General features: G+C 43.1%; 3 protein-coding genes across 5 annotated transcripts; 2 read left to right on the top strand and 1 right to left on the bottom strand.

Moving 5' to 3' along the window:
- Positions 1-31,587: 31,587 nt before the first annotated feature.
- cmpk2 (cytidine monophosphate (UMP-CMP) kinase 2, mitochondrial) lies at positions 31,588-36,025 on the bottom strand. The gene is made up of 5 exons (XM_068580725.1): positions 35,284-36,025; positions 34,785-34,899; positions 34,187-34,388; positions 33,755-33,988; positions 31,588-32,306 (listed from the first exon to the last, which is right to left on the bottom strand). The coding sequence occupies exons 1-5, from the start codon at positions 35,866-35,868 to the stop codon at positions 32,186-32,188; spliced, it is 1,257 nt and encodes a 418-aa protein (XP_068436826.1). The 5' UTR covers positions 35,869-36,025; the 3' UTR covers positions 31,588-32,185.
- Positions 36,026-36,681: 656 nt separating this feature from the next.
- Positions 36,682-40,418, top strand: rsad2 (radical S-adenosyl methionine domain containing 2). The gene is made up of 6 exons (XM_068579905.1): positions 36,682-37,008; positions 37,099-37,260; positions 37,649-37,878; positions 37,977-38,126; positions 40,031-40,063; positions 40,194-40,418. Exons 1-6 carry the CDS (start codon positions 36,699-36,701, stop codon positions 40,356-40,358), a joined length of 1,050 nt encoding a protein of 349 aa, XP_068436006.1. The 5' UTR covers positions 36,682-36,698; the 3' UTR covers positions 40,359-40,418.
- Positions 40,419-41,549: 1,131 nt separating this feature from the next.
- Positions 41,550-65,742, top strand: rnf144aa (ring finger protein 144aa). Of its 3 annotated transcripts, XM_068579909.1 has the most exons (9): positions 48,655-48,795; positions 56,760-56,910; positions 57,986-58,090; positions 59,056-59,116; positions 60,676-60,892; positions 62,519-62,666; positions 63,076-63,165; positions 65,205-65,310; positions 65,431-65,742. In XM_068579909.1, the coding sequence occupies exons 2-9, from the start codon at positions 56,776-56,778 to the stop codon at positions 65,442-65,444; spliced, it is 876 nt and encodes a 291-aa protein (XP_068436010.1). In that variant the 5' UTR covers positions 48,655-48,795; positions 56,760-56,775; the 3' UTR covers positions 65,445-65,742. The 3 variants fall into 3 exon arrangements, with proteins under 3 accessions (XP_068436009.1, XP_068436010.1, XP_068436007.1); XM_068579908.1 differs by lacking the exon at positions 48,655-48,795 and adding an exon at positions 41,550-42,068 and having other exon boundaries at positions 65,205-65,742; XM_068579906.1 differs by having other exon boundaries at positions 65,205-65,742.
- The last annotated feature ends 5,980 nt before the right edge of the window (positions 65,743-71,722 follow it).

The raw sequence follows: 71,722 nt of genomic DNA, 5'->3' as shown, positions 1-71,722 counted from the left end.
CAGATTAAAAACATATCCATTTCGGTGCTGCAGCACTTTAAAAGAGGGACAGTTGGGTCAGTATAAATGTACTTTAAATGCTTGATTGTTGCAGTCAGGGTGTTTTCTCCTCTGTCTCTTTTTTCAGGGGGTGATATTCACGGGTAGGAGTGAAAGTTGGAGATTTAGAACATTTGTGCTAATGAAGCAAGCCTCCTCTGTTTAATTCCTCGAACAAGCTATCGATCATTTAGCAACACGGCTATGTTTGCATCCCTCTGTGTCTCATTTAGACCTTGCTTTGATTGATACACTGATTCTGCCTACAACAAAAAGCCATTCCCATGAGAAGGGAGCCAAAGACTTGCAACACTCGCCTAGAAACATGAAACAGATTTTTTTTTTCTTTTCGATTATTTTTTCGGCCATCCATGTCAATCTCTCTGTAAGGCTCTGTTGCTTTCTTTTTAGACTTAAGGTAGTTGTCACATCTGGAGGGAAGGGTTACTCATGTGGTGCAACTTTGAGGCAATCTACTAGACTGCTGCCTGAGAGACACAGAGTTAAGAGCATGAAGATTTCTTTCTCTTTCTTCCATGTCCAACCGTGTGTGTGCGTGTGTGCATATGTGTGTGTGTGTGTGTGTGTGTGTGAGAGAGAGAGAGAGGGAGAGAGGAGGGAGAGAAACATAGAGGGCAGACATGAGCGTACCTGTGAGGAAACTACAGATACGTATTTCTATTCAATTGAAACATAAAGGACTTTACAGGAAGAAAGTATTCCCCACACCGTACCAAGGTCTATCTGAGACATGTTGGACAAAAATCAATAATTTAATCCAAAAGATCTAGATGGACACTGTGAGGGTCTGTGAACAACCACAGGCGATAGAAAGGAGACAATTTAGAGGAATTCTGAGATTGAAGCACCAAGGCCTCGTCTAACCGAGCTTAGCTTGCTATCCATCAAATGAGATACTGAAACATCTGACAGGAGCACATAAGTTTCTTGATGGATTAGAAAAGCGGGCCCTCCTTTTGCAACCACTTGTTACGGTATAATACTTAAATCAACAAAATTGTCACAACTTTGAGATTTTAATAATACGCTTATCTTGAGAACACGTCACAGGTCAGCAGGCTGAACCCTTCTCCAGGTAATTTGTTTTGCCGTCTGACCCAACATGTACGATGGCAGACCACACAATGTCATACCCGGGTGATGCAAGACTTTGACAGAACGCTCCGGCGAAATCACAAAGGTCCCTTTCGGACACCTTTCAGCACATCTGTCGCAACAGCGAAAGCAAGAGGAAGCAATTGGTGCTCCCTGAATTGCAACCTCCACTCCGTCAGTTGCTGGGCAGAGTGTTTTTACTCTCCAAATAGATAGGGCACATGTATGTGGGTACAGTTATGTGTGTCAGACATTACCAGACTACTAATGACCGACTTTAAGCCTCCACTCTTTTCAGTGTATGAAAATATTTGACTTATGTCACAGTGTGAAAGGCTGCCTTTCCGCTTAATGTGTGACCGTTATATATATATATATATATATATATATATATATATATATATATATATATATATATATATTCGTTCTACTGGATTTTGTTTTTCAAGAGCCCTGGGCCCTATTTTTCATATGCGGGTCAACATAGTCAAGATACTAAGATGATTGACATCAGGCTACCTTGGTTTCTCAAAGGGTGATCAGCGCTCAGACGGTCTCATTCATTCGAGCCAGACATCAGTCATATTTATAATTGTGTGTGCACGCTTCTCTTCAAAAGGGGGAGGAGTCAAGCACAGATTTCATGATCTTCAAACGCGACAATGGCAAATAAACTCAGAGACAGAGTGTCTCGTTCACTTTTCTGGAGAAGCAGGAGATGATCATGACTACATATAATGAATTCAAGCCCATCATGATAGCATAGTCGAACGGTGCTTTCACATTCAAAGCGTAGCGAATGTTCACAACATGCACTTCCTGTTGTGAACGCAGCATAACGCCACCTACGCTGGTCGGGCTAGAGTTACATCACAAAATATCAGTTAAGGTAAATGTGTCAGTGTTGGCTCATTTGAAGTGCCTCATCAACCAAATCAATCTGATTATATTTATTTAAATGTGCCCGCTGGCAGTAGAATACAAATGAATATATACTTATCAGGATATATGTACGCACGTATGTGTCATGTACTATATATGTATGTGTAGATTACCATATAACTAGGAGTTTGAATATATGTATGGGTGGATCAGTATGTATGTATTTATTGTACATAATCACAAATTCAATCAAGCAATGAAAATAAATTGTGTGTGATTCTCTGTATTCTTATCATGAGTCCACCTTCATCATGTTCAACAATAATGATATGTATGGTGTACTAATAACACTGTCATATAATTAGGAGTGCTTTCAACACATCAATAAGTTTCTGAAGCGGTAGATAAACATTACGACCAGCACGGCGTGCAGCGGCTTTCACGATGTTCTCCGCATCGCCGACACAAACAAGTAACACTCGCGAAAAACGCAAGGCTGTGATCCACAGCGAGATAGTCATATGTGAGTTAGTCTATGCATACAGTATGTGCATACACTCTGTGATCCACTCCGCACGACATTATGTGAGACGGCCAACGCCAAGTACGAAAAATAGGGCCCAGGGAGATCAACCCTAACCGAGGGAGACTGTTTGTGAGATTCCTGCGAGTCGGAGTCTAAATTCATGCCTTGTCCTGTCCTGTTGTGTCTATCCTCTGGATTCACATTTTGGCTGTGCTTCTAAACAGTATTGACCACAAGGGCACCCGCTGACAAACATACAATGAATTGCGGTCAAAAGGAGTACGTTGTGGGTCTGGGTTTTCCCTTTTAACAACCATCGCCACTGTGACCGTGAAGTGAAACAGTCAAGTAACTGTCAGCCGAGACAGTGGAGCGAGAAGAGGCTGAGGGAGAGAGAGAGAGAGAGAGAGAGAGAGAGAGAGAGAGAGAGAGAGAGAGAGAGAGAGAGAGAGAAAGAGAGAGAAGTATATAAACAGACTCCCTGTAACAAGTTTGTTTTTTCAAGGTGTCAGGTTCCATAGCCAAGTTTACGGTTATCTGTGAGGTCTATCCTGTTTGGTTTGGCATGAGCCAGTGCTGCGGCAATAAATTTCACTGAATGCTATGAACCGTTAATTAGGCTGGCAAATGGAGCTTGTAATTTGGCAGAAGCAAAACCCACAGCTCTTTGAATTGCAGATACACTGCTACAGAGGCTGAAAGGAAGTGCAACTGCTCTGACGAGGCTCTGATTGAAGTTTCTGTGTGTGGGTGCGTGTGTGTGTGTGTGTGTGTGCGTGTGTGTGTGTGTGTGTGCGTGTTTGCTTGTGTATGTGTGTGTGTGTGCACGACTATCTGATTGGGTGACTGTGTGTATGTATGTGTTCACTTGCAAGTGTGTGGATTTGGCCATGCATGTAGACATGTAGTGTGTGTGCGTGTGTGTTTTATTTATTTGGAGGATCTGAAAGCTTCCTGGCAGCTGCTAATCTTCCACCAAAAGCAAGGCTGAGGCATTCACTTGGCACACCCATGTTTTCTCTGTCTGTCTCAAATTGGATGGAAGTGAAATGGGCTCTTTTATGGTGAGCGAGTCACTCAAAATGGCTAGACAATCGAGCGTGGCGGAGCATTGAAACAACTTTGAGGAGCTGTGATTTACTTTCATCTACATGAAATCACAGGGCTATTTGATCACCAGGCGAACCCGCACCGCAGCTGAATGAAACCTGACCGACATGAGAGAGGTTTCATCAGGCGTCGGATAAGTGCTGCGGACTGTATAGAAGAAGAAAAAAAAATAAGAGAAGAGCAAGGTGCAAAAGAGAGAGAAAGGTGAAAATAGATGCATGTAAGTGCAGGCTTACGCTGCCTATCATTATGGCCTTTGGACACGTTGTGAATGCAATGCAGTGGTTAGCGAGCTGGGACATGCTGCTAGGAGCCCAGCCAAAGGAAGATGGAGAAGACCCACACACTCACACATACATGTAGACTCTGGGTGCCATGGGACTTCACAACAGTACTGGAGGATCAATTACCGGCTGGTTGCTGGAGGGGTCATGCTGCATCGAGTGTCCAGGGAGGTCGGTCGATCAATGCTGCCCGTAGATGGGTGCAACATACCAAACCTACACTGTATACATAGTGGAAGCAATGCTTGCTACTCATGTACCGACATACCACTTCAATGTTATTTCGTAACAAGCCCCCTGCACCGTGCAGATAACAAGAGTGACCACCCATACATGTAACGACACACAGCCCTGTGGGGATCTGTGAAAGTAAGTTATAAGTCAAAGATCATGCACACCGTCCATCCAGTTTAATACCTAAACCATGTGTCCAGGTGATGAACCCCACGCTTCTGAATGTTTAGAGCGACACGCCAGAAGAGGAACAAAAAAAGGAAACTGAATACACATAATGTCAATCCTCCGACGAGTAAGGCATGCTCTGCCACGATGGTCAGAAGCAGCCAACCATGCACCCGCTCAGTCAAATGTGATCAGCGCATGATTCATAATATAGGAAGACAAAAATTACAGAATGTAAATAAGGTCAAAGAGCAGCTAAGTTGTTCAAGCCTTTAAGTGGTAAGTGAGTATATATGATCGTCTGTTGGTCCTTTCCTTTGATCCAAACATTATTTGATGTTTTAAAATTAAAGTATTAATTCATCCAATAATTTTGTTTGGACATTCAGGGTTCTGGTCTTTTAACTTGTGCCAAATACATTAGCTATCTAGTTAAATATTTATATTTTGCATGATGGATTGGCATATATTTTTTTACCAACTATACCAACTTGTGCTCTCTTGACTTTTCATCAGGTCAAAACTTCAATATGCCCAAAACTTTGGTTTTCAAGGAACGGCTAGTTTGGTTGTAGACTGTAGACTTAGTTTTGATTCGTTGAGCTGCTGATCGCTATAGAGCACTTCTTGCAGCTGTTTTATATTAAAACAAGAAATGAACAGACATCAATATGTTTGACACAGTGCAGCGACATGAAGCAGATACATTTTACTCCTCCATTTGAAGAAGCAACAAGTCTTTTAAGTGTTCCTAGACCATAACATTAACACAGCATGGTTGAAGGAAGCTCGAGCATTAAGCCATTTCCCATTTTTTGCTTGGGCTGGACATGTTTGTGATCATTGCCTGCAAGAAAACAAACATGCAAATAGTTTGTTTGGCTACAACAATGATCAATTAGATATTGTTTGATGAGAGAAGGTTTTAATGCTACTTGATGCTGGGTTATTTTTGCGAGATACCTTGAAAGTATTGAATCCTGGAACTCACCCCTATTTTTAGCTCTCTGATTGATGATTAAGGAGGCCAAGAAAGCCATCCCCTCAGCATTCATTTGTGTGAGAGTACATATCGGCAGATGGATAGGCATGATTGTGGGGAGGGTAGAGACATGCAGGGAGAGTGGTGTTATCACATTTTGGACTTTGTAATACTTCAAGGCTCTTACACCTCTAATGAGGTGAAGCTGAGGTGGAGAGATTGAAAAAGAAGCCTGGTAGAACAGCAGCATCTAAATAGCTCAGTGTCTTAGAACAATGTACCTGTATGGACATAGTCATTGTTAATATCTAATCTTATTAAACAGAGTTTTAAAAAAAAATGTAGAAGTCATTTTTCCATGACTGTATGTCAACTGTTCTAGGTAATTCCCTACTGCTCCTCACATCACTCCATACCATCACCTTCCCTCCGGGATATCCATGTCATTTCTCATCCTTTTCACTGCTCCTGTTTTAAATGGCCTCCATTCCCATTCTTTAATTGGAGGGTGCAAGTTTTGTCACCATCTCATTAATGTCCAAGTCTTCGCACACGCAGCCAGTTTTGCTCCAGTGAGCACATCTGTCCATGCTCATCCATGCAGCCACAGAGGTGTCAGACGCAGGAAGACACACACATGCACACACACATTCGCCCATATGCACATGCAAGGTATTGTCACTTTGGTTATTAAAAGTAAAGCTGGGTCCATTATGATCCCATTCAGAGGGAGAATAGCTCTCTGGAGGTGAATGATGGCACATCACACAGTGCAGGGTGGAGTGGGAGCTTCTGTGAAGAAGCTCCCTCCTTTTCCTCCATGAAGATGGAGGAAAAGGAGAATCAACAAAAGGAGATGGAAAGAGGTGAGTCTATAGAAAGATGTGAGAAAAGGAGTGGCAAAGAACCAGTAATGAATGATGATGGTGCCTATGTGTCCTGACTCAACAATCAGACAATATTGTACTGTCTGAGCACAGGCTTTCAAATACAAGGTTGTTTGGAAATTAGGGAAAGGTGCCTGGAAGCTAATAGATGCACACACACACGCACGCACACACACACTTATCAGTTTTAAGCCTGTATGTGAAGTTAATTGACCTTCAAATGAAGACCGCATGGTTATAATTGGTCTGTTTCTCTGTCACGTTACTGTTGATGGAAAACTGCTTAGCATTGTGTGTTTGGCTGCTGTGCAAATAAGATATTTCTCATGAAAGCAACCTCTGCAATGAAAAATCAGTTTTTACCTTAGTACACTTTACAATTGTTTAGTATGCAAACATTCTTCTTCCAATAGGCTAAGACATATCAATGCATATAATTGCAGTCAATCACATAATTCCCAAATAAATTCTACACAAATTGGAGGAAAATGTTTGGCTCATTACATACTACACCTGAACATCTTCTGAACATCTCAGCTCCTGGGAACATTAAGGGGATTACATTTTTTTTGTAGGAAAACAGCAGGGCGATCACATCTGTCAGTATAAATCTGCTCAGCACTGCGGTGTGTAAAGCAGTGGAGCTCCTATGTATTAATAACATATTTTTTATATTGTGAAATCTCAAAAAGTCGTTTATTTTGTCGCCTTATAAGTGCATTACTTCATTAGATTCGATAATGTTGATTATTGATTAGACTGACCTTTTAGCTCCTGCGGGAAATATGTTGCTCTTCATCAAAATTCCATAATCTAGAAATATTGATTAGCACAGCGTTAAACACATATGTGGCTCTGCATTGACTCACCATAAAGGTTTTAGTTGTGCTCTCCACTGAAAGCAAATTATCTGTGGAATACGATGAAAAAGTGGAAAAAGTGGTTGTTGGAGAAGACTCAACCATTTTCTCTAAATCTCTGATAATACTACTCATGTGGAACTATTGCGTACACAAAAAATCATCATCACCCATCATAGACTGCAAGCAGGATGTAATATAGCCCATTCTTGTCAGTAGAGCCTCCACTGATGCCATCCGGTATTGATCACTTTACAACAAGTGGCTCTGTGAAATGCATTTGTGCTCATAAATGTCAACGTATTGCAGTGTGCCTCATACTTGTTTCACACGCTACAAAGCAGAGAATTCACATATTAAAATTGCCCTTCAAGACTTTGGGACAGCGTGTGTTATAAAGGATCCAAATAAAGCATTCCAGGTGGAAATCACAAGCATCCAGAGAGAGAGAGAGGAACTTTGAACATGTCAGCTGTTTTTTTTTCAGACGTGTCTCAGAGGAGAGGTTTATGTAAGTGGTTTATTGGATGCCTGCATCATGGGGGAGGGAAGGGGAGGGGGGGGGGAGACGCAGAGCATTTATGAGATTAGCACAAAGTAAACTTCTTCTTCCAGTCATTTCCCCCTGCAGACGACATCAGCAGTCAGCAAGACGGAGAGAATAGAAGGAAGAGGGTGGGCCGAAGGGTGAACAATCTGTTCGAGAAACTAGCAAAATCCAAAGTGCGGTCCAGGAATATGGTGGGAAGGTATCAAACCATCTTGAGGAAAATAAGACAGTGCAAGTGATGGACAAAATGTGTCTTGTCTCCATTACCTTGAGTACATGGTCACCGTGTCACATGTATGACTGGCATCGTGATGTTGGCACTCGTTCATTGACTTGCTGTACAAGTCTACGGTTTTCCTGGCAATGTTTTTAAAGGCTACAGGGCTAAATTAAAGCAAACGAGAGAAGTTATTGACCACTTGTTTCTCTCTGCGTTACAGATTTTGAAGACTGAAACAGACCATCTTCACAATGAAACACATCCACAGACAAATAAGTTTGGAAATATTTTGCTTGTTGACAGCAAAGTTTGGATCACGTGGCTACATTAGATGGTAGCTATCATGTGGCTACATTAGATGGTTGCTATTGGCTTAGAAAATAGACTCCATAATATATGCAACCATTCTCACTCCCGACATTGCACTAATTTGACTACTCTGTTATCTTTAATGTCTTTTTTATATCTATCTTGTTTACTGAATATAATACATAAATAAGTATGACAAGAGTAATGTGTAACTGGAGTCAAATTCCATGTATGTATACACATACATGGCCAATAAAGCTGATTCACATAAGTGCCGAGATAGTCCACATGGGTCAAATAACCACGTGGACCTTTGCGCATGTGAACCTATAGCCTTTTGAGACTGTATTTCAGCCAACGTCGTCCATGTTGTGGCTCTATTTAGGGAAAACAAATGAGCACATTGCAGAAGTCAGAATCCATTCTCTGACTTGTTTGAGGAGAAAGGGGGGAAATGTATCGGTGCAACAAACATCTGACCCGGTGATAAAGTATCAGACGGGAAGTGGCACTACATCACTCAGGGGGAGACAAACCCAATCTGCCACTTCAGGTCTACTGCTTCCAGAGAGGAAGGGAGGGTAACAGCACACCCAAGGAAGGAGTCTCAGCCTCTGCTGGCTGTCGCCAGTTAGCCAAGCACAGCAACAGCTGGGCACTTTGATTAATTTGTCCAAAGGCAGTGATTTATTCGTTTGTAAGGGACCCGCTTGAACTCCACAATGGCTTTACATGGTGTGCATACAAAGGCAACATGCATTCCCACACCAACTCACTTTATATTTATACAAGTTTTTTTTTTTTTTTCTCTTTCTCTCTGTCTCCCGTTCTGTCGTTCCTCTTCTCTTTGCATTAATCAGTTTGACAGGTACCGAGAAGAGTGTGTTTAATGTGAATTTTTATCATGATTAATTTTGTTTGAAAGAGGTCTCTCTGATACATTTTAATGGGGTATCTGCTTAGATCTTTCCTTACATAGACCTTAGTGTTGGTTACTCTACCAAAGCCCAAAAAAGAAATTGAATACTCTCTCCAAGGCCAGACTAGCATATCGAAACAACACCTGATGAATGTCGTACTCGGGAAGTAAAATGCACGTTTTGCACAGATATTATGCATGTATGTCTGCAAGGAGATACTCACTTCAGTGGAAAGATCGAATCACAAAAAGTATTTCAAGTAGATTAGTACCATTCTGGGAGAAGTCTTATCGCAGCTGGTGCCAGAGATGCAGAATGTGTTGATGGTAGTTGTTTCACCATGGACTTAATGGATAGTGCCTGCCAGAAGCAACCCAAAAGAGCATGCGAGTAGTGTCCATTAACCCTAAAACTAATCTGGTTACGGACAAACCATCTCTGAAAGGGTACACGTTAAATCACAGATGGTGGAGGCGGTACGGTGAGAAGCCGCTGCAGCACCATCGAGACAAAAGTACAACAACAGATCTTAACTGTGCCATTTCTTCCTGCAGTGTCTCTCTCTCTCTCTCTCTCTCTCTCTCTTTCTCTCTCTCTCTCTCTCTCTGTCTCTCTCTCTCTGTCTCTCTCTATCTCTCTCTCTAACACTGTCTCGCTGGCTCTTACTCCTTTTCCCCATGCTCTCGGGAACACACACACACACACATGCAAAGTGCTGACGCTGGCATTTCTTGCTCTGTGTTTTCACTCTCAGCTCTTATAATCTGTTTTATCTCAGGTGCTGCCAATAGCAGGTTTAATTAACGAGAGGATATTCCTAATGTAATTTAGCCAGCACAGGATTATAAAATGACACATCACTGCAGCCTGCAAGGCAAAGAGAGAAAGATACAGTGGATAGAGGAAATAGGATGGGAGGAGAAAAAGAAAGAAGTCTTTAGAAGTTCAAAAATATTATCAGCACCACATCGCAGCTTAAAGGGCACTGGAAGCTAGAAAGGAAGGCATACATCTTTACTAAATCTGCGTGAGTCAGTGTGTTTCTATTTGTTTGTGTATATTGTGTTTGTGTGTTTGTATGTGTGTCAGCAGTCTTATTTTCAAGGGGATAGGATTTATCTTTTTGTACAGGGGGAGTCCCATACTAATTAAGTCTAGGCCTATTAGAGTGAGCCCCTCAGCCTCAAGCATTACAAAGTGTCACTCTCCCATCCACCCTGAGACCGGGTGAAGCAGCAGGCAGGCAACCGAGAGACACAGGGTTAATATCAAAGTGCAGATTGCTGATGTCATGTGTATACCGCTCAATGGATGGATGCGTTTATGAATGGATAGATGCAGTTGGCTGGCTGTTGGTGTGACTTATTAGCAGGACAGGGCTCTCCTTTAACTTTACAGTAATGCTCCTCCAAGGCCATTCTTTTAAAGAGTCACTTAAGATGGGAACTATAAATAGTTTAATCCCTGGGTCAATAGCACTGTGCCCATACTCTACATCATCACTAATTGCAAGCTATGTATGCATCAAAATGTATATAGGTATACACACTTTTATAAGTTGTTGTTTTTAGATTTTCTTAAGGTCGTTTGTTCATTTTTTTTAATTATAATTTGAAGCTTTCATGCACATACATGAAGTTCCATTATTGGACGGTTAATAAGTCCACACATCCTTATAGACCGATGCACAACTTAAGTGTTCTGGCCACCAACCCCTTCCATTTAATACGGTGACATTTCCACCAGTCTGGACAAATTATTACTGCGGCCCAGCATGTATTCCATTCATTACAATCTGTGACATTGTTCAAGAAGAGAAAGGCTTACAGTAATATCAGAGTTGGAGTAGATTTAATTAAGTGTCTGGACATGGACTCCACTTTGTATTTCAGAAATGATATGTTCTATCATGCATTTGGAGCGACTAAAAGAGGTAGGATAAAATATAATGAGCCAATTATATTCCATGTATGATAAAAAAGGAAAACCAGATGAGGTGTGTTTGGGAAGAAATTGAATATGTACACATTATAAGTGATTTTTTTATCACCTGGTCTTGCAAAATAGCCTCCTATTCTCCTGTATGCTAGTTTTGTTATGCTGCTTGGGAAACTCATAAAAGTGGCTCGTACATTATACCTCTTTGAAGATAAACACTTTGTGCTGGTTAATGTAATACTTTCTTCTTGTGTTGCTGCCTTTGTAGCATTATTTTAGTTACAATGTGAAATAACGTAAACTTGATAATGATGTCACACAAGTATGATGTCTGCTTTCTAAGATCAAAGAGATTTGAAATTTGAGTAGTTTACAAAATAATTAATGGAACAAATCCATGGATACATTTTGCAAATAAAATTGGGTTTAGCCAATATTTAACATTTTCTTTCCCTCTGTTTTTTCTTCCCTTTTATGGCGACACAATCTGACCATTAAGCTCACAATGTTTAATGTTAACATTTGGCAGTTTTGTGGTGCGACTCTGTCTCACACACTATGAGAAAAATCATTCCAGAGAGCTTGATTTTCTTTTTTTGCAGATGATTTGTAAAAGCTGCAGCACATTCATTTCAAGCCACTTAAACATTAAAGGCTATAAAATGCCGCACACATTTGGAACATCATTCGAAGAATTTGGAGCGGCAGAGAATTTTGTAATTGGCAAGATTAATAATATTTACAGCGTTGAGATGCAAATCTCCCTTCGCCGGGCCCCCATGAATAATTGAGTGCGAACAATCACTCTGAATAATTCATTTCTAAATATTCTTCAGTGTGTTTTTTTATGACCAGAGGGCAAGCTGAGTTTTGTGACAGCAGCAATGTGCGGCGGTAATTACGCTGAGCGTCTGCGGCCCCTCTTAATTGGTGGGAGAAGTTCCCTTGCGCCAGCAGGCTTCTTCAGAGAGAAGGAGAGATGGAGCAAAAAAGACAGAGAACTGGGGGAGAGTAAACAATCCTTCTCTCCATCTTCCTATCTCTCGTCCCACTCATATCCCTGTACTACGCTTTTCCCATCACTGAGATTTCCTGTACCAGCTCTCCCTGCCTGTGTTTGCTGCTCATGAGTAGAATATTGATGCCAATGGAATTAATTACTTGTGGTGTGTTGTATTTTTTCAATATGTACATCCACACAGCGAAGTCTGTTGAGGGGGGAGAAGAAGACGGAGGTGAGCGCTGGGAGAGCAGAGCAGACTTTGAAGGAGGTGGGAAATTAGAAAGGGAGCTTTAAAGAAGAGATAAGTTGATGTGTGCAGTGAGGCCTCCAGACCTCCAGGACCTACTAGGAATACCACGCTCCTGATTAAAATCACAGCTATCATTAAAGCAGCGCCCAACTCGCCGTTTTTTAATTGAGGGGTTTTAAAGAGACACTGTGACTTGACTACAAAATGTGGAAAACAGAGGATGAACCCGAAGGCGCCGTCTCTGTGCTTCCAGCTGCTCAGGCCACTGGTGTTAATGATGGATCTTCCTGCTGTTAAGGCCACTGGTGTTAATGATAAATACACCAATTCATTTTTCAAGAAGAAAATGCATGACAAATACCCTGTGAATTATGTGCACAAACATCTCATCAAAGTTGTTTTATTTACTTTATTTTATCTATTGTTTTCCCCTCCAGGTGTTGCTCCAAGTCTGCCATTGTTCTGATTTATCATAGTTGCATTGCTGTTTTTTTCTCTTATTTTACATCACATGAACGCAATCACTGCAACACCAAAATCCCCCATGATAACTCAGGCCTGTTTTTCTTCACTCGGATCCCCTGAGACGTTGCCAGTGAGACATAGAAGATGGCCTCTTTCATTGGTCGTGGCGTAAACTGAAACAGAAAGTCAGGAGTATTGCAGACAAGAAAGCACTTTGCAAAATGTTATTACGCCTTAGATAGATGATTTGCACCTGTTCTGATTACAACCATAAAAAACTGTTCCAAGCTCCATCATCCATCTCTTGAAGCGGAATATGCTTGGCGCTTAACTCAAATCCCCTATTGTGATATAATAACACAACAAAAGATTTTGTGCTTTGGAGCTTTGGCAGGGTTTAAAGTTTTTTTTTGGCGAGGTAGATTACCTGTTTTCTGCTGTCTTCTCTTGGTAATTACCTCTAACAACAGCACGGTTGTACTTTGTCAGACAACCCAAAGCCATTCTAACACCCTGTGGCCTCTCTCATCATCTTGTCTCGTCTCACTTCTCCTTTGCTCTCTTCTCCCACACTTCTGCAGTGTAGCCAGAAACCTAAGCAGAGGCCTTGCTGCCCGGCTATCGATCTGCGTGTCGTAATGATGGCTGAGAGATTGCCTGCGCCGGGGAGTGATCTGGGAGCTCGTGCTGGATTAAGGAAGGCATGGATTGCTATCGATTTCTATCTGATACAATCATTTCATTTGGGCTCAAATCACCTTCCTGTGCGTTGTGAGCCAATCCACGGCCGAGATCTTTTAATTCACCCCCTCCCCTGCTTCCTTCAGAGGAGCCTAATGCTATAACATGCCACTCTACTAACAGGGTTAACACCTCCTGTTGTTCTCGCCATTACGACAAAACTTATTAATTAAGGCCAACCCTAGGTCTGAGACCTCAGGCCCCGCCCCCATGAGAGACCAGAGATGCAATGAGGTCTCAGGGAAGATCTCCACTCGACCGGCCGATAGGGCTGATGGTTATCGCAGCACCGCTCTGCTGTGACAGATTTGTGAATAGCAGGGTCATTTGCTTTGATTGATTGTTCTGTTTTGAGACTGCCCCATTTTCCCCCTGAAAATAAGGCCAATTTATTGAACAGCAGCGTCTCATGGGTGAGTGTTTTTAATTTGTGGTCTCTGCTGATGAGATGCATCACTGTCACTGGATTGATGTCCTCGGCTCGGCATGCAAGGGGCCCTTTTAACGTTCACACACATTGTACGGCATAAAAACATAGATCACTGATGCTAGTCTGTGATAGATAAATGAAAACGAACACACTTGATTCATGAAACACATCCTCTCTACTGCTTAGAAAATGAATTGTGAGCTTTAAGTCCGAACCAAGTGGTATTGATGTTGATGCCGCGGCACACCCACGCTTATCACCTAAATGAGGACGGATGTTATCAGCTCAAATGCGAGCTAACGCTGTGTTTATCCCTTCTACTTTTCTTTCCAGGCTTATGGCAGCTTATTATCTCAGCCTCTGCTCTTTTAGGTTGATGAATTTCACATACAAGTATCATGCTGACACAGACATGCTTTGTTAGGGGCTTGTTTCCGAGCATGCTCTTCAATTAGTCCAATTTATGTAGCAAGGCCTGGGTTCACCTTCAAAGCAGAGGAGCAAACAGCCAGGCTTCTATTGATTTGGCCCTGCTTTTCCTCTCGGCCATTGATTAAATCTCCGCCATTATTTGCTGTACGGGCCAGTGGGGTGGCGTTATTGCTCTGCTCTGCTGTTACCTGTCAGTTTCCAGCCTTAGCAGACAGAGAAAAAGGCCACCAGAGGTAGAAGAGCGAGGGATGAGATGAAAAACAAGAGCACTTTCCTTTTACCTCTTTTTTTTTTAACTAAGGGAACAGATTTGTCCCCTAATGAAGGTCTCACCGCGGAAACGAGAGTGGCCGAGGGGGTCACAGGGGTTGCTGGAAACGCCCTCTTATCCCGGGCTGGCTTACCCCCACAGCCACTGGAGATGACAGTGCCCCAGTCCAAGTGTTTGACCCCTCAGATTGATTCATCGTAATCAACTGTGGACCAGGAAGAATCTGGAGGATGCCTGTGTAGTGGGGAAAGGCACCTTGGGACCATACAGACAATCACTAGAACCTCCATCAATTTAAACATGACAGGAACCAAAGACAGAGAGACAGAGAGCTGCCGCTGGTGAGGGTAAGAGAGGAGGGGGCTTGAGGGGCGAGCAAGGCGGGGAGGGATAGATGAGTGCGGATATATGTGTGTGGGTATGTGTGGAAGGGTGGTGATAGTGGGATATAGGACGAAGGAGGGTCCCTAAGGCCAAGACAGTTAATTAGCTTTGTGAGAAAACAATCACACTAACAAGCCAAACAAACTTATTGGACTGCTCCCATTATCCTGCCTGCTCTCCCAGGGCCAGCACCAAAGTGACAGTTTGAGAGACAGTTTTTCTTCAGCCACTATTGTAGATTTTCACCTTTGCATGCTCATTCTGGTCACACAGGAAAACGCACAAACACATGAACTTGATGACATGCCCTCGCGTGGAATTCCCCTCACTTATTGTAGCGTTCTTGCTCTTTCACGGAACAATTTTAATCACCTTCGAAATGTAGCCTCCGTATTTGTTTTGGCAGGAAATGAGACCCGTTTAATTATGTGTGAGATACAAAGGGAAGTGATTCCACAAGCACCCCTTCTAACTTTCTTCAGGCATGACTGCTCCAATAGCTTTATGTCACTGGTGTATCGTACGAGCCGGTGATAAAAATGAGCTTGCTGTGTAAAGCAGCATCTGCCCACGCAATCTGTACCGCACCGAGTGGCCGGTCTTCAGCAGCCACTGGAAGGACAAACACACTCCCCTCTTCTCCTCGCACTTCAACAGATTAAATAACGGTCAACATCAATTCTAAAAAAAAGGGGAGAGGATCACCAAATTTCGACTCAACTATCAGCAGACTGTGTGGTTTGAACATGCGTTGACCCATACATTGCAAAATAGCTCCCCCTATTCACATCTACCACACACACACACACACACACACACACACACACACACACACACACACACACACACACACACGTGCACAAAGTCCCATCCTGATGCACATAATCAGAACTGTATTTTTTAAATTGTTTTATCAACGTGGAGCTCCGTGATCGTGTGTTAAGCACATGCATGTAGTCTGGTACCACTGGCACATGAGCACATGGGATGATATGTCATGCTAAACATAAAGGGGCCACGGTAAAGAGAGAGAGAGAGAGAGAGAGAGAGAGCAGATGCAGTCCTCTAGGGGTGTGGCTGGCACCGGGCTGCTTTCCTTGGCCACTGTCCATGCTCTCCCACTGGTGTAGGACTGTAGGAGATGCCTTTAATATGGCTTTAAGTCCCATTGAACAGTGGGGAACCCAGGCATCCAATTTAACACCGGCCAGCTGCCCAACTCGCCTGCTCGCAGTCTGCCATATGTATGCAAGTGAGTGTGAGCAAGTTGCATGTTTTAATGATGCTTTTACGAGTGTGTATGGAGTCAATGTGAATGTGCACACAAAGTGTCTGGATTTCCTCTTAGCCCAGGGCTTTACACTGCAACAATTTTATAATTGAGCAAAAACGTTGTGTAATGTATCAGAATTGTTTCAAAATGAAGAACAACAACATCTGGCAACTTGATGAGACTGCTCAAAAAAAAAAAAAAATCAAAACATTATCTGACCTAAAAACAAAAAAGTGATAAAGAAATGAAAATTCTATAATTCAAGATAAAAGTTTTTAAAAATTATGTTATTTATTGCTCAGTTTAGTAAATATTAAGATCAAAGTAATTTTCCCAATCAACTTTGGAGACTAAAATAGATAAATATCTCACCGAGGTATTCAAACGATGCTTGGCGAGATGTTTTATCTCAGAAAAACTAAAGCGTAATAATCCTGACATAAACTATGATGATTTTCCTGAAGTGCCCTTTTTGCAGAATAAAAGATAACAAGGAGACCAGCAATGAGTACCAGCCGTGGTTAAAAAATAATAAATAATAATTATGATTATTATTTCATTCTCCCTTCTGATGGTCGCGGTGTACAAAGAGGATAAATGTGGCATTCCAAGAATGAAAGGGTCCCTCAGTGCTTTTTGGCAGGAAGCCAAATCCTGATAACCAGCTCCTCCTCCAAGAGCAGCGAGAAGCTGTAAGAGCTGAGGTTTGACACCGAGCCGCCGGAGACCAGCTACCCAAACCTCAACCCTGACCCCTGAACCACTGCAGGACTCCTGAGGCCGCCCGCGCTTGGAACACGTGGACGACATTTATGGTGCGGCAGAATTCACTGTTCCCTCAGTGATCTCATAAGCTGTATACGTGTGTGTGTGTGTGTGTGTGTGTGTGTGTGTGTGTATATGTGTGTGTGTGTGTAGTTTCAGGTCATCATTTTTACAGAGGGGAGCACGCTTTTGCAACATGCGTCATTACTGAGCGAGAGGTCTGGCTTACAAAGGCCCTTTTGAAGAGAGCTGTGCCATCGTTAAAGTTCACAGACTTTACTAGTTCCACTGAATGCGGATGATTCTCCCTGATTTTTACAAAATTAACAGTATGTGGAGAGGTGATGAAAGAAAATGAACAATTGCAAAGAGGGGAGGGGTGTGTGTGTGTGGGGTGGGCGATGGGGGGGGGGGGGTTTGTGCATGTGTGTGTGTGTGCGCAGAGTAATGATGCGCTGTGTCTGACCGGAGAGTCGCATCCTAATGATGGATGGTCGATTAAAGAGAGATCGTCCGGCTCGTCCCCGGCTCAATGTGCTCCGTTATTAGCATGTGTATAAATGGATCATACCCAGCAGCCTCTTCACTCTTACTCGCTAACACCATTAGATATGAAGCCCTGTCTCTCCGTCAGTAAGGCATAGTCATGCTGGGAATTAATGTGTGTGTGCGTGTGAGGGTGTGTGTGTGTGTGTGTGTGTGTGTGTGTGGGTGTGTGTGGGTGTTTGTGTGTGTGTGTGTGTGTGTGTGTGTGTGGGTGTGTGGGTGTTTGTGCGTGTATGCTTTCAGTTCACTTTAACCCTATATGATATGTCACTATCATCTCTCCCCTATCATAAGGGCTTCTGTGTGAGGAATAAGTGTTTTTTGATAATATGTTTCTAAACCTTTTTTTTTTTTGTGACGTAATGGGCCCTTAACTCACAGAGGTCTCAGGTCATTTTCTCGATTTTCTCAAAAATAACAAAATGTGCTGTTGATAGACAGAAAAATTGATTGTTGGTTTCTTTAACATTAGTTTGAATGTGTATGTTTTAGTGTGTGTGTGTGTGTGTGTGTGTGTGTGTTTACAATTACATATACTGTCAATAGTGCTACTCAATTTTGTGACTAAACATAGTGGTGAGCATGCATTACAGTGTTTGTGTACGTGTATGAGTAGAGGGTGCACTCTTTGCCAAAAGGCATTTTCTAATTTACTACCTGGCAATCCTCAGTGTGGAGGAAGCACGCCATCCAGGGATGCATAAATCTTCGTAACATACAGGTTATTGCTCTTTTTATGTTGAAATTCTGCTTGCCTTCGATTGTTACAAACAGTGTTTGCTTTAACAACACAATCTGTTGTACACAACCGCCATTTGTTTTATGGACTATATAAGTTTCCGAGTTACACTCACGAACAAGAGACAGACAGCAAGAGAGATATAGCTGAGCATAATGAACAGCCTCCCGCCCCAATAATCTACAAAGTGACATCAGCAACATATTTAAGAGGGAAAAAAGTGAATTATGTAAAATGTCTGGCATTTTTCCCGCCTCATATTGCTGTGGTAAATCATTAGAGCGCATCATTGAGATTGCTGCTGCAACACGAATGTTTCATAAATCTTTGTGTCTGTAATTGTGTGTACATGTTTGTATGATGCCTGTGTGTGTATGTGTGTGTGCGTGTGTGTGCATGTTTGTATCATTAGACTAAACTCTAGTCTCAGCGAACCTTCCTTAATGATGCTGACGTGTCTTCCCATTTGGGGTCACTGTCTGCCAATTTGGGAGCAGTTACATATATTTCTACAAACAAAAAAGTGTTTATGAAATCATTAGCTCTTTTCTAGGACACGTTGAGTGTCTCACAAGAGCTACCAGCAGTTTCACATTGTTTCAACCGTATGAAATCCTTTTCCCAGAATGCTGTGTAGTAACAACTGGAGAAAAAAAAATACACGCTTGAGAACATTTGAACTTTCCTTCACCCTCTGTATCTTTCATTGCTATAATATCTGCAGGTCTTATCCCAACACTTCCTAACGTGTGAGTGAAATGTCCATAACATGTTGCCAAAACTGTGGCACTATTCTCTGCCCGACAAATATATGAAATGGGACGTAACCTTTTGGAAAGAATGTTAGGACTTCTAGTAAGCTAGAAGGCCTATCTAGTTTACAGCCACGAGCAGCAGGGATGGACCGCCGATTGGCATGCATGTCAAGTTAAATATGAGCTGTGCCTCCTGACACAACCCAACAGCTCACACGTGTGTGTGCGCGTGTGTGTGTGTGTGCTCGTGTGGCAAGGCAACTGTTGTTAAGCCAGGTTTCCCAGTATGTGTGTGTGTGTTGGGATTGTAGGACAGAAGAGAGGACGTTAGAGGAGAGAAGGGCTGGTGAGGAAGGGAGGGTGAAGGGCAGTAATGGGGTCAACCTCAAAGGTGAGTTCTATAATCTATCAGTAACCTTTCCTCCCACATACAGCCATGTGCAGGGTATGCATCTGTACACGCACATCAACACACTCACACTGACGTACACGTTCTCCCGTAACCCCAGCATCGAACCCCGAGCCCGGCTATTGTTGTTTGATGAAAACCAGAATGCCCCTCCAGATCACACAAATCCCCTTTTAACTTTCCAACATCTTTAGCATTTTAAGCCAAACTGTGTCTGTGTTGACAATATTTAATGCCCGGGGTTTATCCTCAGAGTTCAACAAAGAAGTTAGACCGCTGCCGTCTCTCTGTTGGTTTACACAATCCTTTGATGGATACCCCTGAATCTATTAACCAGCTGTGTACTGTAGGTGTATAGCTCTACCCTCTGGAGTGCTACATCACTCTTTACTGCTCTGCAGTTTCATGTTAATCGTACCAGGCTCCGTCTAGGTGCCAGCTGGAATGGATGGAATATCGCAAGCTGCCATCATCAGGTTGTTTTTAAGCCTAAAACACAGAGTGATCTGCACTTTATCACTGAGCTGAAAATGTGAAAATGTTTGCTTCTCTCTTCTTCGTTCACCAAGTGAGATGTTCAACAAGTACACCCAGCTGAGATCTGTAAAACAGCGATGCCAGAATCAGTGTAAAGCCTCAAAAACCACAAGCTTTACGGTTTAAATTACATTTTTAACACCGATCCCCTCTTTTCCTTTTAGCAGCAAACTAAAGAGAATAACCAAAGATTGTACGATGCTGTTGGAATAATTCATTTTTTGTGGTTGCCACATTGCTTAAAGGGTGTACAGGCACTGAAACTTGGCTGGCCTCACAAGTGAGAGGAATGAGAGCTTTAAACCTCCGGCCAGGTTCTGCCTGGAACAAGGCAATCTCCTTCGCTCACAGAGCCTGCATTTTTAATGAGAACATCTGCTCCGGTGGCCCTCTGGTGGAACCAAGGCTTGCTTAATCACACAGTCGAGCCCCTCAAGTCTCTCGCAGTGGGATCTGCTGCTCAGCCCGGTGATCAGACGGAGCTGGCCACTTCGCACTAGAGCAGCGTACTGGCTGTTGGGGAGAAAGGAAAGGGGGGTGAAGAGGGCAGTGGATATTTCATGCAAAAGAAAAACAACCTCATCCGTGTCTGGTGAAAGTTAAAACACGACAGTCAAAGAATCTGAGTGAAAAGAGACTGAGAGAGTACGGGAGACACAGACATAGGTCTATTAGTGTAATAAATGTGATTTAGCCTCAGCTTATTTCTCTCATTTGGGCCTTTATTTGTACTTCCTGCCCCTGAAAACTGAGTTTCTCCAAAGCGATCATAAGAGTGGATCCATTTGGAAAAGTTGGTATATCTTTATTTCATGGACTGGGAAATTGAAGCTTTTCTAAAATGCTGTCATGTGACTATTAGCTTACAGACATTGTGCAACATACCGTAATTGCAACAGTAAGAACCTATTGCCTATTATTGCCTCCTGCTCTCCATTCATGTATTTATGTCTGTTGTATGAGTTCACAAGCATGAAATAATGTTGTGTTCAAGTGACTTATTCTAGCAGTCAAGGATCACTTGGTTGGCAAGTATAGAAGCTGTGATAGCACTCAATCAATCAAACCAGCATTTATAATTTATGCTGACAAAAGAAAATTGTCCTCAGTTATATTTGAATGTAAAATCACTGACCACTAGTTGTATTTAGCCATCTATCCATGCTACCCATGTCACAACCAGGGCTGTAATGTACAGTTCTGCAGGAAGAAGCAATACAAATGTTTCTATTGTTTTGGTTTTTAAACGCCGACAGAGAGCTTTTTTAAAGAATTATCTGAGTGCAATCGTGTGGACAAAACCATATTCAACTATCGTGTTCCCAACACAGTTTGAGTCGCAAACAGTAAAAGTCTCACGATAGTGAATGAACGGAGGGTCCAACGCACCTGTGAGAACTTTGACAGAAGGAGCTGCAGCATCCATTCCTAATATTCCTCAGTCAGGGTTATTAAAATGCAATATGATAAGCCTGAAACATGTTCTAAGGAACAAACTGTTACGGTGCTGTTTCTGATCCTGATGATATGATGTTGTCGCTTGATTGTTAGCTGCATTATATATTTAAAAATAGTTTGAGGTAAAGAAAAAAAGATTTGAATTCTTCATATTGAGACATTTCTTTGAGCTAAAAAAAGATATGGAGCTAAATATAACTGTGCAATGCAAAACACATTTAATCTGATATAGTATCACAATCCTATTTAAATGAGCTCTGTAGGTCCTGTCATGTTTCTGCTGAGGGTGGGCCTTTTAAACTTCACAGTAAAGAACACTGATTAAAGTTTGTTAACTAAAAAGTAACTCAATTAAAAAGAGATTCACTCACATCTTTGTTAATGAAGAAAAGCACATTACATTAAATCACTGAAGTGCAATGAAAGGAATTTGAAACTCTGAGTGTTTTGTGTGTGTGTGTGTGTGTGTGTGTGTGTGTGTGTGTGTGTGCGTGTGTTTGTAGGCGTGTGTGTATATATGTGTGTGTTGCAATGACCACATGTGTATCTTTCCGCATGCCTAGTTGAGAAGAGTGTGAATCAGTTTGTGTGTTTGTGATTGCGCTGTCCCTTCATAACCATTATAGTCTTACATGGGAATATGCATGTGTGCAGGTATATTGACTCATATGTAAGTGCGTGTGCACATTTTTCCGCATGTGTGTGTATAATAGTGACAGACAGTGACCCTCTTAGCACACTGAGCGCAGTGAAATACGAGCTGCTGAGATGCTAGGAGACTGCTAGCCCCCACTTGAACCTCCAGTGAGGCCCACCTCTGCCTCCACTAGCACCAATTAGATAGTACCCATAATGCAACCTGAAAGATGCACTGAGCCCGGTAGCTTTATAAACATCCTCCCTGTCTGCGACGGACACTTACAGCCTCGTCTCTGCTGCTCAACTTTGTGTGTGAGTGCGAGTGTTGAGAGTGATAGATCGTCCCTCCCAGGGATGCACTACCATTCTGACAATGAGTGTTATAGTCTCTCTCTCTCTCTCTCTCTCTCTCTCTCTCTCTCTCTCTCTCTCTCTCTCTCCCTCGCGCTCTCTCCTGACTACATTATCTTATCTGATTACTCTCTCAGCCGGGATGCTCAGACATACTGGAGACTGCAGTGTAATATAACATGCCTATATGACTTGTGGTTGCTACATGAGATATGCCACCACACACATCATACCACTGGTAACATCAGACCTGTCTGCTTGCCTCTGAGACCTGACAGCTTCATTGTTATTAACCATACAAAAGAACCCAGGCACAGACAGCCGGGCATATCAATGCTGCAACAAAACTCTGTAATTACGCCATAAATCAAAGCAATCTCCGGCCAAGCTCCGACCAATTTATCTGCAGACGTAGATTTAATGTACACGGGGAAGTTGTCTTGCCCCGTGACTTGTGTACACCTCAGAACAGAATAAGGAACTGTTGCGACTTTGCAGCAGTGAATGATGCCTCCTTCTCGTGCATTCCCCATCTTTTCCGCTGAAAGATAGCTTTCCCAGCTTTGGATCATAAAGTGGCAGTGAAACTGTAGCCTGCCATCAGTATACAGCACTATTAAATAATCCACAGTGTTTTCAGTGGCCTGTGGGGACGAGGAGGAGGATGGTATAAACATTAGAGTCAGGAACAGCCCTGCAGTAAGCCTTTTTATGCCATGTGAACAGGTGTGAACTCTGCCTCTCTGCTTTCAAACAATTGTTAGAAGTAATAAGAGACATCAAGTTTAGGATTCTGCTACAGGCTGCAACAGCAACAACACATTCCCCTTGAAGTATATCCAACTGATGGCCTTCTTAATGCCGTATAATAACAGCTTGTGAATATCACCCCATCAATACTGTCTGAATTTTAAATAAACTTCAACGGCTTTGAGTCGTGTTGTTTGCATGTAGCTGACGCACTTGCACACTGCAAGGCGTAGCGCTTCATTGCATCAGACATGCTGTAAAGTAGAGGACTTAACTTTAAATGGGCCACCGTGTTGCACCAATCCATCATTCTCAGAGCAGTCAGACTAGTTTGAGGTCAGGGGAAAGGATCAGTCGTTTAGGAGGGCAGAAAATCGAGGTCAGGGGGAAAGAGGAGAGGGAGTGTGGGAGGAGAGGAGTGAAAGTGATAGAAAGACACGTACCAAGCACGCAGCCACAGTGGATGTCTGCTCTTTACTCTGTAGATCAGGGTGGAGGCCTGCCATCCACGGTTTGATCAGTGCTGTGGATATTATGAGATTAATTAGTTTCAAATTCTGATACGTCAGAGTAAACTGGAGATTTAAATTTCAAGTGAGGTTCCTGACATCAGATTTAATGAACTCCACTTTGGCTCGGATTTAAGAACAAAATCTACACATGATATCATTTCCCGACATTTTTCTCAACAATATCATTTCCCATCACTTTTCTCCCAAGCTTCAGACTGTAAAAGAACATTTTCTTTCTTTGTAAAATAGATCATTTTCCGTCTAATTTCCCACCATTTGATCTCACCTCTCTTCCTCCCTGTTCCCCTCTGCTCCTCTCTCTGCGATCGAGCCAAAGCATGCAGTAAATCCATTGCTTTTTGGCTGCTTCTCTCTGCTGATACTTTTACGGGGTCCTGTAAAGCAAGTCAGGAAATAAAGAATGATGCGATGAGATGGGGCGAGAGAGACAGAGAAAGGGTTTGGATACAACTAGAGATTCAAGAAAAACATGTGAAGAGACAGAGGGACAGAGAAGAGAGGGTTTTTGGCCGTATAACATGGTGTCAGATTTTCCTGGAGAGCAGTACTGGGCTGACATGGCTGTAACAGAGGAATCCAATGGACCGGTAACTTTTCAAATTAAAATGCTGCACTGCGCATATTAATCACACCAAGACTTTAACACCCTTAGGGTGTTTCAGTTACTTGCCTATTGGCGAGTATCCATGTGCTACCTCAGTGTGGGAGTGTTGATCGAGAATTGGTTTTGATTACATATTAAAAACAGTTTGATTGGCCAGTAGTCTTCCACAAGATTATTACGCCTTTACGTTATACTGTTTTCCAATTCCACTACTTCAGGATGAAATGGCTGTAATGAACAAGTGTGTGTGTGTGTGTGTGTGTGTGTGTGTAAGATATGCCTCACCTTGTAATAGTATCTCTGCCTTTGGTTGCTAGACTTCCTTTAGGGTAATCCGGAGGTCAGCCTTTGTCATGTGTTTTTGTGATTTAGGTGTCACACTTGCCTTCAGCCCTCAATTGGTTTTGAACTAATACCATTTGTTTCATGCTCTTTCGGATCGCAGAGTCATTGGGATATGATACAACCCAATATCTTCACTTGCTCTGCAAATACACTATAAAGTTGCCTTTGAAACACAAACTGTTGCCACACTTTAGATCTTAAATACAAACTAAATTAAAGAACAAACTGAAGCTACTTTCTTGCTAAACAGCAAAACCAAGAATGTAGTAATTACAGGACAAATGCCTCTAAGACACTAGAATTTGTAAAAGAAATCTCAGCTCTCTCACCTAAATATTTCACCCCCGTAAGTGTTTCTATAACTGCATATGGAGTGTAATATGCTGAAAGAAATGCATAGTACATGCAAATACATACAATTTCTGTCTTCGGGCAAGATCTACACTATTTTAAATTAGCTGACTCCTCCACAGATCCCCTGAACACATTTCAGAAAATGATTTTTTAAAGACAACAACAAGTCATTAAAATGAAAGATCATTTTAAATTCACTGTTTATTCTTCTCTGTTGCTCTGCTTTGAGAGCACATTAGTTTAGGTGGAGAAGTGAATACCTTCAGGGGCACTACTGCGTGTGTGTGTGTGTGTGTGTGTGTGTGTGTGTGTGTGTGTGTGTGTGTGTGTGTTCATAAGACAGCCTGTCCCTCTCTCAAATTACTGTTAATGATGCATCATTCAAAACTCCTACACAACTTGACAGCGTCATTAATTTTTAATAAGTCTATACTGTTTTCACCATATATTGCCACCATTCATATACAGTATATAAGCAGGATATGTTTAATATTAAATGAAGCGCAAGCACAAACTTAAAACCATCACAATATTATTGCCTGTGACGTCCTGCCATCCATGTTATCTGTGTTTGGACTATTGCTACACGTTGTAGTGTTGAGCACCTCAATGAGGAGTCGATTTTCAGAAGAAGAAAAAAAAAAATTGAAAATCATACGGAGCCATATTACCAATTATTATATGTCTGTATTTTTCAATGTAGTTTTCCTTTACAAAAATAAAGACATTTCCACCCAGATGCCCCACTGCCCCGCTGCGTCCCGCTAGCGTCTTTAACTAAATCAACCCATGCTTAATCTTGTTCTTCATAGGCACTGTGACAGTTGCTTCCTATAGTATTTCTAACAAGACAACTTTTTGGAGAAGCATAACCCACCTTAGTCTAACTCAAACATGATGGTGCATCTGATAGGCAGCATTAATCATCTCCCATGCTACAGAGCTATAGTAGGCTGCTCCATCTTGGCCCGGAGGAGACATCAAACGTACTCTCCCTGCCCGCCTGCCTACTGCTTCCCCTGGAGAGACAGAGATGGGTTAGAGAGTGGAGACTGGCCTCTGGTAGTGCAACTCTCTGTGGAGTCCATATTGATTACACCTGCCACTGGCAGCTAGCTGGAGCTGTGTACTCTGACAGCTGGCAGCACAGGGTGAGATGGATAACTGCTCCAACCAGGCTCGAGCCAGCTACATCATCACCTGGCTCTGTAGAGGGTGTTTGGAAGGCAAGATGCTTTTTCTTCTCTTTTTGTGTCACTGGTGCGGTTTTATAGTTCACCTCTTTACAGCAGGGTTTCACCTGTGTGGAGCTGTTTTTATCTCCAGTCTTGTTTCCTTAAAGTGAGGTTTCTTATGTTTCTGTCATGGCACCGTACATCATCGGAGGATCAAACAGACTTTATTTTGTATGTTTTAATGGCCTCAAATAAACCCTGAAAGCTTTAACAATAGTCTCCATATTGTATTCTACACATGGTTGACCAAAGGCTTGGTTACATTTTTCTGAACAGAGATGGACGTAGTGCTTCAAAGTGAGTAAGTATGTGACTTGCGGAAACATAACAGTATATATCAGGCCCTGGGGGCCGCTGGCTAAACTCTATTTAGACAGCAGGAGGAGTGACTTGTGGGAAGAGTTGGAAGCTAAAGCCAGTGTGAATCCTTTTCCCCTGTTGGCTCGCAGTCCCCCCTGTAGGCTGCCGGGTATATGGTGTTGATTATGGAGATGAGCGTCGATAAACTAAAAAATGTCTGAGTTGCAGTGAGAAGACTGTAAAGTAGGCAAATGCTCCGTCTCTCTCGCAGGAGAGCCATAGAGTGAGCCAGCTAAATGGGTGTAGAGGGATTCAGATGGCTTAGTCAGGATAAGGAATTGGGATCTAGTGGTATGTTTCTCTCATTTGTGTGTCTGCCTCTCTCCCTCCTCGTCTCTCTCCATCACTATCTGTTTTCACACCCCAAAGGCCTTATTTACAATCCTTTACCTCTCATGTGACAACCGAAATTGAAACGTAAGCCACATCAAATCCCTGGTCATCTGGTTGAACAAAATTCACTCATGAATTCACAATACACCCTCAACTTCGGCAAGCATTTGGTGCACTGAGTTAACAGCACTCAAATTAAAAAAGTAATTTGATATCTGACAGTACGCGCTGCACATTTACAGAGTCGTCCCACTGAAGTTGAGCAAACATTTGCTCTGCTTAATGATTCATATTCCTCACTTTCTTTGTCAGTCTGCATTGTAATTTCTTCTTTCCTTGCGAGCGCAGCTTCCCCCAACCGCCATGCATCTGTCTTTAGTAGTGCTCATCAAAGACCTGGGGCTCCCCCGACACCATTACAAGAATCCAGGATCAAGTTGCTCTACTTCTATTTGTGTGTAGTGCTGTGTGTTTAAATATCTGCTTGCGTTCTGAGAGCTTAGTCTGTTTTGACCCAGCCATTAGTTTTGTGGTAGAGACCACAAAAAACAGACCTCTGTGTCTCATGGGAGATGAAATCAAAGAGTAAGACCAGAGATAGAGCGAGGGAGAGAGTCAGTTTAGGTGTTTTAAGTCAGTCGGCCACTTGCCTGTCGAGCAAGAAGCTTCTCGGCTGTCTGCTGATGCCAGATGAAGTCGGAGACATGCCTAAGCATTAATGGAACTGAAACAAAAATAAACCATTTCCAAGTATAAAAGGAGATGCACACACACACACACACACACACAGCTGCATATAACTTGGCAGTGTTGCCTTTGATTTATTCCTCTGGGGGAAGGAGGACGGTATTTGTGTGTTTGGAGGAGGGGAAAAAAAAACATGGCACAGAAGGAACATTCCAAGTTCGCCACAGGAAATCAATTTATTTGAGAGGGCAGCCAGGCTAAAAATAGGGAAGCCCCAAACAATAGAGTTGGAATTAATTGCCCAGATTTTGTGAGAAGGCAAGAAGACTCCAGAGAGCCAAAGTTTGTTCTCTGTCTTGTTTCATATGTGTGTTATGGAAATATTAGTCTGGTCTAGCTGTCATGTTGTTTTGTTTTTGGCATATTTCTGTGTGTTTGCAGCTGTCAAAACACAACTGAATTCTCAATCATTTTCTACCCTCATATGACGACTTACCACTTGTCAACACTACTGCCAGCTGCCTTATTTGACAGGATATGATGATTTATCACAAGTTCTCCACAGTAAATAGACAATAACTGTTTTGTCACACTCCACCGAGTTCTAACTGGGTTTTCGGGGAGTGTGTGAGGGAGTGCTGTAGGGGCCTTATGGGGGCTGATGTGCCGTTTTTAATGAGATCTCACAGCAGTGTTTAAATATTTAACCGTTCCTGGTGAAGCCTCCCCAACAGCCGCCAGGCAAAACTGGTGAGGTTTCATGCAATCATCACAGACTATACAGCACCTATCCTCAGAAAACATCAGAAAATAAGCACAGCCTGAATATATAATGGCATCCTGAATATACAGCCTCCTGCGCCTAATACCTGCACCGATCGGCAGAGATGCTGTCTTTTCCCCTGCACGTAAGTATTCACACACCATGACAAAGGGTGAGCATGGTGATGAAAAGCTGTTGAATTATACATGTTTTTGATGGGATATTTTCTAAAACCTTTTTATTTTTTTCCCCCACTGAACAAAGTAATTCCCCCAATCTCTGCCTCGCTTTTGCCTTTTCCTCCTCATTTTGAGCTTTTCTGCATGCTTTTTGACAAACATTTCACCAGCGATCAGTTCAACTCCTACACTCTGTGTGTTTTTACATCGCGCCACACGTCATTCACAGGGAATGGGGCTGGGGCGTCTGCTACCACCTGCTGTGTTCAGAGGGAGGTGGTAGTGCTGTGCGTGTGGTGTGCTCATGTGTGCAACATGGACGTGTGTGGGAGGGAATGAGGTTGGATGCAAGATTGGGATAGTTGGACATAATTGTGTGTGGGTCAAGAAGGGTGAAAAATTGTAATTGTGTTCATGTACTTTCATTGAGTCTCCTGGATAACCAAACCTCAATATAATCTGGTTGTTTCCTCTCAATCTTGTTTTAACGTCTTTAATATATGGTGTTACTTGAGGAGGCTATTCCAATCTTGGGTTGTGAATGCCCTTCTTAACACATTTGGGAATTTTGTTTTTGCAGTCGCTCTGTTTTAATCAGATTTTACTAATCCAATTTGGTGTAATGCCTTTACACACCCACCCTGGCAGTTGTTTAGGATGTTAAGGAGGTTGGTGAATATTTAGGAAAGACCTCAGATGGTATTTGAAGCTGCTTAAAGGAACGCTACATACTGTATTTGCGGGTGAGGATAGTGTTTGGGAAATCCGTTCTATCTGCCAGCTGGAGGAATCTGGAGGGACTTGAGCTCACAGATGAGCATCCGCAACATCTCCCTTCACTCTCCCCCCCCGCCCTCCCCCCTCTATCCACCATCCTCTCCACCTTTTCCAGCCTTCCCCTTGGCTTCCCTCTTTTATCCCCCCTCCCCCAATGCAGACAGCCCATCCCTGCCTGTCTACCTCACTCAGCTCTCCCAAAATCCACAATCATATCTCGCTACTGCGCTGAGGCTCCACTGATTAAAGGGAGCATTATTAGCCTCTGCTAACCTTCTTATTCACTGTGTAAAATGTTGTTTATTTGACAGGGGATGTATATAGATATTGCTGTAAGGTCTTTAGAGTTTGGCTGACACTTGGTGCCAGATCATATGCATGACTCCTCTTGCCATGCCGCTTCATGTGGCTGCCAAGTGAGGCCCACTGGGGTCTTTGCCAAGGGACCGAGACTACGATTCAGCCCCCCGACCGCAACCCGAATACACTCCTAACACACACGCACACATAAAAACACCTTGTGCTTCCCCGGTGCCCTCTCTCCCTCCCCCAACCTGTACCAGTCCTATGCCCTCCCTTCCACCCCTACCCCCTCAGTCTCCACACTCATTATTAATGATCTGAGGGACAGCTTTCATTTGATCTATTACTTAGGATGGGACGGCGGCTGCTGTGCTGCTGCATCCCTGCTGGATCTTTAATTATTTCATGGAGGGCTTTCCTCCTCTCTGCTGCTGCTTCTCTGTTGTGCAGATGAAATATTGAAGTTGAGGAGTGTAGTGCAAAGTGGCCCCATACAGGGCAAGGTGTGTGTGTGTGTGTGTGTGTGTGTGTGTGTGTGTGTGTGTGTGTGTGCTGTGCATAGTGTAAGTGTACTGTATATTTGTGTGTATGGACATGTGTGTAAGGCTGTACTCCTTTTTACACCCACAAATATAGTTTTGCACTTTTATCTTGTAACTTCAGTTGTAAGGTCACAGATTGGAAGCAGATTGCATTTAGTAACTTTTTTCTTCCTGCAACCACAGTTCAACTTCTAAACACGAATATTCAGTGTGAGAGTTGTTGTTGTTATTAAGACCCTGGAGTAAATCTTGGCTGTCTGACAAAAGCAACTCCTTAATGTTTCAACATAAGAAAACACTGTTAACAAAAGTAAAGAGAATACTTTCAGCGCATGTGTAATGTACTGTGATTATGGGTCATTAACGTCATATTACAGTAGTGTTTAGGGGCAGTCATGGCATGATATCACCACTCACTTTGCCTTGCCAAGAAAAGCAAAGCATAACATCTGACTTGGAAATATGGCTGACACCACAGGCACACAGCTTTGCATTCAGGTATGATGTATGGCGTAATGCTAATTGCATTGCTCTCCTACTTCATACATTTTGGACTCTCTCTCTCTCTCTCTCTCTCTCTTGAGAGAGAGAGGGGCTACTGTGTTAATGGCAATCAAAATTCCACACAGCTCTGTGCTCCATTCATTTTGTGTCATACGGCACATCCACATGGTCACCAGGCAGCTCAGGGCCTATGAATTCAATAAACTCTTCTGAGATACTTACCTCATGTAGGAATCCATACACCATAAACATAATGACACCTTATTTTAGTTTATGTGATTACATGCAATGCTATGATTTGCATCCACAGCACCTCTCCACTCAGTAAAACATTGGATTGCCGTAATTGGTAGTAGGAGTAATCCATGCACTTATGTGGGGGTGCGCTGGAATGACATTGATATACAGCGCTCCATTAATTGCCATATGAATAGGGTCTGCAGTGGTTGGCGCTCTGCTGATGCATCACAGTAAAAGAGATGGGTCACTCTGTCTTCTCCAGCCTGCAGCTTTGCCAAGCTCATAATTACTAAAACCTCCAATTAATCTTCCCATCACATGGGCCAAATATACACTTCCTTCCTATATGTTTATACGAGTTACAGTATATGCTCTCAGTAAATGTGCAAGTTTGTGTGTGTCTGTTTACGCAAGTAGGAGTGCAAATGGACATTCAGGTGTGCACACTTGTGAGTGCCTGTGCCCATGAGGACGTGGTGTGTACTCTACTGCTCCACTGTGAGCCACACGGGTTATCAATACACGTGGCATCAGTTGTGTCAATATCACACTGTTAGCCTACAGGGAATTGCCATCTGCGGTGCACTGCAAAAATGGCTCTTTTATTGTACAAAAAAAACTTTGTGTTGACAGAAAGTTCATATGTACTTATGTAAGCACATACATTTTGTATAACTTCTTTGGTGGGCTTATGTAAGTCGTGCTCACTCAAGGAGAGACACCAAACACATTCTTAGTTTCATTTTCTTTTAATTTGAAATGTTTTATCTGGATGTGTCCTTCAATGTTTTCAGCCTTGTGGGTCTTTTGTATATTTAGAGGTTCATGTGCTTTTCTGTGTCGGTCCAAATATTAGTGATAGTAAATACGTGTGGCTGCACTGTGCCTCATTTCTGAGAGGTCACATCAGCAGTTACTGTAAGTACACACTTCTTTACAATAGTTTGTGTGTGTATGTGCCAATATCAGTGCATGCATGTGTGTGTCTACATGAATATGTATTTCTGATTGTAGTGTGCACTTCTGGCCCCTGGCCATTCAACCTTTACTCATTCTGAAAAGAATCTCTTCTCCACACTCCAATCTGGCCACAATTCCTCCTGCGAGTCAGTGCATTCACAACACCTTACTGGCACCCAGTGGTGGAAGGAGGTACTGCACCCACTTGATGCTTGGCCAACAGCAGGGGAGATGGAAAACTGTTTACAAGTGGCATTTGGCCCTAATTAAAGGCAGCACTTGCTGCAGCACTTGGTCTGCAGAAGGACTAGCATCCACAGTGACAGATTCTGGGCCGCTGATCCTCTGGTAAGCCGTCTCCACTCTGCAGAAACACACAAACACCTTGGTCAACAAGTGAAGAGATTGAGCGTATAAACACAGCAGATGACACTTTAAATTACACTGAATAATCTGTTTTCAGCACAACTTTGAGTATTTTGACTGCTCACAGTTTTGGTGAACAGTGAGGAGGGTGATAAAAATGCACAACATGTGAGAAATTTAGCATGAGAAACAACACAGATGGCTCCGAGCGCAGCCATTTCCCGAGACCAATGAAGAATAGTCCTTGTTAATAATGATTGACCAAGTCTGCAGAATCTCTCACTCTCTCAGCGGCAGACAGTCAACTCCCACCAATTTCTAATTCTGCTGGCCCAACATCTGGCTGTCCCGTGTGGAAAGGCCATTATGTCAGGATGGAGGATGAATGAAAGTAGCCATCGACCTGTCTGCGAAGCGACTATCTGGGCAGGCAGTGCCTTGCGAGTTTTGACCAGCTTAATGGAGCACAACAGCTCGGCAACTAATCACCTGTTCTTTCTCATCAGCTGCTTACCCCACGGGACAGCAATTGATTGTTAAGTGTTTGATGGATCAGACTAAGACTGAGCGGACCTGACTCAGTGGAACGTGCCGTACGGTTTGTAGCCCATCTGTGCTTTCATGTTTTCACACTCGAGGAGAACTTTTTTCATCAGAGACTGCAGAACATTTGTCCACACATGTCACACTGCTAAGTGTGTCTACTGTGTTTTTTCTCTCACTCTCTCTGTCATCACCCACTCTGTGTAACATACAGTAGCACTACCAAGCTGGCTCTCAGAATATTGTGTGCATTTAATGCAATCTCGAACACACTGACAAATAGACTTTACTGTATCACTACAAACATGTTGTCATTGTATTAAATTATTTAGGCTTTCAGCTCTAATGGTTTAATACATTTATGTCTTAAAACCTTTTTTCCTAAAAACAGGTGGACAATTTTGATGAAATAGTTGTTTCAGTGAAATTTCCCTTGTTTCATTGAATGAGGCTTTTTCTAAATGGTGGTATTACCATTGTTCCAATTTATTTAAATAAACTTTAGAAAATAGTTTATTTATTAGAAACAAGATCTTCTTCTGTTTCTTTCACTTGCTTTAGTTAAAGTGGTCCCAGTATTTGTGATGGAATGATGAGTCGATTCATTTTAATACTATTTTTAAACAAAAATGTGGTCACAACACTGGACTTTTGTGTGAGTGTAAATTGAATACATCTGGGTTTTGGACTTTTGGTTGCACATAACAAGCAATTTGAATTCATCACCTTACATTTCTGGGAATGTTTCACAATTTTCTGACATTTTGTCGAAAAAACAATCAACCGATGAATAAAAAGAAGAATTCGTAGATACATCGTTAATGCGATACCCTGTATTTGAAATGACTCAAACATGTATGTATCCTACATATATGTTATATCCATATACTTTAAATAACTTACTTGAGTCTGAAAAGCTGGTTGTGGTCCAGCTTTTTCTCCTCTTCCGTCTCTCCTTGACCTCTGTTGCTGAGTCTCCTCTTCCTCTCCTCGGGGTCCAGGGTGAGTACGACCACCAGGCTGGGCTGGAGCAGGTCACTGGGCCAGCGGTAAACCTCCGAACCGTCTGCTGGAAGGTCGCACACTTGACCGCTCACTGCTGTGGCAATGGCATACGCCGCTGTGCTGTGCCAGAATCTAGGGACAAATAATAGATGGCGGATTGAAAGATGAACGATGGATTGATGAATGATCAAAGTAGGTGCGGTAAGAGATATTTAACATTGAATTGAGGGTCTAGATCACAGTGGAATGTGTCCATTGTCCCCACTTTCTGAAAACAGGTCACACAACAGGCAAACCTCACAACACCTGCGACATCGCAGTGGTCTTTACCTGTCAACGATGACAGGTGTCTTCATGCCCTCCTGGCCTATTTGTTCTGCTGTGATGTAGTTCCCCAGAGCATAGAAGGCCCGGCGGATGAGGGGCGGCTCCCGATCAAAGCGGGCCCTCACGGGGGACAGGCACTGGGGAGGGGACCGTAAAAGAGACGCCCCGAGAGCATCCCTCAGAGACTCAGTCAGAGTGGTTTTACCTGTGATGGGGAGAGGGTGGGAGGAAAGGATCAATCGCATACAACAAATAAACACAAGCCTGGGAGAGTTTTCAGAGGACAGAAAGTAGAACTTGTGATATTTTGCTTTTCCAAATGTAATAAGGGACTGAAGTGACTCTTGAAAAGCTACAACTCCCATCCCACCTCCTGTACATGGTTGAGGTTTCATGAGGTTTGCAAAGAGTATTAGATGAGCTAGCTCTTCAATAAACCATTTCACAGTGCTGTAACTTTCCTGAGGTCATGATACATGATATTCCATTAGGCGAAGCTCACTGGCAGATAATGGCTTTAGCAGAGAACAACTGGCAATCATAGCAAGACATCTATACATCAAACTGATCCCATATTTATTTATGATGTAATGGTATTAACCTGTGGCATCCAGGCCCTCTATGACAATAACAGGGAAGTCTGGTTTACTTCTGGCCTTCGCTCGGCTGGGCAGCAGCTCCAGCACAGACATCGCCTCTGGGATGATGTCACCGCACTGCAAAACAGACAAAATCCGTTTGCTGCTGTGAGAGGAGGCAGGAGGGAGTCATAGACTGTGGTGTGCATGAACACACACACACACACACACACACGCGCACACACACACACACACACACACACACACACACACACACACACACACACACACACACACACACACACACACACACACACACACACACACACAGACTACTGTGGGCCACCTGGTACTGCTAGATAAATGGACGCATTAAGAGCCTCTACACTGCTATACCTGCTTCTACCACAAGAGAGTGCCACTTGCAATGTCTTGCTAGTGAAGTAATATCTCCACACAATGTATTATTGTTATTGTTAGAACAGGCAGGCCACATCATAATGAGGCTATACATATAATAACCTTGTTTAGAACGTCGTAGGCCTCCTCAAAGCTGTAGAAGACATCAGAGTTGATGATGTTGAGTGTTGATGGGTGACACTCTGGCGCTTCTGAAGGCACCACATAGTAATCCTGTGCCGTGTCCGTCGTCGGGCTGTCAGCACCAGACCACAGATGCTGAGTCCACAGCTCCTCGCGTTTCAAGTATGAGCACACCAACACCGGATCGCGCCGAGATAAATCTCTCAAAAGGCGCTCAGTCGGGGATGAACTCTCCGAATTGTCTTTTAAGAAGTACCCCTTCAGGAGAGAATCCCGGACATTTGGCACAAACGAGGACATGGGAGACAGATGGCACTCTGGAGGCAACTCTCTCAACAGTTTGTCTTTCAGCTGCCAGTGGAACTTGGCCTGTCTGACTTTGTCGCCGCTGCAGACCAGGAGGGAGTAGAGCCTCGCGTCGTTCTGCGCTTCCCTGAACACCCGCGGCGCTTCTTCTCCAAGGTGCTTTTCTCGAGTTGAAAAGTAGAATGGTGCTCCATCCAGCTCCACGGAGAGGATCCGAGAGGACCAGGGAGGAATAAGGGACACAGCGCGCCGTGCCATTTCTGCCTGCTGGCGGCTCAGTTTTCAGAGCGGGCGCGTCGCTGTGATGATGTCATTATGTTTGGGAAACGAAAGTTACAGCGTGCGCTCCACAGCGAAAACGAAACTTTGCCTCCGCCGTGGTAGGGCAAGTTGGGAAACACTCTCCTTAGCTCTAAGTTGTGTTTATGGAAAAGTGTGAGACAACCAGAAATACTCGCTGGTTGGGTCACAGTGTTGAGTGTCCCTGTGAAACCTCTTCGTCAGGTGATCACTTCCTCAGGTGGGGCACTAAGAGACGAAGGGCGGATGCGTTTTAGATGTTGGCAAAAAAAAAAGCTAATGAAATAATAATACAATACAGAATGAATGAATAAATACATAACATAAATAAATATATGAATACATAAAATGAATAATATAATATAATTAATTCAATAAACGTCAGCAGGAATCCCTTTACAATTATGCATTTGACTGCTTTGCTCCTGTTTTAACCCCCCCCCCCCCCCTAAAAAAAAGCCCATTATATTTATCAGCATATAATATCGGTTACATCCATATCATAGCAAATACACGTTATTCTTATTATTGTTGCACAGTGGACTCAATTGTATAATTGAAGATGGACGCACTATTTCGCCTGCTGCTCCACAGCGCTGCGCGTCACCCCCCCCCCCCCCCTCCACCCCCCCCTCCCTCTCCCTCGTTTCGTTTTCGACTTGAAGTAAACAGAAACTATGTAGGTCGTCACTCAGCTGATCGAGTTTCCTTCTCTGTGGATGAGCTTTGCCCTGCAGTCCTGTATTTAAGGCGCGACCGCGTCAACAAGCCGCCACACAAGTTTGAAGATGCAACTCTCCTCCGTGCTCGCGTCTTCGCTGCTGCTGCTGCAGCTCTGCGTCAACACACTGCGCCACATGTTTACGAGCCTCTTTGTAAAAGTGAGTGACTGGACACTTGGAGCCTATTGGGGAACATCACCGGCCGTTGAGGAGGGCCAAGGGAGAGCCCAAGATGCGACGACTCCAACAAGTGTCAACTATCATTTCACGCGCCAGTGTAATTACAAATGTGGATTTTGCTTCCACACTGCAAAGACATCCTTCGTCCTGCCTCTGGATGAAGCCAAGAAGGGCCTCCAACTCCTGAAGGCATCAGGTATATGTTGACAGATTAGCGGGCACGCGGTCCCTGTGTGTGGTGTCAAAACCTCTTGCATGTACTTAAATGCATCGCTCTGTCTGATAGGCATGGAGAAGATCAACTTCTCGGGAGGAGAGCCGTTCTTGCACCAGAAAGGAGAATTTCTGGGCAAATTAGTTCAGTACTGCAAACAGGACCTGCAGCTCCCGAGTGTCAGCATTGTCAGCAACGGGAGCATGATCAAAGAAACTTGGTTCCAGAAATATGGTACGACTCCAAATTACTCTCAGCTTCTGAGGGCGAATTCTTATTTTTTCTTAACTTAATATCAATAGTATAGTTTATAGTTATAATAGTTTGAAGCATTTTTTTAAGCCTTGGAAGAAAGCATGCATATGGCACCGAAGCAAAATTCAAAGCATGATCCTAAAAAGTATTTTCTCTCTCTCTCTCTCTCTCTCTCTCTCTCTCTCTCTCTCTCTCTCTCTCTCTCTCTCTCTCCCTTTCTCCTCTTCCCCTCTATCTTTCTCTTTCTATTTCCTTCTCTCTCTTGCTCTCCCTTCCTCTCTTTCCCTCTATCTTTCTCTTTCTATTTCTTCTCTCTCGCCCCCCCCCCCCCCCCCCCCCCCTCCTTCTCTCTCTGTCTCTCCACCAGGTGACTACCTGGACATCCTCGCCATCTCCTGTGACAGTTTCGATGAAGCCACCAACCAGCTGATTGGCAGAGCTCAGGGGAGGAAGAGCCACATTGACAACCTCCACAAGATCCGCGTCTGGTGCCAGCAGTACAAAGTGGCGTTCAAAATCAACTCGGTCATCAACACGTTCAACGTGGACGAAGACATGGCGGAGAATATCCTCCAGCTCAACCCGGTCCGCTGGAAGGTGACGGCAGGCAGACGGGGAGCGTGCGTGTTTGTGTGTGTGATGACGTCATCTTGGCACACACGCTCACCCTCTCTGTCTGCGCTTCCTCTCCTCAGGTGTTCCAGTGTCTGCTGATTGACGGGGAAAACGCAGGAGAGAAAGCGCTGAGAGAGGCAGAGAGGTTCGTCATCAGCGAGCAGCTGTTTCAGGACTTCCTGGAAAGACACAGCAGCGTCCCCTGCCTTGTTCCTGAGTCCAATGAGAAGGTATGGGAGGAGATTGTTGATGGTTTATTTGTTTTCTTATACCAATACACGTTCTCTCACACACACATTATGCAGTGGTATACTTTACACCAGTGCATGGATCAGCAGTAACACAGTTCTCATACTGAGATAAGGTGGCATTCCTCTAAGCATGACAGGAAGTCAAATCTCACCAAAATCTGTCACATTTTGAACGAGAGGAAATGAAGCTTGAGTTTGTATTGTACATTGATATCAAAGTAACGATGTGATCATTGACACGAAATTATAAACATATAATACAATTGTTAGAAAAATTCACTCGACCCCTCGGAGTAAAATCATTAAAACAGGAACATTTATTCGTTGCAAGAAAGGAGTCAGAAGTACAACATGATAGACAAATTGCATATCCAAGACTGTTCAAAGGTCTCTTAAAGAACTGTTAGCGTGTATCAATATTAGAAGCCTGGTGTGGCCCCCAGAAGAATTCAGTTCGACACCTTCTCTCTTTTCCGTAATTTATTTTCTCAATCGCAGGTAAAGTAACAAGCGTTGCAGTTGCAAAAGCAATAAGTTGAACAACCAACTTTCATGTAGGCAAAAGAACAACCCCCCCACAAGCGGAAGTGGGGCCTCTTCATACACAGTTTATCGTCACAGGTTCCTCTCCCCTCGTCCTAACATCTGATTCGCTCTATCCTGCCAGGAGGAGAATCCCGTGTTCTCATCTTCTCTCACAGAAAGAGACGTGCAACGTCCAGTCTGCTTCTCTCTAGTGTCAATATACTGATGAACAGGTGTGGGTGTAGAGAAGTGCAGGCGTGTGACGACAGTTCCCTTGAAAACCAGACATTTCGAGACACAACTACAGCTGCGTAGCTGTGTTGTACTGACGTTGCTAACATAATCTGAACTTCACAAGACATGAATATGAAAAACATCCATTGGAATTTTAGATTTATATTATCAGAACCCCCTCTTAAATACACATCATGACCCACTAACAGAAACCCTCGTGACGTCTTCGGCCTCATCGTGAACCTTTCCCCTCGTCCCATGGAGCGGTTTGCAAGAAATGGTCATACGATAACGAAGCAGCTGCACGTTCTTTCAGACAGAAACATACAGATTCCCCTGTCTCTTTGCTATCAGGAGACATGCTGAGTTTGTGTGTAAGATTAAACAGAGACAGGTCAATGAGAAGTCTGAATATGACAGTGAAACACTAACTGATTAAGCGTGAATCATTTTTTCTTCCAACAACGATCTAATTAAAACAATTCCAATGAGTTATACTTACTTTGTGCCCTGATTAAGCGCTCTGCCGTCATCCTGTCTGGTTTTACAGAGACCACTTTGTAAACCAACGCACACACTGTGGTGGATATATTTGGATGACAGCAAATGCATTTTACCACACGCAGTTTTGTGACCATTGTTTATTTTCCCACTTGCAAACCGGGTGCAAATAATAGATCGTTGTACAACCACAGTGGTCAAGTAAAATGTCAGCCCATGCTCATTGGACTGAGGCCCGACCGTCAGCCATCCATTATCTGCCGCTTATCCGGGGTCGGGTCGCGGTGGCAGCCGGCCCGGCAGGCCGACCCAGGCTTCCCTCTCACCCGCAACATTTACCAACTCATTCTGGGGGACCTCGAGGCATTCCCCGGCCAGCTGGGAGATATAATCCCTCCAGCGTGTCCTGGGTCTCTTCCCAGTTGGCCATGCCTGGAAAACCTCCAGTGAGAGGCGCCCAGGAGGCATCAGAATTAGATGCCCGAACTACCTCAGCTGACTCCTTTTGACACGAAGGAGTCGCGCCCGGCCACTGGGAGTGGTGTTGGTGTGTAAATAGTGTGACAACAGGCTAGGGCTTGGACTGTAATACCTGAAGTTTGTGGTCTTCTTTGTCTCCACAGATGAGGAATTCCTACCTAATCCTGGATGAATATGTGAGTACCGGCATTTTGTTTATGGAGCAACCACGCTCTTGATCGTCATTGTTTGCCTTCTAACTGTTCCATAACTTTCCAGATTTGATGAGCATTTAACCGTGTGATTTACCCTGTCTTTATTTTTCAGATGCGTTTCCTGGACTGTCGAGAGGGACGGAAGGACCCGTCCAAGTCCATCCTTGATGTTGGTGTGAAGGAGGCCATTTGCTTTAGTGGCTTTGATGAAAAGATGTTTCTGAAAAGAGGAGGGAAATATGTGTGGAGCAAAGCCGACATGAAGTTAGAGTGGTGAAAATCTGATTTACCTGTCATTCCATAGATAATGTATATGTTTATGTTTTAGTTGTGTATTTGTTGCTTTTTAAACTAACAACACTTGTTATGGATGTTGAAATGTTTGTATGTTCTTATTTTGTTACATAAATATATCTATATTCTTGTATATATATATACAGTATTTCATTACTGATTCCAGATTTAATCAAAAATGTTATCATTAAAATAATGATGACAAATGTTTCATTTCATTTCATTTTGGTAGCATTCTAAAGTCTCGTAAAAACTAATGATCTTCCATTATGTCCAATTAGAGGCCAGTCTAAAGATCATGAGCTATAAAGTGTGACAAATATATTAAACATCACTTTTGGTTAAACATCTTCATTATAGCAACATTTGCTCATGAACAATTCGTTGTAACATTTTAACCCACTAATGCAGAAACCAGTCCCACTGACTCTTCCAGTAAAGGGTGTGGAACAGATGCCTCGGCTGACAAATGAAAGGAATGTTAAACGCATATAAAGGTGCAGCCACAAGCTGCCACACAAGTTTGAAGGTGCAACTCTCCTCCGTGCTCGCGTCTTCGCTGCTGCTGCTGCAGCTCTGCGTCAAAACACTGCGCCACATGTTCACGAGCGTCTTTATAAAAGTGAGTGACTGGACACTTGGAGCCTATTGGGGAACATCACCGGCCGTTCAGGAGGGCCAAGGATGTAAACGACTCCAACAAGTGTCAGTGTATTTACAAACGCATCAGTCCTGGAACTGAGAGCTTGCAGGGGATTCGGCAGACTTCTGCAGAGAACCTACACTGTTTTATCAGCTGATTGTGAAAGAAGATTTAAAAAATAAAAACTAGATCCCAATACAGTGGATACCAATGCAATGTAGTGATTGACACAAATTGAAAAAATGCATCAAAAACTACATTCCTGTCCCCTCTATTAAATAATGCACGCATTTTTTAACCAGGATGCCAACATCTGGAACATATATATATATATATATATTTTAAATCTAACTGCATGGCTCGTCTACACCACGAGAGGGAAGCGCGAACACGTTTGAACCAACTGTGAGGAATATACGACTGCAGTATTCCGCCAGCAGGGGGCGCTGTCGTTTATGAAAAGCTGCAGGGCGCTGAGCTCCCCTTTAAGCGGCAGCAGACGGGAAGCTTCTCACGAACAAATGGCGTCCCTCCAGTGCGGAGCAGCTGATTTCTCCACCGAGCACGGCCGCGCGGAGGTAAACACACCGCCCCCGGATTCCTTCGCGATGACATAGACTCTCGCTGTTCGCAGGATCTGTGGCGCAGTGGCGGCTGGACGTTGCGCACTCCTCAGTCATCGCGAGCAGACCGCTTGCTTCTTGTCCGACTGACTGTCGAGCCCCAACAGATCAGCTGCGGCGTGCGCCTCCCTCCGTTTTTGCGCGCATTCATCCGCGCGGTTTGTGCTCGTGCTGGTCGGCGTTGGCGCCTGATCTCACGCGCTGGAGGCGACAGGAGCGGGTCAAATGTTCCCACCCCGACGTCGGAGGGGCACATAATGCACATGGGCATCACCCCTTCAGAGGTCTCCTCCTTCTTCTCTTCCTCCTCATCCTCCTCCTCCGCCTGACTGGTTGGCATCCTCCTCGCTAATCCAATTCAGGGGATCATCTTTCCAGCCTTTTCCTGAGGTGACACCATCAGGACGGCGTTACCCCAGAAAGCCAGGTACGGGTTCTGCGCTTCTGCTCGCCGCTCACGTCTCTCCAGTCTGAGCGGCAGCAGGCGATCCATCTGTCACACTGAGCCCGCAAACTGCTGTCGCATTGCATTTTCGCCATTTCCTCGTTTCCACAGCAAGAAATGTGCTGCATTTCGACTCCCAGACAGCCAACTGTTTGCGTCTATTTGTAATACTCCTCGTGGGCCTATTTTGGAGTAAACCTGGTTGTGGATGGATGGCATAGCACTGTCTGCAGGTAGCTGCTTCAAACATGACACCTGTGTGTGTGTGTGTGTCAATACTGGCTGTGTTTGTTGCCGACAATTGATGAAAGTTGCCGTGATGGTTGTTCACCACAGTCTTACATCGTCGTGGTTTCACATACAGCAACTGCAGAGTGTTGCTTGTGAACTCCACACAGAGCATTCTCAGAGTGGATGCTCCAGCAGAGGCTGGAAAGGTCACACAGTGTGCTACTATTTCCATTTTAAGAAGCAGGGCCTCCCTCGGGGTGCAGTCAGATTATAGGCCATGCTATGGAACCAGGCTACTAGACAAACAGAGCCTTGCTGCTGTGTGTGAAATGAATTTCTAATGCCTGCCCTACCTGTACATTGTGTTCTCGTCTCTCTTCTTACCGCCTCCTGATATTTGTATTTTCTCTCAAAGATCAACAGCGTCCTGTAAAGTCAATCTGTCTAGATGTCCGAGGTCAACGTGTGGAGATAAATTAGTTCACTGCCTGATCTGAGGTCCAGCCTGTAATAAACCATCATGTGCTATCGATCTCTTTCTTATGTCACGCGTCTAGCAATATCACAGGAGCTACATAGGGAAACGCACACACACACGCACACACACGTGTAGGGAATGCTGTATGTTCCACGTGGGATGTGACTGACATGCAGGCAATGTTGTGTTATGATGCACTTTTTCCACTCCTCCTCAGCAGGAACTTGTCCCATTGGGGGAATAAATGCGTCGAGCTGCTACTTTGCTGCTGCTGTTGCAGATTTGTCCAAAACAAGAGAAAGCTGGTCTCGAACAAAACGGTAACACATTCCTGTGACCAGCAGCCGTCGGCCCGTTCCCTGGGGAAAGTGGCGATGGGTTTACTTAAGAGTGAGAGGGAACGATGCCCAGAACTTGGTATGCCATTCCAGTCCGGGTCAGAAACACACATGCATGACTGTACATGGGAACAGGCGTGCACATATGGAGTGCACTTTATATAGACAAGGAGGGAGTGGGCTTGTTTTGGTGCGCTTTTCAAGGCCTCACAAAGCACAGGCCCGCTCTGGGTAAACACTTCAAGTTTGGCTAACAAGGGGCTGCCTGACCTTGGCATCGCCCCGTACTGAACCGTATTATCGCTGCTTTCTGAAAAGGATTTCTGCTGATTATGTTACTGTGATGGTGATGAGAAAGCACTTTAGTAAACATCACAGATATTCTGATTCCAGGAAAGTCTGTAACTGGATTAGTTTTACATTGACTCAGCTTTGGGCCGGGCCTTTTGCACATTCTTCAAACTGTTGTTTTGCAAAAACCCCTCCGACGGGTTTGTAGTTTTTATGGAGGAAAATGACACAGCAGGCGTTGTTACTGCAATATTTTTGCGTAATACTGTCAATACACGCTGGTGCTTGATTTGTAGGATGTAATTTTGCATTCTGTTGCAATCGCACAAGTGTGTCTGGGGAATAAACAAGGAAGTGCTTTGGTTTTCGAGACCTGAAGAGGCCATCTGCCCGTGTGAGCGTTAAAAATATACTTTAGATCACGCAGCAGCATCTAACGTTCAGGAGGTTAGTCGGAGTTGATCCATAAATGTGACACCCAGTTAGTTTAAATGCACTTAACCAGTGATTAAAACTCACATTAGTGTCAGTTATTAGAGGGGGTTTCACCAAAGTGAGGAGAGTCTGTGGGGGCAGGACATTATGGACGTCTGAAGACACAGGACACTACTGCAGTGTACACTTGTTGACTTGCTCCTTAACATCTAAACATCCCGATCAGACATTTTGGTGTAACCTGACTCCAGGGGCCTTTGTGCAGTCTGGTTGCCAAGGATTATACGACAACCTCTAAAATGCCCTTTCAGCGGGGTTTTAGAGAGTGTTGAAAAGTGGTGCCTGTCTCCAGGTCTGTGCGGGGGAGGGGAGCAAGGCCAGACTATGAACCAGGCGGTCAACAATGCAATCATTTTGGGTGCAAGTATAGCTGCTGACAATGATATTTATTGCTCAGAGAGCGCTTCAGCTCTGTGTGTTATGGCTTGTATCAAGCCAGTTTGGATGAGATGGGGGTTGTTATGAGAGCATTCTGGGATGACCTCGTGCGCCATGCTTCTTCCAGACGGCCGCTTGGCATTTTGAAATGCCCACGTAGGCTCTGTTTTCCGACAGGTAGGGTTGGTAAAGTGAGACAGTGTTATGTAACGAGTGCTCCACAGATTCTGCTGACCAGCTGACACTCTCCAAGATTTAGGCTTTCAGGAATGTGAAAAAGAAAAACCCTCAGACTTAGGAGAGTCTCACACAAACAAGCAGCCAGAGTCTCGTCATTTTTAGAGAAGAAAGAGAGGGAACTTCATTTCAAAATGATGTGTTCACCTTCTTCAAACATTGGGAAAAACCATGTATATATTTCCACCGAGTGTCTAGTGGCTTTCAAGCCGTGATACGTTAGCTCCCTCCATCCTGCCTGATGCCATTGCAACTATGGATACATTTTTATTTGGTGGCAGATTTTACTGACTGCAGAAAAATGGTCCGAAAATAGATAATGCAACAATATGATGTCAGGATATGTCTAGTGCAGGAAATCTTTCTCAAAAAGTTTGCAGTTCCAATTATGGCACCCGTCCCACACATTTGCACTGCATGGGCTTCTTTGTAACGTTTCTCATTTGGAAAACAGTCAAGGAAGGCACATGTTGTTGGAGGGGAGTGTAGCGCTTCCACCCACTGAAACCTCAATAGACAAGAGGTCAAAAACAAATGATGCTTCGTGTTCGTTAACAGGAACTCTGTGTTCTTACGATGTTTGTCTCCGTCACTGATGCTGCCCACCTACTCGTGGAGAGCAACAGAATGTACACGGTCAGGCTCGTACTCTGCTGAAAGTCATTCTCGATCTGAAGTAGGAGAAGATGAGTCAGGAGGTAGGCTGGGATCTGAGGGCCGGTTGTGAGCCAAAAGCTGGTGAAACCTGGCACGAAGACCACGGGGCAGGAAACGGATTGGCACAGTGAGTATGAAACGTAGGCATTTCAGGACCCATCTGATTACATTAGCACGCCTAAACCTCTTGATAGATGCTTGTTTACCTTCATAAGGGCCTGACTAATGCTTGGAACACAGTAACTATCTCAGCACCGGATGTCACGAACTCTTGGATTTGTTTAGGCAGCAGCCAAACACACTGGTCTTAATAAAGAAGTCCGCCAAAGATGATTCCCACTGCATTCTGGTAAATGCCGCGTGTTGTCTTCCACACAGGAAAGTTGGTTACTTTGCGAAAGAGTTGGAAGCGATACTTTTTGAAGGACTCACAATTTAGTTTCAAGACCAAAAGTGTGTGTGTGTGTGGGTGTTCAGTAAAACCACCACTGTGTTGTTTTGTAGACTCCATCACTGTTGGTGCTCGTCGTGGAAATGAACGCAACGTTGTTTTGCTTGCTTGCTTCACAGTAAAAGTGTCGTATTTTTGGTCGGTTGAATGCTTTTAATGCGAAGGAGCAGCAGCAGGAACTTATCTCAATAAACCTGCAAAAGCAACAATTTTCAACGTTTTTAATCATTCACATTTCCATATAAATTCATTTTCCTGTGAATCCCTCCTGCTTTGGTCTAAACCCAGTGGGGGGAATGATGGACTCCAGCAATACTTTTGCACTATGGAAACATCATTTCTGAATGCAGATGCATTGAAAGATTTATTGATTTATTTTAGAATACAAATCTGATCATAGATGACATAGAAATGGGGTTTGATTTCATGATGATGACATAGTTCACTATGTTTTTTGGGTGGTGTTTTTGGACTGCGCCGTAGTGGTAGACAGAGATCAGTGTTCAGCTCTTTGAGTTTTGCCTGCAGTGTCATGACGCGACGAGGGATAATGAGACGACAGCTCTGTCAGGTTATCTGAAAATAGTTTAATCAGTAATACCGATAACAATTTCCTCCCGTGATAATTACTGTCTGACATCCCTGAAGTGTAATCCATTATGTCCCAACAATGAAGGTGAGTGCCCCTCTTTGTGGCAGCTCTACCTCCACTAGAGATCTGAAACCTGAAGAGGAGAATATGGGATGGCTAAGTGCAGGTACGGGTTGCCATTGGCCACCAATTCTAGGCCAATGTTTGCCATCAGTAGCAACCACTTATAAAAAATGGGGACAGTGAACAGCAATACTGGCACCTGAAAGTAAATGCATTGCTTTATATGTGTTGCATTAGTGATATTCAAATATTGCTGTTAGTCGGAACCCAAACCAGACAACGCCGCATGTGGTAACGTGCCTTGGTGTGTTCAGTCACGTGCGCACAGGCATCTGTTCTTGACTGTGTAGGGAAAAGTTTGACTAACCGATCAACATCACAGATTATTGTGCATATTGATTCAACTGACAAAGAACCAGATGCACGTCAACACGACACAAAGAGGAGATTTGTAAAGTCTTGGGCTTCTTTGAGCCGGACAGAAAACTATACTGCAACACACACATGACATTATATATGTTCATTATTAAGTAGGCATATAATGCATTGATATCTGAATCACAAAAAAAAATGGCGACTTCATTTTTAAACAGCTGAAGCCTGACAATCACTTTTAAAGTTACTGTTGCGCTTTAATGTCTAAGTATGTGCAATAAAGTCTTAAATAAGGCCAAGCAGCCATCAAAATGTATGCATTATAATTAAATTCAGTGACAAAGATATGATAAATACAAACACTTCTCATGGCACTCCCTTTTTAAATGTGTCACCGTGGCTTTTCTTCACTCTTTTGATGTATAATCACAGCGAGAGATAGACCTCTGTCTTTGGAGCGTTTCCTCCTCACTTTTAGTGGGTATACATCCTTTGTGTATCTACGTCAAACCCAACAACAGGACGCCAGCGCATTTCCTAAGATAGTTTTTGGCTTCCTCCATCCCCCTGCAGTGGGACTCAGAGACTTTGCAAGGCAGCAACTCACCAAACGGCAAAGATGTTGGTGTAGGGAAGAACATAAAGTAAGAGCCAGAATGTGCACTTGTGGTGAAATATAGACCATGTGGGAGATCCCTCGGTGGAGGATGATATGTTGGAGTGTCCATGGAGACTGATGGGAGATGGGCAAATTCACAATTATGCCTTGAGATCCTGGGAGGACACAAAACGTGCACATTCTTCAGCCTGTACGCATTTGTTTTCAGTTACTGAAATTGCCCGTGAATTGTTTGGCCCACTGCTGGTGAGAGTGTCGCCATGCCCTCCAGTTCAGGCTCTGAGTGCCTCTCTGTCAGAGTGGCTCTCCTACTGAGTCTGTGGAAACTCTATTGTCCAAAGGAGTGACAACAGTCCTCGCCATGCAGCGGTCACGCTCGTTAGTCTGCTGCGAGCGACGCTGCGTTCTCGTTTCAGTGAGCGGACAAAACTGTCGATGTGATAATGTCTCAATCAGTGCTACGCAATCACTTTTGAAGTGAGGTGGAACCTGCACGTATTGTTCTGTACTTCTTGTCTTGTGTAAGCTGATTGCAGAACCGGATCAGTTCTCTTCGCCTACATACGTGTAACAACAGCTCGTCTTGTGTGGTAACACCATGGATTTGTCCCCAACTGTGTAAAAAGTTGGTGCAGTGAAGCTCTGGCATCACACACTGCATGTCCCACCTCCTCGCGTCATGGACAAGGAGTCACCTGCAAAAGCAATACTTTTAGTTTCAGTTTTTTAATCCTGTTTAATCATTCAAATTTCTATAGGAATTGCATAAACTTGACTGGATTTTTCTACGTGCGTTAAGTCATGAATTGACAAAGCATGGTTGGCGATTGCATTAGTTCAAATGTCCTTTTTATCATCTGTTTTTGTGACTAATAATAGGTTCTCTATGGGCTGCCACACTTTTTTTGGCGAGCAGCCAAAGGCATTTTTCTTTTTCTTTCAGAAACGCTGCCAGCCGTGTGCTGAAGTATCCGCTCGTTGCGTCACGTTCAGACAGCCTGTGAATACAGCCCATATTTGTTGGTTGTCAGCCCTCGGTGGGTGTGACCATGTGTAACTTTCCATTTATATCTATTCGGCCTAAATTTATTAACAACCAAGTGGGATTGATGGGCTTGTTCTTTATTTTGCATAGACATTCCCAATGCATTCTTATGAGGCTCACTTCAAAGACGAAACTGTTTAAAAACATAACCTAACAGAATAAAATACTATGAAATAATAAAGATTAAGCCAACAACAATAACCAACAAAATGTATTGAGTTTCAAAACGGTAAGGTTTGACAGTTTTGTTTTTGTTTTTGTTTGAAACTGTTTTTGGCTGAAAGTTCAGAGGGAATTCTTTTCATAAGAAATGATGAACTGAATATAACTTCCAACGATGACACGCACAGAGAGCAGTTAAGGACAAACCTGTGTACAGCCAGCTGAGCTGAGCAGTTCAATGGTTCGAAAAATGGCTGTATCGGGTGAACGTACACGATTTTGAAATGCAGTATACGGGTAAGATTTAAAGATGAATTATTTGAGTACGTTACTAGATTGTTCTGTGTAATCTGGTTGTCGTGTGCATGTAAATACAAAGAGTTAAGCTGTAGAGCAATGAGTGACAACAGATTGCCTGCAAAGTCGACCCTTTGCTCAGGCTCTCTGCATCTGTCAATAGAAATAGGCTCAAAGTGGCACGCCTGTCGTCTTCACTCAGCTTCTGGTGCACCAATGTGGGCCTTAATGGCTTTTTGGGAGAGGGAGAGTTGGCAATGTATGACTCTCTCCAGCAAGGGCGTTCTTCTATCTGTCTTAACTTGTTTTGCACGTTCTTTGTTCTACTCTGACTCAACTGTATATTGTCACCCTTGTTCAGAACAATAGGACTTTGTGGGAAGGAAGCCTCTCGCCTCGGTCTCTTGCTCTGTGCATGTTGCTCGCCAATAGGTCATTAAGTCGGCCATCTTTCTTGTGTCATCACAACAGCGGCGTGTGCTATCTGCCGTCTCCTCCAGGTACTGAGGAGTTATCTGGGGTGTGGAAATGAACTCGTTCAAGGGAAAAGAAAACAACAAAAAAAACTATTTGAAATCCTAATCGTTAGAAGTGCACGTAGGAGGCTTGCAGGAGTGTGGAAGATTTGACTTTTTATCACAATCTCACAGGATTACTTTCGTTTACTGTCTGTCTTTTCCTTTTTCGCACCGTTTCACTCTTTTTTGCATGATCACTTTGATGTTCCCTTCCACATCTTCCTTCCTCTTTCTTTTTTCATCCCAGCGCTCGTCTGTTTTTTGTTCTGCTTTATTTCTGTCTTTGGTCTTCGGGCATCTTCACGGTTTCTACGACTGAGTGGCGTTAACGCTGTGAGTATGTTACCTCTTCTGACGCGACAGCAGTTTTTGCTGAACGTGTTCTGGCTTTGTTAGGCCTCAGAGTTTACTCTGCCCGTTGACACAGTTGCAGACGTAATCACAGTACTGTTAAGGCAGTGCAACTTGTGAACTGACTGCAGATTAGACATTTTCTGGGATTTATATGTGCTCCAAAAAAAGAATAAACTGGTCCTTGAGGCCACACTACACTTGTTTGTCTGAGGGTAACAGGGGTTGTGCTGGTATTATCATCAATAACCATGTTAACATTTCATTCACTCATTAAGGGAGAGCTGTAGCAACCGTGTGAGAAAGATGAGATCAAGTGTGCTGGATCAGAAGAACATACATTTAGCGTGACTGAGTGTTTTCCAGCCTGTTTGGTGTCGTCCTCACAATCAACAAGCCCAAGTTTGAGGAAACACAAACCACTGCAGACCCATCGCAGCCCCTGCAGTAACGTTATACTCTGCTTGGAGCGGGAACATTCAGCTTGCATTGCACCAGAGGAATGGCAAGAGACCAAGTAGGCATGAGGCAGGTTGTCGTCCTACATACCCGGGCATGACCGCTGTCAGCGCCTGTCTGGCTCACACTGCAAAACGGACTTTGACTTACTTGACACCATAAAACAAACACAGACGCACAAACATATACACGCGTAGCTTCTCCAGCGCCACTCGCGAAGCCAAAATGCATCTAGTTCGTTGTGTAATTCCTCAGGGCATGGAGAAACTAGGTCTATCGCCACTCTAAGCTATCCTCTTAGCGCTCCCACTCCATGTCAAGGACAGACGGAGACCGTCCCCAACTGCTGTCCCCCCGCGACGGCATGTCACCTTTCACATTCAGCAATCGAGCTGTCCAAAAATAAAGTCCCTCTGCGAGTGCTCCGGGTTATGAATTTGGGTTAGTGGACGGTGTACGTGGGTCAAAGCACCGTGTCGTATGATCTCTATCACCCTATGGCCCATATACACCCGTGACCTACATTCTGCCTCAAAACATGCTAGAAATAGACGCTGCTATGATTTATCAATCGTATTTTGCCATCTGATAAGACCCTGTTGTATATTGTGGCGTCTCACTTTGATTTTATTTTGATAGTGCACCAATGTTACATTTCAGAAGGACATAGACTGTCAACTGTACATGAGAGAGGAGAGCTGTTTGCACGTGTGTTGCTTTCTCTAAGTATAAGTTGTTTACACTGTTCCCTGTTTTGGGCTGATGGTGGCCATCAAAATATCAACTGTTGCTTGTTATTTTTGTCTTTTTGTAAGACTGTGTATCAGCAGGGCACACTTTAGGTCCAATGCAGTGCTCAATACAAGATGCAGAAGATTTAACGATGATAGTGTTGTGTATAAGTTTTTGTCTAATGTAGGTGTATTTTGTATCCTACGCTGGTCGCAGTGTGTATTTACTAACCGTGCGTTTGTGTCGTCACCAGGAAGTGAACACAACAGCTTGTAATGCAACAGAATCACTTTTGCAATGTTCATACTGCATGTCCAAAATAATACCAGATGAGAATAAAAGGATATAAGGAACACTTTATTGTGCAGTACAACACTCTCTTGTATTTCTTCAATGTGTACTCTCAAACACAACAAAAGGTGAAAATCTAAATTGGACAGCACATCTACTTCATACAGTAGTTATATTCTATGGACCAGATTTTGTTGTAAGTGACCTGAAATCATGAGCTTTAATCCTTTTAACTATAAATTCATATCGTCCAAAAAAAAAACCCCTGTAAATTGTGCGAATTGATGTGTTCAGCCATGTGTTGAGGACAGTGAAGAGAGGATACGTTGATGGTTGATCACACGGCAGACAATCAAATTTTTAAATTCTCTCATTTCTAATGATGTAATGGGATCATTTTCTGCAGTCTGCAGTCTGCGTCTGTCCGTCTTGTGTCTTTGTGTTCGGCTCGGCCTGTCTGCTCCGTTGCCCAGTGAGAGCGTTCACAACCAGGTGACGAGAAGTAAGCGCAGGCAGTAAAGGCGAGCCAGGGGATTGTGGGAAACGGATGGAAAAGTGCCATATTGCTGCTGTCCTTCCACTCTCCCCTTTTCCCTGCAGCAGTGGACACGGAGGGGATGTGACATAAGTGAACCTTAAAGACCTTAAAGAGCCTTCTAATTGGCCATGGAGAGCAGAGCTGGGCCGTTCAGGGAGGAAGGAACAGGGAAGGGAAAAGTAGACGGCAAGATCGCTAAGTGCCTATTACAGAGCCTGAGCTCCCTCTGATTTAATATACGTGCATTTTGAGGTGAACAAATTCACATGCTTTGTTATTACTTGCGTGTCTTTGTTGAATGAAGTTGCGGCTGCAATTCCAGTGAGACCAAATGATTGTAGCACAGTGCCAGGCAGAAATGTTGACGAGTACATTTGAGATTCAACTAGATACTTTGAGTCAGCTGTTATCATCATGCTTCTTATACATGTATCCTGCTGCAGCGAATATGAACACATTTGAACTCCTACTGTGCTGGCTATTCCCCAGACTTAAGATAGAACAGTATCCATGAAGGACTCAGCCCTTCTTGAAGTGGCAGCCCCGTCTCCGTCTCTAGCTGCTCTTCAGTTTGCGTCCTCCCTTGCCCTCTCTCCGACTCTCTCACGGGTTAACTGCATTCTTGTTATTCAGCTGAAGGACAGCTTTGTGATGTGTCGAAAGAATGATCACTTATGTGTGACTGCAAGGGAATGACTGAGAAAAACGTGTGGGCTGCTCCCACTCAGATCTGCTGACCCTTGTTAGCAGCTTTCTTTCACATCAGCCATAGGTGAGGTGTATAAATAGAGTCTTATGCAATGCATTGTGACATTATACAATTACGCACGGAAACCGCTTTCTGACCAGGGGAAAAAAAAATGGAGGCCCGAAAAGATTGTTTGCCACTTATCTTCCTCTGTCTCACGTGCTTTCAGTGATCTCTCTCCTCTGCAGGAGCGATTGCAATGTAGAGCGTACACACTGGTGCATTGAGAGCACTTAGTTGAGTTTAGTTCCTCTTGAATAAAGCCTGCATGGCTCTGCAGCGCCAGGCTTCATCGTGCATCTCTGTCTGTTCACGTTAGGATTTGCATGTCATTGTTTTCTTAGTGTGCTCGGAAGCGGCGTTTATTTGAATGCAGAACAGGGACTGGTATGGAAACTGATATCAACAGCACAACACTATTGGGTTGGGATGTTGAATATAGATATTAATCTTGTTGATTATTTTTCACCTGGGTGTCTGGAAATCCGTAATGGGCAATTTCTACATTTTATTGACCCGAGCCTCACAGCTTCCCATCGCTTGTTTTGGGCACCGACAGTCCAACGTACATACACATCCGGCCTGGAGTGTTGCTGGCTTCTACAAACATGCTCAAGAATTGAACTTCCAGTATTATGCAATACCTGCACTTTATCCATCAAACCATGTGTTGACAAGTAGTGTGTACTACTCAGGGCAATCTGATTTTACATCGTGGAAAGCCAGTCCTTTCCACAATGTAAGGAAATAGGCAATGTTGTGTAAGTCTGATCTTATATTGGCGCCCTCGTAAGCAGCAGTTAAAAATTGACATTACTGGAAGGAGGACACTGAGATGTGAGTTTTTGGCTTTTAGTAGTATAATTTTCCTTTTTTGTTTAGCGCTAATGCTGGGTTTACCGTGTTACTGTTGTTGCTATGTGCATCTATGCGAGTGTGCATTGGTGTAACATCTATCTGCTTTTCTGTAATTGACTTATATTTTACACAGCATATATGATATAGATAGATAATCTCTTTCACTTCGAGCTCCCCAGAGAAGTTCAAACATGACCATTTCCTCCCCTGTTATGCAATTGTGTGTGTGTGTGTGTGTGTGTGTGCGTGTGCGCGCCTTTGTCTCTTGGTTATGGAGTCATTACCGTGTAAGTGCTGCTGTAGCCGGGAAGCTGTGAGTGGAGCCCCTTCAGACGGGTGGCTGACGTGTGGTGACCACTGCTCAGAATGGATATTTGCCCTATGACTCCCGCTTTATTGATCTAATGCTCTCTGTCCTAACCTTTCCAGATGTTTAGTATTCTGGAAGGCTATATTTGAAATGAGCACACGCAGTGCATAAGAGGTGTGTGCGGGCATGTGCGTCTCTTAGTGATAATGGACCATCTAGTTAATAATGCAGCAGAGGAATGGCCTTTTCTCATGAAAACTCATTTTATTTGTGTTGCGCTCCATCCGTTTCCTCTGCTCTGCACAGGCCATTCTTACAAAACTATTGCAATTGTCCCCATCGGCCCAGTCTGTCAGTATTAGCACAAGCAATTTAAAGTGTGGCAGGAGAGAAATCGATTTGAATGTAAACACACACACTGAAAGTCATTCTGAAAGTCAGTACAGTGCAAATAACTTTTTACTGTCAATTTCTTTTGCCACAGGGCTAATGGAGTCCAGCAACTTCGACGTGGAAACAGATAAAGAAACATTAATTTCCGTCCTTGTGTAGCGACTGTTGTAGTTTTCAAACTCCACCATAAAAATGTTGACAAGGTTTCCCCGGCCTTCGTATTTGGTGTTAGACTCGTGTCTCCCTCTTTCGGAAGTTTGTCCGTGTTGGCAAAAGAATAGTGTTACATTCCGTCATGTTGACATTTTAATGGCTGTTGCTCCTGCAACCTGTACTTTTAACCCTTCACTTGTGCTTCAAGTCACCGTTTCAGTCAGACTTGACTTAAAGCTGCCACAAACCGCTCATTTCACCACTTAAATACGGCTCATTTCTAAAGTCGTCTTCGGTCAACGTATTATTTTGGACCACCAAAGCACACACTCTCCCCCACACACTCCCCAGAGAGTCATGTTTATAAGTCCTTGGCTTTCTCCTGGTAACAAATTGCCTTTTAAGCTTTTGTATACAAGCTCAGCACCTCCATAATACAGCTTCCTCACCACTTTGGGCTTTTTGGTCGGCGTAATGGATGGAGGATAGATGGATGAATGTCAGGTGATTTTTAGTGAGTCAGCCATGAGTTGCATCTCTTTTTTTTCACACTTCACAACTTCTCCTCCGTCCACCTGCTCAATGTGATGAAAGGAGGAAGAATTGAGGGGATCTTATTTCATCAAATGAGACACGTTTTCCTTGTGAAGCATCCGCAGAATGACTCGCTCACTGAGAGAACAGGTGCACAGCTGCACCACCTGAACACAGGCTTGTTGCTGCTCTGTACTGCCTCGTTTTAGAGTTGTTGTGCCTCTGCATCGTGGACCGCTGTGGCGGGAGCCAGTATGTGTCCATCAGTACTTCTGTTCCTTTGTAATATTCTTGTAAAAGCAATATTTTTACAATACTTGAAGGCATTTTTTAAAAACTTGCATCAAACTTCCACTTGGGTGATCTGATTGGATGTGTTTTGCTCAAAGGTCACTGTGACCTCGCAAACATGTTTTTGACCATAACTAAAGATTAGACTAAAAAAAGTGATATTTTGGACAATTTCTTTTATTGACTGGTTGGTAAAGGCACAGCACAGATGTTCTAGTTGTGATATTTATGATACATATTCACTTAAATCTGCACTTTCTGAAGAGGTTTCCTTCCTGTTTATTATCTTTTTCATACTTGCATTGGCAGTTATTTAGGTTTCTCCTCTTGTAAATTAATTCCTAAATAAGTATAATGACACTGACCTCATGTGTTGAAATCATTCAGTTATCTTTTTAGGAAAAATAAAATGACTCTAATCTCTTTGGTTGTGTACGATAAAGTAGTGAAAAGAAGAGGCCATCTGGCTTCTCAAACCCTCTTAGCACACATCCAACATATTTGTCTAAATGATGAATAAGGTACCAGCTATTCTGACACCTACATTTCTGCTGCTGTTGTTCTGTCTCCGCTGTGAAGTGAAGTGAAACATTTCGCCTCCTCAGCTGCAGTCCTCCAGTCACTCACGATAATAATTAATTATAAATCGTACATTTTTTCAATGATGGTCTCTAATGGTCGACTTCTAGGATGTACTCCTGTATCTTCACTTCGTCTCTCCTTGAGCGGCAGGAGAAGGGATTTACTGACTGAGCATCTTACTGATGGAGAACCCAAATTATCTTCCTGTTTTCCGTTGGGACAAAAGAATAGCAATATGAAATAAGATGGAGACGCGTGTTCTTCTTGACACATCGCCTTGCACAAAAGGCTGCGCCCCATCACACTGATCCCTGGAGTTGTTCCCCATCTTATTTATTTTTTTTTAATGTGGTACTATCACCTGTGTGTCGATTGCCTACATCTGGCTTCCCAGTGAAGATGATTCACGGTGGAGGCTTTTTGTTCCTCCTAAAAGATGAAATGTGTTGTTAAGGGCAGTGTGAAGTGATATCATATCTCTGCTAAACCAGAACACACCGTCTCTCTTTTCTCCCTCGACTCCCGTCTCTGGGCGGCACATGAACACAGCCCAGGAGTCCGTGGAGCGATAATGTGAACTCTCCATGCCCTCCTCTTCTTGTGTCTCTGTGGACACCAGACCGATCTCTCCCCGTCTCTGCTCCTCTGCCAAGCTTCCCTCCCTCCGATCCGTTGGCCCCTCCATCTCCGAAATCCTCCCTCGGCCGGTTGCTAAGCAGCATGGGGCGAGCATGACTGTGTTGACGTTGTGTGCTCGGTACCACTTCCTGTAAACAGCCGAGTGGGTGCTCTTCGCTCTCAGCAGCAGAGGGAAGGAGAGTGAGACGAGACGGCCTAAAATAACCCTCACCGACGATCACAAAAGAGACGCGATGACGCACAGTAAAGAAGAAGAAGAAGAAGAAGGAAAAAAAAGTGTTATTTCATCCAAATGAAAATGTCACAAGGAGCTGAGATAGCTGATAGCTACACAACTTTGAGGCTCTTTTGAACTGTTTTCTTCTTTGCCAGAGCGCGAGGCCTGGAATAGAAATGTGTGTGTGTGCATGTGTGTGTGTGTGTGTGCACCTGCACCCACATAACTCACACCGTCATGCTGATTTATTATAGACACAAACAAAACTGAGCCACTTGTATTCATCATCAGCAGTTGATTTCCGGACGCCTTTAACTTTATTAACCGCAGCTCTGTCCTCTCCGTTTCAGCTCTGTGGCGGTGAAGATGACCACGGCACGGTACCGTCCCACCTGGGAGCTGGCCGTGGACCCCCTGGTCTCGTGTAAGCTGTGCCTTGGGGAATTCCCTCTGGAGCAGATGACCACCATCACACAGTGCCAATGTGTCTTCTGTACACTGGTGAGCAGTGACACCTGTTCAGCAGAATAATGACTTCAGTAAAAATATATTATCACAAAAATCAAGGTTAAACAATGGCAGATTATTTTTTTTTAGCTACACTCTGTGTGAAATAGGGGAGGGTTCATTAGATACACTTCAAAGAGCAGAAGTGGCAAAAATGTTGTATCCAGTGAGAGAAACACTGGATTTGCATTGTTTTAAAACCAATAATGACCTCAGCATCTGTAACACACCTCACATCCCCCCGCGTGTAACACTGATGCTGTGTGGAAAGGCCGGGGCAGAGCAAGAACAACACCCATTGGCTGTCAGATCTTAACCAATCTAGTCCATAGATAAGAAAACATTGTCCAAGTATGACCGCTAAAAATAGAAGCCACTTCCTAGAACAGTTTGGGCGGCGGCAGAGTTCAGTTGGTACAGTTTATTCCACCGAGGTCAAGAATAGAAACACAAAGACTGGCTTTATCCCACATGAGCTACTTTTTATCATATTCCATACACATTTCTTTAAATAGATTAAGATAATACAAAACTAAATTCACCATGTAACAAAACGCATAAACATAGAATAAAAGCTAATAAAATCCTTACGCAAGACTAGATAGTTCAGCTTTGTGAAGGATCAGTTGGAGCTAATAGTTATTTGCTTAAAAATGCTGCATTCATTTAAAATGATTTAAAAATTAAAACAAAATTACAACCTGTTGCCTTATACAGTTGAACATCTTTGCAAAAAATGGAGTATTTACATTCCAGCAGACACACAGTGTTCATATGGAGTTGTTTCTTGACAGCAAATGCAAATTTCTAATATTCCTTCTGGTGAAAGAGCTGTTTTGGTCTTCACCAACTCCTCAGGGAAATATCTTGCTCTTTAGCTCTTGAGTGCTCCATTTTCTTTATCAGCTCGCTAGCTAGCTTGTTCTGAGGCGGCAGACAGCACTCTGAGGTCAGTCTTTGTTTACCAACTTTGTGTGCGTGTGTGTGTGTGTTTGTGGTTCATTGATTTTCTTTATTCAATCAGACTGGATATTGAACATGTTTTATTTGTCTTCTTGTCGTTCCTCAGTGCCTGAAGCAGTATGTGGAACTCCTGATTAAAGAAGGCCTTGAAACTGCAATTAGCTGTCCGGACTCTGCCTGTCCCAAAAGAGGACACTTGCAGGAAAATGAGGTATTGATAAAAAAAAAAAAGGAAAAGTCATATTTTTACTTTAATTGTCATCGGTTTAACTTGCGCTTCAGGTGGTGACTGGTTGCCAATGTCAAAACAATTCAAAAGCATGTATCCCTTTCACACAGCAGTGCACTGTACACAAGTGTGGGTGAAACACCTATACACAGAGCTTTTGTATGTCTATTAAAATGTAGCACATGCAGAAGTGGTAGGGCACGTGCCGAAAAGAGCAAAACAGCAGGGGGGTTATCTCCACAGGTCAATTGTTTTCCATGTCACAAACCATGTGTCCCATTATTCTGCTCTTTTCCCTCCCACATACCGTATGTCGTACAAGTTGGTACCATTAACGTTTACCATACACACCCCCTCATAGCTCAAGATGACCATGGTGCTCCACCTGCCAGTCTGATCATTTGATTATAATGAGCAGCGGAGGTCAATCTGAGGGCAGAGCGTCCGTCATCCTCAAGGCGGTTGATGGACTCACTGACTCCCTCGCTTGGTCTCGGAGGCCCGCGGGCGCAGCATGGCTCAGCTCACCACAGTATGCTTCTAATCAATCAGTGTCACTGGCCCTTAATGGAACCCCAGTTACTCCTGCCACTCAGGCGAAGACCGCCACATCCCCGTCTGCTCTGACAGCGGTGACCTGATCCTTACTTGACTGCACATTCACATAGCCTGACTGATCATTTCACGACTCAATACATGTTTTCATGTAACCTTGAGTTTGCACCTCGGATACATTCCGACAACTGTATTTTTATTTATTTTTTTCTATTCATAATTTGTTGTTGTTGTTGTTTGGCAAGTGTTAAGTTCAGACATTGTAGCAATTTGAATACGACATTGTTCTGGAAATGATATTCACATGTTGAATGTATAATTGCTTCTGTCTATAAATACGCACAATGACCTGTTTATTTCCCTCCCACGTCTCGTCTCCTCTCCCCCCGCAGATTGAGTGCATGGTTGCCACGCAGGTGATGCAGAGATACAAGAAGCTTCAGTTTGAAAGGGGTGAGTCAATGAAAAGGCAGCTGCAGTGCGTCGGTGTCGGGTCCAGCATCCCTCAGTGGGCGCCGTGTGACCAATGGCTTTCAGTCGCACACTCACATGAACCCTCCTGTTCTCCAAAGGGAAACTGAATGTTATTGTGACGCACAAAAGGGTGAAGACAAAGGTGCAAGTGTAGCCAATCTGCTGCTCACTCCTTGGACATATTTTGCGATTGGGTTTTCTACAAAAAGCTTAAAGAGAAGATCTTGAGATACTCGTTTCCTCAGTAAACTTCAATCTTGCAGATTTGTAGCGAATCAGCAGTCCGCTGTTTTAGAATTAAGTGTTTCAGTTTTTACTTCTGAAATCCAAAATGATAGTCATACAGGGAGTATTGTTGCGATGGGTGTCAAGGTCTAACATTTGTCTGATTAGAACTGTAGTAGTCTGTCATCAAAGTGTCACACTTCCTCCCAGAAAATACAAATGAAAGGGAAAGCCTTCTAGACTTTGTTTGAAGCAATTCTAATTGGATTGGTTCGGCTCTAGACTCATAAACTGTCTGACTCTGAGGCGGGCAGGTTTCTTCGCATGGCAAGACATTTTAGTTAAATCCCTTTATCTCTGCTTCAGTTTGTCGCTACGTAAGCAATGTCTGCAGTTAACACGGTTTGTAGAATACATGTTAAACAAACTTGTAAAAGGCTTGGATGTCATTGCTGGAGAAGTGATGGGTGTGTGTGTGACTCCATGCTGTCAATGTAGACATGCTAATCAGTAATATTAGAGTTCCATGCCACCAGAGGAAGCAGTAACCTGAGCGCGCTATCACTCTTTGATGGTAGCCGCTCTGCGGGTTCTCCGCCTACACACGGGAACAAATTGACACAGAACATCAGGATCCCGCTGTAAATCTCAAATAAATGAACACAAAGACAAACAAATCCATAGGAACGGACTATTTTGATGAATTGTGCATTAATACAAATTCTCAAAAAGCCTCAGAAATGGCTGTTGATGCTGGCCGCCTGGATAAGGGCAGTCAGCCGTCTCATCAATGTCCCGGTCCAGTCAGGCAGAACAGTTGCTGTAACCATTCCATATTTCTCAGGCCTGGCCAAGAGTGCATGTGGAATTTGTGCTCAGAGTTCTTGGCAGAGAGGTAAAGGGAAAGAAGTAGAGGATACGAGAGCAAGGGCATCACAGGTCTCTTTCACACATATTTAAAAGAGTTTAGAGAAGTCGATCAGCAGCAAGCTTTTTATTGGATAAAAAGATTTCCAACATAAGCAGGAAACATAATGGAACTTGAAAGCATGTTATTTAAATCATGCATGTGTGTACATATGCATGTTGTTGTGGGGGTTTTTGTGCTGAGATTCAGAGATACCCCGGGAACATCAGCTCCCACTGCAACAATACAGATGTGCTGCCTAAATCACCAAAATAAAATCATCTGAAAATCCCACACCAATTTGACAAAACCTTTTACTAAAATGTTTTTTTTTTTGTTTTTTTTGTAAAGGGTCCACATAAAAAGCAATTCATTTGTGTTCAATTAAATGGTTTTGTTCCACCAGAGGTGCTGCTGGACCCATGCCGGACGTGGTGCCCTTCCTCGACCTGCCAGGCCGTGTGCCAGCTGAAGGAAGCGGATTCTCCTGCGCTGCCCCAGCTGGTCCAGTGCGCCGTTTGTGCCGTGGAGTTCTGCTCAGCCTGCAAGGCCAACTGGCACCCCGGACAGGCCTGCCAGGAGAACAACCTGCCCATTACCTCCTTCCTGCCAGGAGAAAACAGGTACTGCCTGTTACCCATGTATGACCGACCTCTCTCTCATCTGTGTTATCAGATCAGATATTATAAGGGCTGTGTTTTACCTTTTGTATTCTGACCTCCACATATCTTATATGCTGATGAATTGGCAGTCAAAATTAATCTGCAACTTTTTTGAAAATTGACGAATTGTTTACAAATCTTTTTAAGCCCTAGACAATTGTTAGTTTTAGAAGCTTCTCAAATGTGAATGCTTGCAGGTTTTCTTGGTCTTTCGTGAAATTAAACTAAATATCTTATGTTTTTTAAGATATGACTATGGCAACTTGCTTTTGTTTCTGACTCCTTAGGGACCAGAATTGAGAACATAATTGACAGATTAACCTTTAAAGAAAATGAAGTTAGTTGCAGCCCTAGTATTGGCTACTGAATCCCAAAATATAATAAGAATAACCCTTAAAATTGGTAAAGAATGCAATGTTGACATGAATGTATTTGCATAGGTGATAATCCGCCAAGTCGAAACAAGTTTATTTTTATCTTTTAACAAAAACAAGTCATCAAGTTTAAAAGTGTCATACACCAGCCATATCATTTCCTGTTACAATTTGTCTCAATGTTTTTACAACCTCTTCAACCTTTAAAAAAAGATAGTAATTTATCCCACTGTGGCATGTTGTGACAGTATGAATGGCTAGAATGTCTCTGCAGATGCAATCCCTCAAAAGGATGTTTCCTTGCAGCAATCCATATGTCATGTTCAGCTCACCTGGAGCGCTGAACCACTCGTCAATATGCAGCAGGAGTCACTCGGTTGTTCCTGAATGTAGACCGACAGCTTGCTTGGCTGGCTGTTTTGCAGCCACTGCTCAGCTGAGCATCTGCCAGGGCCCAAGCACAAATTAATAGGCAAATCTAAAACAATAGAGTGAAACTAAACTGCAGTAAAGTAGTCTGGGGTGGGCTTATTACTTTACTACTAAGGATACAGCTTCTGGCTGTAAGGTTAAAAGAGAGCTGCCTGCAGACATATGCCGCTAACCTGTTTCTTTGTGATATCCTCTTACTCTAGAAATATTCTTAGCTCTGCAGAGCTTTCCTCTATCTGCACAGGTTCAGGGCCAAGCTCAAAGGCCAGTGGAGGGAGAGAGGATTAACAAGTCTACTCTTAGTTGTAAAGAGCCTCTGCGTTTAAACGACACCTGTTCACTGTAGGAATGTGTCAAAAAGCTGTATTCTGATGCTTCTTTGCAAATTCCTTCCACTAGAAATGTATTGAATGTAATGCCCGAGGACAGCGCCCAGAATGCCAGTTACCTGCTCGCCTCCAGATTTCTGGAATCGGCATTTTACTGACACAAGTGAAATCGATACAGACAAACTGACACTGACAGGAGGGAAGAAGAGCGTTGGAGGCCGTTCTGTGCCGTTTAGTCACTGGTGGATTTTAGAAGAGTTGTAGACTCCGCAACTAAAGCTATCCACGGGTTTCACACAATCCTGTTACACCAAAGATTGTCAATATTGATTGCTGCATTAAACCAATCCCATCTGCGGTGCTGCTTGTAAAGTGAATATTAAGTGATTTTTTTTTTTTTGAGAGGGAGCTTGGAATAAAGAAACTCACTTGTGTCTGATTTTTTTTCCCAGCTCCTTCTATAAGAATGAAGAGGATGACGCACCAATCAAGCGCTGTCCTAAATGTAAAGTTTACATTGAGAGGGACGAAGGCTGTGCACAGATGATGTGCAAGAACTGCAAACATGCCTTTTGCTGGTACTGTCTGGAGTCCCTGGATGTGAGTTGTTTATCATCGTTTCTTTATTTCTTGATGTTCATTGCAATAGAGAGAAATATGCTTTTTTTTCTGACACTAAAAATCTCACCGGTTGAAAATTGCAATATTGTTTTTGCACGTGATAATCGTCGTTGTAGACATAATGTGTCTTCGTGTGACAGCAACAGTTTTCATTATCAGGATTTTGTAGCTTAACCTTGTTCTTGATAAGAAAGGGATGAGATTTTTTTTAGTTTTTTTCCCAAAAAATTGAGCTTGGATCCGGGTGACGTATGAGCCATGGTGCCTTATGTAATCTAAATTGTGTAAGCACAGACAACTGGTTAACCAATTTTCTGAAAAGCTGCCTGTGTCTTTCAGACTTTTAATAGTCAATCTTTATCTGTGCATGTGTTTGTTTGTGTGGCAGGACGACTTTCTCCTGATCCACTATGACAAAGGGCCCTGTCGGAACAAACTGGGCCACTCCAGGGCGTCCGTTATCTGGCACAGAACACAGGTGAAAAACCCATCTTCTTCTCCACGCTTGCTCTCACACTCACTCAGGGCTCCCTCCCTGGAACCACTCTGCAGCATGTGGCCGTGAACGTGCTCCCTGGTTCTGCCTCGTTCTCGCTTGCTGGCTCACGCACTCGCATTCAGTGATGTGCTAGCATTATCTTGACAGCACAACAGGAAAGGGACGGCTTGATCCGCATGCAGTGACAAGTGCCTGTTGGTCAGTGTCCTGCTGTTTTCTACTAAGCCTATTATGTACACCTTTCACTTAAAAAAAAAAGAAAGAAAGAAAACATGTCTACATAATCAATGATCTTCTTCACCAGTAGGTTACCAAATGAAATGATGGATTACATACAGATTGGATACAACATGTGTTTTTAGTCACCCAGAAAGGCCGACTGTTCAATTTCCACATCTCTCCTCTGTATCTCCCCCGAGCCAAATAATCTATTCATGGGGCGGTACGTCCCCTTGTCCAACATACTTGTTATTTTGTCAACATTAGCATACACGCTGGCATCTGTTGTCCAGTGGGGCAGACTGAGTCATACCATTACAGTTCAGCTGGTGGAAGTGAGCTATAGCTTCACTGCTCTGAGTCTTTGTCTCTCTCTTGCTCTCCTCGTTTCACCCCCCTTGTGCCTTAACATCTAAAAAAGCCTCCCTTGTATGAATACATAATGTTCCAGGGCAGACCTATCTTGCAAAAACAAAACGTCTTCTTTCCCCATCTGTATCTGGTGACGTCTACCATCAGTTACAAGGATAGTAATGTCCTAAACATGTAATCATCATCAGAGCTCAAAGCCCTGTGCTTTCCTCTGCAGCACAACCCGTCTACTAACCGTCTGGAGGACAGTTAGTAGTGAGTTCTTGAACATCGGGCAGAAAGCTGTTTGCAAACGGTGCCCCGAAAAGGCGTCTTTCTGCCCTGATAATGGGAGGAAAAACAGTGCGCTATTATAAGTCACTGTGGCATGTGACTGCATGTTATGCATTTTATTTTGCGGCTCTGACCTTGATGGTGTCTGGCTCCCCCGTGTGGTCAATTTACTAACTTGCCATGATCATAAAGAGGCCCCTTTGATAATGCTGGCATTGCACAGAATGTTTTTTTAATGTATGACTCGTTACTATATGTTAATATTTGTTCAGAGCATTGTGATTTGTGTACCTACATCATGCATGCCCATCTATAGCATTCCTGCTGTTGATGCTGGGACAGAGAACCAGTAAAGAATATCAAATGTGTCACATTATGTCCTTAGCAACAACCCTAAATTTCAATATCTATCAGGAAGTAAACAAACAATACATGGGTAAGGTAAACTTGCTGGCATCGTGTACATCCTCTTGAACGTTTGCTGTCACAAAGTTTAATTTCCCATTAATTCAATTAGTCTTTGTCCTGATATAAAATCCAGGAAGTGAAAATGTTTTCCTCCCTTTTGTGTTGCACAGTGCGGCGCAACATTTTCTTTCAGTTCCTGTAGGCTTTTTAAAATGCTACTCCATCACTTTCCATATTATTTTCATACTCCAGTATTTTCTCTCACAATGACTAAGAGGTGCCCATAAGTAGTAGAATGTAAATCAGTGCTGCCTGGAGAGCAGATCAGTAGGAAGACGCAACCAAATTTATATACTGTTGATTTTAGTTAAGGGAAAAAAAAGTCTTCTGTGCTGAGAAAGTTGTGTTGTATTGAGGCATTGATCGCCATCTGCTGGCCAACTTTTAGTATTGCATTTCATTGGAAAGATTCAAGGCAATTCCTGAAACGGTAAGATTTATGACAACACCATGACCATTATCATCTTTGATGTTTTCCATTAAAAGTACTACTAGAAGTACTACTCTTCCCTTCTATGTATGTGATTTACCATGCAGAAGTAAGGCTCTGATCCAATACTTGTGTTCTATGATTCTGGTCAATTGTAACATCACTGCACCCAAATCCTACATGAACACGCTACTGTATGCATACACGTGTTGTATTTACATGACTGTATTTATCGTTTCCTTATGTTTCTCTGCAGGTTGTGGGGATCTTCGCTGGCTTTGGCCTGCTCCTGCTGGTCGCCTCCCCCTTCCTCCTTTTGGCCACTCCCATTGTCCTCTGCTGCAAGTGCAAGTGCAGCAAAGGTGATGACGACCCATTGCCGACCTAAACACGCCATCAGAGCTGGAGCGGAGAGCCGCTTCATGGATGGGCCATGTTTTTCTTTCCTTTTCACCCCTTTTACGTTCTTCTCCTCCCACCAGCTTTGAGTGCTTAATTTTTTGGGGGTGGCTGAGCCTGCAACAGCCCCGGCCGCTTCGGGATCCATCGCTCTGCATGAGAGAGGCATGGTAGGAAAGCGACCCTTCACCTTGGCCTGAAGAGAGCTGCTGGGTCACAGGTCAGAGGAGGTCGGACTCGTCCAAGGACCACCGTGTCCACGCGTTAGACGTTTGGTTGGTGTTGTCGGGACGTGGAGGAAGTCGGGGTCACTTCAAGTGGGCCTTAGTTGTGGGCTACCGTAGTGTGGTATTTTTGCAGGTCACCACAAATAAAGGAAGAAGTCAAGTTAAAAATTACTTTTCTCTTGTATGGACAACATAAGGCAGGAGCCACTTTTGAAAGGACTTTTACTTTATCGCTCTGTTTCGTCGGTTTGTCGCAGGCCACAAAAGCTTTTTCCCCACCACCACCACCACCACCGCACCCGATGTAGCTCTACAGATTCAGTCAGTAGCATTAGAGTTACGCCACGCATGTTTGGTGTTCACTCGATTTGCACACAGAACATGATTTTTCAGACCATGTTCCCGGCTGAGGTGGAGATGAGAGGCTGTTGTCACTCTCAGCTCAATGTATAGCACGTCCTCTTGATGATGTCAATGTTTTATAACCTGTTGCTTTTAATAGAACCGTGCTCAGAGTAGTGTCTATGTGTTGTATTTTGAGTGTTTTCCAAACGGTAAGGTACACTTATTAAAGGGGATTGCCACTCAAATGTACAAACACACTAATTATCTTCGGTGAAGTGACAATGAAGACTAGTTCTGCTCCACTTTCAGCTTGTATTTTTCATTATTACCATCTCTTCCAATTCACTTTCTTTGACACACCTCCGGTAACATTTTACACCTTCAAGAGACAGAAACATTGTTTGCGAGAGATGTCGCGCAGATTTCCCAAATTGAGTGGTACTCCTCTTTAAGGTCAACATTAAGTTATAGTCTATTAGAGGACTTTGTATCCACATGTTGTGGAAACATTTTATTACTACACTAACAGGAGATGTCACTTGTGTAATTCTCAGTCCCCCAGGTGGTGGTTTAACCAAATAGATGTGAATAGCCTTACATTAAGAATAGCCCAAATCAGGCATTTCCCCTGGTGCATTAAGGAGCGTTAAAGTCAAAAAGATCCCAGGGAAAGCATGTTGTCAATGAAGCCCTTTATATTCAGATGATTCTATGATGTCATCCATATGCCATGCTGTTAATAACATACTGTAAAAAAAACAAAACAAAAAACTGCCCTCAACTAATGTTTCGTGTGACCTAGGTCCTGTATTTCCTCAACCTTTTTGAGCAGGAGAGTCACAAACAATCTGAAGCTCAACTCATACCAGATCTCCCACTCTTTGAGGCTTAAGAAATACCTGCCCAAATTGCAAACTTGCATATGTTGGCTGGTCAGAGTGTCGATGTTTTGTTTTGTTGGTAGTTAGACCTCCGATGACAAGCAGCTATTGCCTGTAACGGGCATAAGAAAAGTCTATAGAGTAAATATAAAAGAATGTTCCGTTTTTGGGCACATACATATGAAGCTGCTCTATACTATATCACTTTATCTATGCAAGTTTGTGCATTTCCATTCTTAAAAGGCTATTGATTGGTCATAGTCAACTGTATGCCAAGAGAAGGTTTATCTAGTGAAAGCTGCAGAATGTCACCATATACATATTTGCATATCATAGCTTTTATTTAATCAGGGAGTTATTCAGAAACTATCCATTTAATTTCCATCTTCATTGTTGCTCTTGGCTATCTGTCTTTTAACTATATGTAAAGTTTGTAAGCTTTAAAACAAGACAGAGTTCAACCACTTTTTCTTTGTTAATGTCCTGATTTCTGTGAGGGGAATCCCTGCTTCACAAAAATAGTTAATCTAGGAGCAAAGGTAAAGCCATTAAATGATTCTCATAATTTCTTTGTTACCATGCATAGCCATTTGAATGTTTTGAATACGTCATTTACTACTACTTGCTTTCGCCTTTTCTTCTGGTGATTAAGGGTTTATGTAGCATTCCTGGAAAAGTGTGGCTGCCAAACTAGTTTTAATAATATTTAACAACGGTAGCTAATCTAAACTGAACATCAAACTCACTCCGGTCCTCATAAATTTAGCTCTGACTTTCATATCAGTCGGATAATCCTAATTATGAGAAGTCTTACATTTTGACTACCTTACCTATAGACCCTGTTACTTTCATTGACCTACTGTATAAGCATGATCATTTGATATCAAAGACAGTCCAAAACTACTACTTCTACTTTAGAGGTTTGGTGCTGTCCTCCAAAAAATAGGTAAATTCTTCAAGTTTTTGTTGTTTTTATGACAATCGTGCCAAGCAGATTTCCTGGAAGGGATAAGGAAACAGAGCTGTCTACTGTATGTGCATTTTGACCATGTATTTGTAAAGTAATAACAGTTTTTACAGGGTGGAAAAAAAAGTAATGCTTCTTTATGTAAACGCTGCACTGTATATGGGTTTCATTGTTTTGCTTCTTGATATGATCTGTGATGTGTGTGGTATGGTGCCTGCTTTGTTTAACTGAGGAGTTTAGCAGCGGAAATCAATGTCTACTCGATAGAAAAGTCAATATACATATGGGAGATTGCAACTGTACTTTTTAAGGAGTTTCATTTTTTAATGTTACCAGGGCTCTAATATCACCAGGATAAGGATTTACTTTCAACACAAAACTATCACCATCATCAAAGATTAGCAGGCACAAACTAACTGAAGTCGAAACAAAATCATTGCCACTTCCATTTTTTTAAGACGCCGACCTCCTTTACCTATGTTTGCTGGCAACATTGAACAGGTAGATACTGTATTATGCAACAAACATAAAAGGGCCAAACAGCAAACATTATAATCACTGCAGTGTCTCATTGCATATTGTCTTCTACACTAGAGGCTTGTCAGGGCTTAATATGGAGACCTATTTAACCAATAAGCAGATGAAACGTCAACCATGGTGTTTTGAATACGACAGTCGGACGGAGTTAAGGGCTTGCTTCTAAGATTTGGCGCTTGAAGAAGAAGCAAGGTCAAGTTTACGTATAAGTTCAAGATCTACTTTGCAAATAACCTAGGATGAAGTTTACTTACACTCAGCAATTTATATTTTATAACTGGTTGTGTCGAGATGAAGCTGCATGATTTTTCTCTGACTTCTACATGTTAAATATTACAATATTGTAGCCTCTAAAGATCTTTGGAATGGTATCAGTAAGCCGCCTGGTTTTTATTTCAGTTTGGGAAAACATGTTTTGATCTTCAGCCATATGATGTACAACGTTGACCGACAGACATATTAAGCCAACTTGCTGAAAAGAGGAAGGCCGGTTACTTTTGAGTTTTTAGTTTTTATTCTATTTTTCTTGATTTTTCTTTCTTTTATATGCCTGTTTTACATCATAGTTTGTCGTATTTGAGTTATTGTTTTTTAAGAGCGGGATCCTTCAGGCCCTATTGGTCAATTAAATTTAAATCAGTCACCTCAGTGAGTGGATTATTGTCAAAGGACATGCTGTCTGGACACCAGATTTGTGTATTTAGAGAGAATAACCAATGTTTAGGTAGTCATTGAAAGTTAAATGACCTGGATGATATAAAGATTTCAACATTGTAAAATGGCATATTTGGAACAGTTCTGTACAACTACGACATCTTATCTACAGTTCCACTAACACTGTGACACCAGGTATTAAAGGTTGTAGTTTTTTGTGATTCTGCTCTCTTTATTTATTCACACGCATGTGTTGAAATATTCCAATTTTGCATGTCAAAAATACCATGAAATCGTGTGGTCCATGTTGTGAAATGGCTACCTCTGGTGTTGAAAGTGTATGGTTGTCTTCTACATGAACTGGGAGACCTAAAGCAGGGTAAAGGCAGGAATCCTGCCGTTACCCTGCTTTAGGTCTCCATACACCAGACCTCGTCGCCACTTCGGGTTCTGACCCGTTACCACAGGTGACCCCTTAATCATATGATGGTTCCCTAAAGAGGCACTCAGTCATTCACATAGGGTTTAAATACACTGGAAGGTGCAGATGATTAGACACAGGAGGATTCAATCAGCAATCAAGGGCGAGGCAAACATACAAAGGCAGGAAGTGACGTGAACACAGGGCACAAGAGGAAGGGAAATTCAAAATAAAACAGGAAACCAACTCAACAAAACCAAGACTGTGACAGTATGAGTCCTGAATCAACGGTAGCCTGACACTTGTGGTGTTGTACTCTCTTTCTGTCCTGTTTGGTGGCTGATCCAAACCAGGCAGTGATGGATGTCTGGAGAACAGGCTGGGTAATTGCAGCGTGGGATTGTATTGTGTTAAGCTCCAGGCTGTTATGACTACACCAAGAGGGACAGCTGAAAAATATGTGTGCAGACTTACTGTGACCGAAGTAATAGTAAAGAATGCCATAAAAATGTAATTAAAATAAAAATGTATATGGTGTGCTATAAACAATTGTGATGTATAGATTAAATGTACTAAGAAAAGTCACAAATGACATAGTATAGTATGCTATGGCAAGTTGATGAGAAAAGTTATTAGAAATAGAAATATCATGGTATATTATGCCATTTAAACATTTTGCATGAAGAAAAGTCAAACAATTTCATGACACAGGTTGTCATAAAGTATATTAATAATGCCATACTGGTATGTCACATACATGTCGTACAAGTGTCACAAGTAAGTATAATATAACAAAAATGCAGCCTGTATGGCCTTCTTTACATCTAGAACCCATCAATAGAACCCTGAGGTCAGAGAACCCTGAGGTCATAGAACCCAGAGGTCATAGAACCCAGAGGTCATAGAACCCTGAGGTCAGAGAACCCTGAGGTCATAGAACCCTGAGGTCAGAGCATATCTATACTGCACATTTTTGTTTTGTGCCACACTATTGTGATTTTGTGATGTTTTGTGGCATATGCTACTTCAACCCTTTTATGACATTGTATGTCCTATATTTGGTGTGCCCTAAAAAGTCATAGTATAGAATTTTTCATTAGTATAGTTTACCATGAAATATCATATATAGATATATGCTATAGAAAATCATATCATAGAGGGTAGCAAAAAACACCATAGAAGAGTATCCCATAACAAATGTGCTGTAAAATGTAAAACTTAAAAAGGAATGGTATTGTATGGCATGGAACAAATCATACAGTAAGTCACAAAAGGATTATAGTATAGGGTAAAAAAAAAAGTAGAAAAAGTAATTGGTATTAGTAAAAAGTATATTCCTTATGGTACAAAGACAAACAATATGTCCCCTTGTAATTCTCTGAGCAATGACCTTTTGTAGAAAATGTTCACATCATCTTAGTCTCTGTTGTATTTGCATCAAGTATCTTTCGTTCATATTCATATTCAGCTCTGTCTGTTCCATTGCAGCTCAGTGTGTTCATCAGACATGTGTCATCCTTTTGTTAAGGTCTGCCAAAGAACAGGTTGTTCTCTCCCTCTCTCTGCCTTTGTGTCTATTTCCTGCCAGATGCTGGATTGGGAGCATTAACAAGACAACCCTGAAAATGAAAGTGCAAACGCTCGGTGATATATCATCCCTCACCAGCTGTTCTCTGTTTGGAAGTCTCTCCACCAATCACTGGGCAGGACCACAGGAAGTTGCCATCTGTGGGCATCATGGTGACAGAGTTTGTGGATGGGCATTGAAGTTTATGTGTTATGTGGAGCAAATGAAGTATGATACAGGGCCAGAGAGAGTTGTGTGTGGGGGAGGGGGAGCATGGAAAAGCAAGACCAAGAAGACAAAGGGCCAAGATGAGAAAGGGATGGATGAAAAGAGAAGAGACAAGGCCTTTGCACCTGCTCTCTATAGAACACAAGGTTCTGTTGTCACACGTGTGCTGGCTGCAGGCCGATCAGACGGGTCTGCTCTGGCTTTACCTTTCAACGCCTTGCTGCCAAATCCTCTTCCTGCTCCCCATCAGCATCCTCTGTTGCTCTGCACAAACAAACCAACCAACACACTCATATCTTTTTAACCCTAATACTATAACAGCAATGCAATAGAGCATAAAGTATTATTACAGTCAGAATTATTTGTGATGGCTGTTTTTAAGTGAATTGAACCTGCATGTTAAAACTGATCTTGAATTGCATAAGGTTATCAATGAGAGAAACGAGAAGAACTGCAGTACTGGTACAGTAAGTAAGTGTTGATTAATCGCTCTGTGTGCATCTACACTGCCAGTAATGCTGCAATCAGTTAATTAGAAAAACTATCCC

Source organism: Clinocottus analis, unplaced genomic scaffold (genome assembly GCF_023055335.1).
Source record: "Clinocottus analis isolate CAN_PGR_092001 unplaced genomic scaffold, fCliAna1.0.p SCAF_17, whole genome shotgun sequence".
Classification (NCBI taxonomy): Eukaryota; Metazoa; Chordata; class Actinopteri; order Perciformes; family Cottidae; genus Clinocottus; species Clinocottus analis.
This window is presented reverse-complemented; position numbering and strand designations above follow the sequence as displayed.

Coding starts and splice junctions, on each gene's coding strand:
- cmpk2 (XM_068580725.1), bottom strand. CDS start 35,868: ATGGCACGGCGCGCTGTGTCCCTTATTCCTCCCTGGTCCTCTCGGATC. Junction 34,389..34,784: donor AGAGGGCCTGGATGCCACAG/GTTAATACCATT, acceptor TCCCCATCACAG/GTAAAACCACTCTGACTGAG. Junction 32,307..33,754: donor AACCAGCTTTTCAGACTCAA/GTAAGTTATTTA, acceptor GTGTTTCTGCAG/AGTGGAGACGGCTTACCAGA.
- rsad2 (XM_068579905.1), top strand. CDS start 36,699: ATGCAACTCTCCTCCGTGCTCGCGTCTTCGCTGCTGCTGCTGCAGCTC. Junction 37,261..37,648: donor AACTTGGTTCCAGAAATATG/GTACGACTCCAA, acceptor TCTCTCCACCAG/GTGACTACCTGGACATCCTC. Junction 38,127..40,030: donor TTCCTGAGTCCAATGAGAAG/GTATGGGAGGAG, acceptor TTGTCTCCACAG/ATGAGGAATTCCTACCTAAT.
- rnf144aa (XM_068579908.1), top strand. CDS start 56,776: ATGACCACGGCACGGTACCGTCCCACCTGGGAGCTGGCCGTGGACCCC. Junction 60,893..62,518: donor TTCCTGCCAGGAGAAAACAG/GTACTGCCTGTT, acceptor TTTTTTTCCCAG/CTCCTTCTATAAGAATGAAG. Junction 63,166..65,204: donor TTATCTGGCACAGAACACAG/GTGAAAAACCCA, acceptor GTTTCTCTGCAG/GTTGTGGGGATCTTCGCTGG.